This window comes from Stomoxys calcitrans, chromosome 5 (genome assembly GCF_963082655.1).
Source record: "Stomoxys calcitrans chromosome 5, idStoCalc2.1, whole genome shotgun sequence".
Taxonomy (NCBI): Eukaryota; Metazoa; Arthropoda; class Insecta; order Diptera; family Muscidae; genus Stomoxys; species Stomoxys calcitrans.
In genome coordinates this window covers 59,858,388-59,930,476 of record NC_081556.1, presented here as the reverse complement: position 1 = coordinate 59,930,476, position 72,089 = coordinate 59,858,388, and positions in this window count along the sequence as shown.

Below are 72,089 nucleotides of genomic sequence, written 5' to 3'. Positions count from 1 at the left end.
ATAACGCGTGGTCTAAGCCCCCAAATTCTACCAACGGTTCTATTGTAGGTGTATAGGGCAAGAGTTGCCTTTCTTGCCCTCTCCAAAATGTTGGATTTGAAGTTCAACTTCCATGCTTGTTTTTTGAGCTTTTAGTAAATGGAACATCTATCTTTCCAAATCTTGTTTGTGCATAACAGCCGTACTGAGGACGAAAACAACTGACAAATTGCTGCTACCACTGCCGTGAGAGTAAGGAAGCATTCTCTTTAGTTATGTGGCGGCTGCGGACACTGTGTTATCCTTGTTATACTGTACCACTATTCGTGATAGAACCGATGGGAATTATGATATCCCTGGTAATAGAAGTTACATCGACTGCTATATGGATGGTTCCAAACTTGATGGCCAGGTGGGCATTGGGGTGTACTGTATAAATTAAGAACTGGTAATATCGAAAATGTAACCCGACCACTGCAGTGTGTATCAAACCGAGATCCTCGCAATTAAGGAAGTGGTGGAAAATCTAAGATATAATGTCATCACGACGATTAGCATTAATATCTTCTCAGACAGCCGGAGAGCCATTAAATCCCTGGAGAACGTATTTCTAAACATAAAAACCGCCCTTGACTGTCGCATCTCTTAACGAGATGGCTGAACAGTTCAAAATTCTCCTGGGTGCTGGGCCACAGATATAATCCAGGGAATTATAAAAGGGGACACTGGAATATTTGGGTATGCCTCTAGCGACATGTAAGCTTAGTTTTCAGGACCAGGCCCGAAGGACAACGAATGATAGATGGTCACAAAGAGGGGGCTGTGAGCATTCCAAAACTATGTGGCCTAATCTGGATTTGAAGAGGTCTACTGCGTTGTTGTCATCGGCTAGAACAGACGTCTCGGTCATTGTGTTTGTCATAATTGATCACTGTTTAATTGGATAACATGCTGATAGACTGAAGATTGCCAGCAACGACTTTTGCAGAAGCTGTAGGGACATCGAAGAAGATGAGACTATAGAACACCTTCTGTGCGTGTGTCACACACTGGCAGTTAAAAGGAGTTCCACTTTAGGTTCTCATTTCTTTGAGAACCTGTCTGATTTAGTGGATGTGAACATTCGCAAGTTGTTGGGCTTGTTGGGCGATCTGGATGGTTCAACGGTAGGAACTAGAAGGCATCTTCATTTTTTTCTTCCTGTGGTATCACAATGGACGCAAATGTATAAGTGAGTCTGATGGCTGCCACTTAAACCTAACCTTATCTTACCTTACGATATTAGGCTGGATTTAAAAATTAGGTCTTTCACAAAGATTTAAGATCTCGTCCTTGGCATAAGGATGGATATCTTTAAGCTAAATTTGAGGTGCGTCACATTGCAGTATATTAACTGTAAGATAAAGAAATTTCCTACAAATTGAAGGAAACCACACGCCTTTGGTTAAAAGTCAAAAATAGCATTGACATTAGTAAGAAATGTTTGCAACTTTATTTTGAAGACTACACGTAACAGCACTTAAACAAAAGCCAAGTTTTTATTAAATTTTAAGATATTTTCCTTATTGTGTGGCATATTTCCATATTTATTAAATTTGACCTCATTAAGTGGTCTAATTTTATAATGGAAATATAAAAATATAATATGGAAATTCGGAGGGCAATTTCGATATCAATCGAAAGAATTTTTTTATGTTCAAGAATTTAAATAGGGAGACAAGTTTCCATAATTTTTTTTTTTTGGCAGCGGAAATGAACAGACGTAGTACATTCAAGTGCAATTACAAGTGATAAATAAAACAAGCAAAAAGGCATAAGTTCGGCCGGGCCGAACTTTGTATACCCACCACCTCGGGTACATATGTAAACCCCCTTTAGTCACAATCCGATGAAAATTGGATTACTTATGCCCCAAATTCGGCACGGACATTGAGTTGTCTTATAAATATAAGTCAGAGTTGAATTTTGTATTTCAAATTTCTACAAAATCGGGTAATAAATAAAGCTTTAATGAGCTTTAGACCCTTAACCTGCATATCGGTCTATATGACACCTATATCTAAATATAGTCCGATCTAAACTATATTTGGGTCAGATGTTGGTAGGCCTAAAACTATTCACTGTTTTAAATTTCAACAAAATCGGATAAAAAATAAAGCCTTTATGGGATTCAGACCCTTTATCGGCAGATCGGTCTATATCGCAGCTATATCTAAATATTGACCGAACTGAACCATATTTGGATCCTATATTAGGTGGCCTAAAACTACACACTGTTTAAAATTTCAGCGAAATCGGATACAAAATAAAGCTTTCATGGGCTTCAGACCCTTTATCGGGAGATCGGTCTATATGGCTGCTATATCTAAATAAAGTCCGATCTGAACCGTACTTCGGTCAGATGTCGGGAGGCTTAAAATGACCCACTGTTTCAAATTTCAGTTAAATTGGGCAATTAGTAAAGCTCAGACTCTTTATCGGCAGATCGGTCTATATGGCAGTTATATCTAAATATGGTCCGATCTGAACCATATTTGTGTCAGATGTCTGGAGGCTTAAAATTACTAACTGCTTAAAGCAAAATCGGATGACAAATGAAGATTTTATGGGCATTAGGCCCTTTAACGGAAAATCCGCCTATATATCAGCTATATCCAAATATGGTCCGATATGGCCCGCTAAAATTTTAAAATTGAGTCGATCCAAGCCTTTGCTGACATCCGACCAAAATCTGGTACAGATCGGATATAGCTTCCGATCCGGGCCTTTTCCACCCAAATATGGTTCAGATGGGACGATATGAAAATAAAGCTGCCATATAACCCGATGTGCCCATTAAGGATTTGATTTGATACCCATTGAATCTTTATTTATTGCCCGATTTCTGGTAAAATACCAGCCCCTTTTTAGTTATAAACAAAGATATGGTAGTGGAACTTTAATAAACTAGGATGATTAATATATCCATGGTGGTGGGTATCCAAAGTTCGGACCGGCCGAACTTAACACGTTTTTATACCCACCACCGAAGGATGGAGGTACATTTCCGACCCTATAAAGTATATATATTCTTGATCAGCGTAAAAATCTAAGTCGATCTAGACATGTCTGTCCGTCTGTCTGTTGAAATCACGCTACAGTCTTTAAAAATAGAGATATTGAGCTGAAACTTTGCACAGATTCTTTTTTTGTCCATAAGCAGGTTAAGTTCGAAGATGGGCCATATCGGACTATATCTTGATATAGCCCCCATATAGACCGATCTGCCGATTTAGGGTCTTAGGCCCATAAAAGCCACATTTATTATCCGATATTGCTGAAATTTGCGACAGTGAGTTGTGTAAGGCCCTTCGACATCCTTCGTCAATTTTGCCCAGATCGGTCTAGATTTGGATATAGCTGGCATATAGACCGATCCTCCGATTTAGGGTCTAAATCCCATAAATGCCACATTTATTATTCGATGAAATTTGGGACAGTGCTTTGTGTTAGGCTCCTCGACATTTTTCTGCAACTTGGCCCAAATCGGTCCAGATTTGGATATAGCTGCCATGTAGACCGATATCTCGATTCAAAGTCTTGACCCCATAAAAGACGCATTTATAATCCGATTTCATTGAAATTTGACACAGTGACTTATGTTAGGCTTTTCGACATCCGTGTCGTGGTTTACATCGTTTTTTTTTTAGATATAGCTACTGTACTTATTAGTATTTGGTCCAAATCGGAACATATTTCGATATATGGTATGCAATTTTCACCGGATTTTGATGAAAGGTGGTTTACATATATACCCGAGGAGGTGGGTAACCAAAGTTCGGCCCGGCCGAACTTAACGTCTTTTTACTTGTTACTTGTTACTTGTTAACATTCAACAGCTACATATACTGCCTTTACATTGTCTATGCTTAGTTTAAAACATCAAAAAGTCAATAAAAACTCTTTGCATTGAAATAGTTTCCTGTTTTTGACAGTCTACTGTGATTTCTAGGAGATAAGTTAACTCAAATGAAATTTAGTTACAGTTTAGTATCGATTATCCGTGAATAAATATTCTAGAATTAATAACGAAAATAATATACAATATTTGTATTTCAATTAATTAACCCCGATTAGATCAACTATCCGGGATTGCAAAACATTCCATAAAGAAGAAATAACACAAACTACATTGTATTAAGTAAGTTCGTAAATGTATAGACATTACAACTTTTTTAATTTTATTCCTGCCTGTACAAAAAACGTGTAATAAATCACAGTAGGTATATTCATAAAACCGAAATAAAAAAATACAAAAAATTTGATTACAAAAATCTACAATGAAAAAAAGTCCATAAAGTAAATGAAACCAAAAATTATGTATGTACTGTAAAAACGAATAAAACCTTAATTATTGAATAAACGCTTCTAGCCCCGAACTATACGGATTATCGAGGCTAAACTGTATTTAAATGGAAATTAATATTATTTCTTTTATTCATAACGCGTTTTAACGGGAAACATATAACATTTTTCAGGCTTCTAAAACAAGAAAGCGGAAAAACCAAAGCAGTCAAAATGACTGGTGAAAATTTTTTTTTTATTTTATATATTTTTTATTTTATAAATTTTTTTTGCGTTTTGTAGGTATTAGGTATTTGACCTGCTAGGCTAAATATTTGCAAAAAAAGATTTGATCTTTTTAGTGCTATGTCACAAAATGTTTTTTTTTTTCATTCTAGATGGAAATAACAATAGATTTTTGAAATCATAAAAAAACTTGAAAGAGATAAGGATAATTAAAATATTAACTCATATCTTGCTGTTTAAATTTTTCTATTTTTGACAAAGAAAATTTGTCTAATAAAACTGTCAAATAAAATAAAATTAATTCATTCATTAAAGCAAAAAAATCCGTTTTAAATGTTGAGGGTAAGTAATTTTATCTAAAAATCGCAGCAGCCTTATTTTCATGGATATCTTTTCCTTAAAAATACAATGTCCTTTTTTTATAAAATTGAAGTTAACTTTAATCCATTTCTATTTTTTATTTAATTAAGGAATTGTAAGTAACCGTTGAGTGGAGCGGACGTGATTTCATTTCGCTCCTCGAAGAAAAATAAATCCGAATCACGGAATAGGTACCTATTATGAACAATTTTAAAGCCTTTCGGGAGTAGGCTCAAAATGAACTCCAAAGACCCAACAGCTGCGGTGGTGGCATCAGACCGTAGCATGTTGTCCTCCCCTCCTATAGTTGTGGTTGCGTTGGCACCAGTAGTCGAGAGTAATGCTTCAAGCGCACAATCAGTCGTCAGACGTCAGGGACGGATAAACCAGAGGGATGCACAGTTCGTCTCCTGCCTTTAAGTAAAGGCGGTGCTTCAGATTCAGACAGCGACAGTGTCAACGAACGTTCATCTCAGCCGAATCGAGAGACGAGGATAGCTGAGAAAGCGGGAGACAGAGATGTATGATCCGGTAGCACAATCAGACGAAAGTGCAGGATACTGGATGGCTAGAACTGACATTCCAGGCACTTCTAAGGAAGCTGGAAAGAAAATCAGATCTCCCGAAGAGCATAACTCAGCCAAGAGGCTGAAGAAGAAAAAGAGCTCCCCGCTTTGAAACACTCTGGGAAAACCAAGCCAGACCCTCCCCCTTGGGAAGACAAGGATAGGCAAATATCCTCAAATTTAGCCATCAGGCGATGCAGTGGCGGGACACTCGATACCGCCTATTGGACAGGGGGCCGACGAGGAGACAATCACCGACTCTCTCAATATTGGGAAGACTAGGATAAGCAAAAATCCTTATACTAAAACATCAGGCAGTGCAGGGGCGAGAGACCCAACACAGCCTAACTTACAGGGACCCGACGACGGAACCATCAACGACGTTCTCGATATTAGGAAGACTAGGATCCAAATGCTGAAACATCAGGCAGCATAGTGACTGAAAACTCAATGCCGCCTAATGCACAGGAAGCAGTTGATGAGACCATAAAATACTACCAAGAAGCCCATTTACTCAAGATTTGGAAGACTAGTATAAGCAGAGATCCTAATATTGGAACATCAGGCAGTGCAGGGACGTTAGACTCGATGCAGCCTAACAAACAGAGACCCAACGATTGGGAATACTGGGATAGGCTAAGATTTTAAAATTAAAACATTAGGCAGTGCAGTGACGAGAAACTCAATGCAGCCTAAAGAAAAAGGAGCAGACGATGAAACCCACTCCCAAAAAACCCATCTAATGGAGGACCAATGATTGAGGTCACCCTGATAAACCTCCGCCGGAGCGAGACAGCTACTCACGCTCTAATGGAGTAAATCAGCAAGAGCAATATGAATCTGCCTTATTTCAGGAGCCATGGACGACCCGGAAAAAAATTTCTGGACTGAACCATATTAACTACCAATTATTCTATGCTTACACTGGTGCTCGGCCGAGGTTATTTGTCATAAAAATTTCAATTATGTATTTTCCCCAGAGTTGTCCTCGGATGCAACTTTGATGGGACAGGCAGAGAGTGGAGCATACTTGGCATCACTTTATCTGCCTTTCGACTCTCCGACACCGCAACCTACGTCGGAGACGCAACAGTTGGTGAATAAAGCAAAACAGACAGGAAATGAGGTACTAATAGGGTACGATGCGAACTCTCACCACATTTCGTGGGGTAGTACCAACATTTATAAGCGGGGCTAAGCCCTGGCAGAGTTCTTGAATACTAACGACCTAGTAACACTTAATATTGGTAACACCGCTACCTTTGTTAATGGGATTAGGGAGGACGTTTTAAATGTGAGAATATGTTTGGAAAATCTAACCGATGAGGTTCAGGATTGGAGGATCTCCATGGAGCATACCTTCTCAGACAAAAGCTACATTAGGTTTAGAATAGCACGGCCAGCGCCGAATCCGATAAAGATAGATAAAGTCGAAGAAGACTTGGGCAAGATAATTAAGATTGTCCAAGCATGGAAGACATTGACAACAATGTCAAGAGGATTATGACTGCACTGGTGGAGTATTTCGAAGATAGTTGTCCTCTTCGAGAAAGGAAATCAGCCCTATAAAAACCCTGGATGACCGGGGAGATTCGCAACATTGGAAAAGAAGTCCGCAGACTTTATACAGAGCACGTCGTAAAAAAGCGGAGTATATTGGGATGTGTATTACACACGGCTTAAGGAATACAATAAGATTACCAGAGTGGCAAAACGTGCCTTCTGGAAGCTTTTCTGCGAACAGGTCCATATCGGTAATGACGCCGCCAAGATGAAAAAGTTTCTCTCAAAAACCCACGTCCAAACTAAAATGTTAGTAGACGACATGGGAGTGAGAGCACATGTTGAGGGTTTTGATGAAAAGGCATTTTCCACAGGATACGACGGGACCAACGGACACACCGGAATCTTGGAATAATGAAGTTGATCGAAGGCTTATCATAATGAAATTAATGGTCATGAAAGCCTTGAGGAGCTTCAAACCATTTAAGTCACCCGTCACCCATTTAAGTCATGCGAAACCAAAGGCTGACAGATTTATAATTCTTACGTCCTTTTTACTCAAAACCATAGAACGTATTGTGGATACCATGATAAGAGCAGGACATCCAGCGAACTGCTCAAATACAAACAGCATGCTTATGTCAAGAGAAGGTCGGTGGAGATTGCCTTGCACGAGGTTGTGCATAAAATAGAAGAGCCCTTCATGTCAAGACGTACACATTGGCGGTTTGCATTGAAATCGAGGGGCTGTTAACAATGTTCGGACCGACACATTGATCCAATCCTTATACAAGTACCGGGTGGACCAGGTCCTTAGAGACTAGATGAACCATATGCTAAATTTCGGGGCCCATTACATAAATATGAAGGAGAAAGTGGCACAGGGAACACCACAGGGGGCATTTTATCACCTATTACGGATGCTGACTGAGGAGAGATTTGAACTACGTCTCCTATGCAGACGATGTTATAATAATTCTTAAGGCCAACGATCCAAATCAGCAATGCAGACGGGCCGAAAGATCTTGCATATGGAATATAACTGGGCTAGATCTAGGGGTCTCAATGTTAACCTAGAGAAGACTGAAATATGCCTGTTCACAAAGAAGATGAAAGTGGGCTAATTTGAAGCACCACGTTTCTTCAACGAAACGATTTCGATATCTGATAAGGTCAAATACTTAGGAGTTATCTTGGAAATGAAACCTAATTGGAAGTGTCATATTCTGGAGCGTACTGAGAAGACTTACAGATATTGGGCACTATGTAGACGGGCCGTAGTCCAAAATGGCGTGAATCCGAGGATAGTTCATTGGCTCTACAGGATCGTGATTAGACCAATACTTTCTTGCGCCTCATTTATTTGGTGGACTGCTTTGGAGAAGAAGAGCAACATAAGGACCATACAGCAGGTTCAGAGAACATGTGGTCTTGGCATAGGCGGAACGATAAGGACCACGCCTACTAGGGCACTGAAGATTATTCTAGATATCCGACATACAGATTAAGTGTGAGGCAGCCATTGTGGCTATGAGACTTAAGGCAATGGGAGAATGGGAGCAGTTCATACCACTGCGGTATAATCGAGGCGATAGGAAACCTGGAAAGAAGGGAAGAGGTTTCCGATCGGATACTTGAAACGATGATTGAGTTCGAGTGCGAACCACTGCTGCCAACGACGCAGTCTTGGAGTGACGGAACCCAATATTGCCGTCTGGAAGATCATATTACACGGATGGATCAAAGCTAGAAGACAGATTGAGCTTGGGGGTGTATACCCTAGGACAAGGACATTTTTATACTACCTGACCATAATACGGTCCTGTAGACGGAGATCTGGGCGATCACAAAATGCGTGAGATGGTGTGGTGCTAACACGAGGACGTCGAGTGAAAACATCTTTACGGACAGGAAATTGGCTATGAGGACATTTTTCGCTTGTTCAGGAACTTAACCTGCGTATAGGCTAAATATCCAAAATTTTGAAGGTTGTAGCGTGATTACAACCCGACGGACAGACACAAGGACATTGATTAATCTTCTTACAATTTTCTGAATCTTTATGCGAACCGAGTCCACAACAGACCACATTTGGATATATTGTAGCTATCATATATATTATGAGTTTGATTGAGCCAACCAATATCCTAATAAGTATGATCCAGAAATCCAATGGAGTAGTGTCAATCGGACCAATATGGGTGTAGATGCCATATAGACTGATCTCCGGATTCAGGTCTTAGCCAATAAATGTCGCATTTATGACCCCATTTCGCTGAAATGTTGAATTGTGAGTTGGATTGGGCCACTGATATCCTAACCGATCACATTTCGATATAGCTGCCATTTAGACCAATCTGCCGACTTAGAGTCTTTAGCTCATAAAAGGCGCATTTATTCTCCGATTTTGCTGAAATTTAGAATAATGAGTTGGATTATCCTACCCGATGTCCGAACCGATTATGGTTAACAATAGAGCTTATTTGGACATAGCTGCCGTCTAGTCCGATAAGGTTCTTACGCTCATAAAAGCCGTTTGCTTTGATATCTATAACTTGTATAAGGCTCCCACTCCCGCTATGGCAAAAATAGGCCTGTTCCGCTCTACTCCGACTGCCTGGTAGAAACAGAATTTTTTAGCCGGTTTCAACACAAAATTGGGTTTGAAATGTGGAATTAGCCACCTAAAAGCCTCTGCTTTCATCAAAATCGGTTCAGATTAAGAAATATCTCTAATTCTCACAGAAACATTTTTTTCCTTAATTTAAAGACCTTTGCTAAAGATTTTATTGTTAAGCACAATTCCATGAAAAGTGACCCCTTACTTACAAATTAAAATTAGGAATTTCTAAATAAATTTATGACTTATGCGAGCCTCAGAATTGAAAGCATTGATTGCGGAAGTTTTTTTATACCCTCCACCATAGGATGGGGGTATACTAATTTCGTCATTCTGTTTGTAACTCCTCGAAATATGCGTCTGGAACCCCATAAAGTATATTTATTCTTGTGTCCGTCCGTCTGTCGTGTGTCCGTCCGTCTGTCCATCTGTCGAAGGAGTAAAGCTAGCCCCTTGAAATTTTGTACAAATAATTTTCATTAGTGTAGGTCGGTTGGGATAGTAAATGGGCCAAATCGGTCCATGTTTTGATATAGCTGCCATATAAACCGATCTTGGGTCTTGACTTCTTGAGCCTCTAGAGAGCGTTCTCGCCCGATTTGACTGAAATTTTGCACATAGTGTTTTGGTATCATTTTCAATAACTGTGTTCAGTATGATTGAAATCTGTTTATAATCTGGTATAGCTGTCATATAAACCGATCTTGGATCTTGACTTCTTGAGCCAATAGAGCGCGCAATTCTCACTTCCAATAACTGCGCTAAGTATGGCGCAAATCGGCAAATAACCTGATCTGGGATCTTGACTTCTTGAGCCTCTAGATGACGCAATTCTCATCCGATTTGGATGAAATTTTGTACAACGGCTTCTCTCATGACCTTCAACATATGCGTCTAATATGGTCTGAATCGAGCAATAGCTTGATACAGCTACCGTATAAACCGATTTCCCGATTTTGTTTCTTGAGCCCCTACAAGGCGCTATTCTTATCCTAATGAACTGAAATATTTCATAATAGCATATTCTTATTCAATATTCTTTGTTTGCCTAAAAAGAGATACTGCGCATAGAACTCGACATATGCGATCATGGTGGAGGGTATATAAGATTCGGCTCGGCCGAACTTAGCACGCTCTTACTTGTTTTTTGCTAAAAATGGTTTTACCTATGTATTTTGTGGTAACAATTTCCAAAACAATTTAGATTCGTCAGCGTTATACAGCTGATCATTGACAAATCCAAATCTCTTCAATTTTCGTCTTCAGCTTCACTTTGAAAGGATCCTACAACAGGGAATACGAAGAAAGTTTTTCTCTAGATATTACAAGCATGCGATTGCGGTGCCTCTTTATACTTTTGTTCAAACATCATGACGAAGGTCCTTAATATCGCCTTTTCTTTTAACGACCACAATAGTCCACTAACATGAACATTTTTTTAAGTGTCTCATTTTCAAAAACCATCGGTAATGTATTCGCCATTTTAAGGTACTTTGAAGGCCACACAGATTTCTTCTTCAGGTCCAATAAACGTAATGTTAACACATTTAACACAAGAATTTTTATTTTATGCCACATATTGTAGATATTTTAGCCCAAATTTATTCGCTAATATCGTGACTCTTGCATCTTTTTCTAAATGTTGCAAAATTTCTGATTCTTCTTTTAAAGCTAAAAAGGTATACTCTCTGTTTTTTAGTCGACCTGTTCTTTTTATTACTTAATTTTTGTTGAACTCAAGCCGAAAAAAATTGAGTAATAGTTAAAAAGTTTTGTTTTTTGTGTTTCAGATTTTTTTATGCAGTCCGAATCAAGTTTTATTTCATAAAACGAATAACGTGGAAGTAAGTAATTTTGATTGAAAGGTGAAGGCAATTAAAAAGCAAATAATAAGGGGAATTCCCAAATTATAGCAACTATCCTGTTGATTTTGATTTCAATGTGTATGTATGTAGATAAATAGAATCCTTATAGGTAGATAGAATCCGTTAAAATTACAAAAAAACAAGTAAAAAGGCGTTAAGTTCGGCCGGGCCGAACTTTGGATACCCACCACCTCGGGTATATATGTAAACCACCTTTCATTAAAATTCGGTGAAAATTTTATACCTTACGTCCCATATCAGTTATATCCAAATATGTTCCGATTTGGACCAAATACTAATAAGTACATTAGCTATATCTAAAAATAAACCGATCTGAACTATATACGACACGGATGTCGAAAAGCCTAACATAAGTTCTTGTGCCAAATTTCAGTGAAATCGGATTATAAATGCGCCTTTTATGGGGCCAAGACATTAAATCGAGATATCGGTATACATGACAGCTATATCCAAATCGGGACCGATTTGAGCCAAGTTGCATCAAAATGTGGAAGAGCCTAACACAAAGCACTGTCCCAAATTTCAGCGAAATCGGACAATTAATGTCGCTTTTATGGGCCCAAAACCTTAAGTCGAGAGATCGGTCTATATGGCAGCTATATTCAAATCTGGACCGATCTGGGCAAAATTAAGGAAGGACGTCGATGAACCTAACCAAACTCACTGTCTTAAATTTCAGCGGAATCGGACAATAAATGCGTCTTTTATGGCCCCAAAACCTAAAACCTAGATATCGGTCTATATGGCAGCTATATCTAAATCTGGACCGATCTGTGCGATATAGCAGAAGTATGGCAAGGGGCTTAACATAACTCGCTGTCCCAAATTTCGGCGTCATCGGACAATAAATGAGCATTTTATGGGCCCAAAACCATAAATCAAGAAATCAGTCTATATGACAGCTATATCCAAATCTGAACCGATCTGGACCAAATTGAAGAAAGATGTCGAAGGGCCTAACACAACTCACTGTCCCAAATTTCAGCAAAATCGGACAATAAATGTGCCTTTTATGGGACTAGCACCATAAATCGGAGGATCGGTCTATATGGCAGCTATATCCAAATCTGGACCGATCTGAGCCAAATTAACGATGAATGTCGATGGGCCTTACACAACTCACTGTCCCAAATTTCAGCGAAATCGGATAAAAAATGTGGCTTTTATGGGCCTTAGACCATAAATCGGAGGATCGGTCTATATGGCAGCTATATCCAAATCTAGACCGATCTGAGCCAAATTGACGAAGGATTTCGAAGGGCCTAACACAACTCACTGCCCCAAATTTCAGCAAAATCGGATAATAAATGTGGCTTTTATGGGCCTAAGACCCTAAATCGGCGGATCGGTCTATATGGGGGCTACATCAAGATATAGTCCGATATAGCCCATCTTCGAACTTAACCTGCTTATGAACAAAAACAGAATCTGTGCAAAATTTCAGCTCAATATCTCTATTTTTAAAGACTGTAGCGTGATTTCAACAGACAGACGGACAGACGGACGGACATGTCTAGATCGTCTTAAATTTTTACGCTGATCAAGAATATATATACTTTATAGGGTCGGAAATGGATATTTCGATGTGTTGCAAACGGAATGACAAAATGAATATACCCCCATCCTTCGGTGGGGGTATATTCATTTTCAAAAATAGAGATATTAAGATGAAACTTTGCACAGATTCTTTTTTTGTCCATAAGCAGGTTAAGTTCGAAGATGGGCTATATCGGACTATATCTTGATATAGCCCCCATATAGACCGATCCGCCGATTTAGGGTTTAGGCCCATAAAAGCCACATTTATTATCATATTTTGCTGAAATTTAGGACAGTGAGTTGTATTAGGTCCTTCGACATTCTTCGTCAATTTGGCTCAGATCGGTCTAGATTTGGATATAGCTGCAATATAGACCGATCCTCTGATTTAGGGTCTTAGGCCCATAAAAGCCACATTTATTATCCGATTTTGCTGAAATTAGGGACAGTGCGTTGAGTTAGACCCTTCAACATCCTCCGTCAATTTGGTTAGATCGGTCCAGGTTTGGATGTAGTTGCCATATAGACCTATCCTCTAAATTAGGGTCTTAGGCCCATAAAAGGCGCATTTATTATCCGATGTCGCCGAAATTTGGAACAGTGAGTTAAGTTAAGCAACTTGACATTCACTTGACCTTCAATATGACACAGATCGGTCCAGATTTGGATATAGCTGCCATATAGACCGATCTCTCGGTTTTAGGTTTTGGAGCCATAAAAGGCGCATTTATTGTCCGATGTCGCTGCACTTTGAGACAGTGAGTTGTGTTAGGCCCTTCGACATCCTTCTTCAATTTCACTCAGATCGGTCCAGATTTAGATATAGCTGCCATATAGATTGTTCTCTCGATTTAATGTTTTGGGCCCATAAAAGGCGGATTTATTGTCCGATGTTGCCGAAATTTGGGACAGAGAGTTAAGCCCCTCCACATATTTCTGCAATTTGGTCAAGATCGATCAAGATTTGCATATAGCTGCCATATAGACCGATATCTCAATTTAAAGTCTTGGGCCCAAAAACGGCGCATTTATAATCCGATTTAACTGAAATTTGACACATTGACTCATATAAGGTTTTTCGACATCCATGTTGTACATATATGGTTCAGATCGGTTTATTTTTAGATATAGCTACTAAAAATAGATTTAGCTACTAAAAATAGATGTAGCTACTAAAAATATTGGACGTTTCCTTAATATGGGGCTCAAATGAAAGGTATTCAGGAGTAGATTTCGAATCTGATATACAATATCAGATCGATGTATAGGGGGTCACGCTACCCCTCAAAAACGCAATTAGACCCATTATGACTAAATGATACTTGGCTGAAACGATTTTCTTAACATTTTCATAGATTGTGTACGTTTAACTGAAAGGAAACACACCACCCTGATATCGGGTGGAAACGGCCACCCATATCCGAAAGTGGTCCGATGGGCACAACAAGGGTATCAAATGAAAGGTATTCGAGACCAGAAAACGAATATGGTATTATAATTTGGGTCCAACTACCCAGTGGGCCCCCAACCCCAAAAATCCTCTAAACAGATATATTCGAAGTTCATGTAAATATAGGACTCAAATGAAAATTATTAGGCAGTAGATTACAAATATGGCATAAAACATTAGGTACAAGTAATGGCAGGTCGCCCATTCCCAAATACCCCAAATGTGCATATGAGGCGACCATGGCTGTATGGGACCTAAATGAAAGGTATTTGAGAATAGAAAAGGAATTTGATATCCAATTTTGAAGTCCGTTGAGAATAAAGAACGAATTTGATATCTATTTTCAGTGCAAAGTGCCGGTGGCTGTCCCAGCCCTAAAACACCCTCCAAACGGTTCATATTTACCGGCCATGGCAATATGGAACTCAAATTATAGGTTTTTGGAAGTTCAGCGCGAATTTGATATCCATATTTGAGTCGAAATGTCTGAGGTGCCATCCCTCCCCTAAAAAGCACTTCTCATTACCCTAATTTCTAAAAACATCCGGAACCGAGCAGGGGCATTCTTCTCACACATCAATGAGTGCTTTCCGATACAAGTTAAAACTCAATAACAAGGGACCTTTTTTATAGCCGAGTCCGAACAGCGTCACGCAGTGCTGCACCTCTTTGGGGAAAATGTTTTAAGTGACCATGCATGACATTGTACCTCGCAAATGTTGTTAACCACCGCTTCGTCCGATGAGCCAATAGAGCGCGCAATTCTCATCCGATTTGGCTGAAATTTAGCATGAGGTGTTTGGTCATGGCTTCCAATAACTGTGCTAAGTATGGCGCAAATCGGTTAATGTTTTGATATAGCTGCCATATAAACCGATCTGGGATCTTGACTTCTTAAGCCTCTTGAGGGCTTAATCCGATTTGACAGAAATTTTGTGCAATGGATTCTCTCATGACCTTCAATATACGTGTCTAATATGATCTGAATCGATCAATAGCGTGATACAGCTCCCATATAAACCGATCTCCCGATTTTGCTTCATGAGCCCCTACAAGGCGCAATTCTTATCCAAATGGACTGAAATATTACACAATAACTTCTACAATGTTTAGCATTCAATTCATTTATTGTCCGAATCGGACTATAACTTGATATAGCTCTTTGTTTGCCTAAAAAGAGATACCGCGCAAAAAAAACTTGTTTAAAATATTGTATTCAAAAACGTTTTATAACAAATAAAAATTAGAATTAGTCAGCGATCGACATTAAAAATGGAAGGTTGTACCTGTTAATGTAAATCTAAAGATGTCATTGTTATTTTAAAGATTTGCTTCTTTGGCTTGAAATTTTTATGATGTATGATGCTTCACCCCTTTCATAATGTATTCATTGGAATTTTTTCCATTGAAAACAATCCTGCGATATCTTATAAAATTGAAATTATTGTCAGATATGGGAACACCTAAACTAAATTAATGCATCAAATATGAATACCGCTCATGGTATCACTATCAACTCCAATATTCCGCAATTTCCTTACAGGCAACGATGCAAACTGGGAAACAGGCAACGCAAACAAAAAAATTAAAGATATCTCAACTTCTCTTTTTTATCGCATTCGATTAAAAAACTTTTTGAAAACATAATGCCAGGTAAACTGTTGAGGAGGAGGAACACTACGCTAGTTCTGCCCAAAAAGCCAAACTTGTTCTTGTCTTTCTTTTTCGCAGTTTTTCTGTATGCTTTAGCTGAGTTCACTTGGTGCTTTTCAGTCATGCAAAAACAAAGAGGATTTTCATAGTTTTTCAATTAAAGTTTTCACAGTCATTGATTTTATTTAAACGCGATTTCCTCCCTCCCTTTTCCTTCAACCTGTCAATTTGTCCACCATTCATTATTTCCATGCGAAAAATGACTTTAATTTTTTAAATGTCGATCGTTTCATTCTTCTTCTTCGCAAAGGCGAAATTGCTGCTGATACGATAATTAAGGGGGGTACCAGACAATTTTTTGCTAAAGACAAATGTCAAAGCTGCAACATACGAATTTGGCCAATGGAAAATTGTCTGGAAATTAAACACAACGAGGTACACATTATTTGATTTAAATAACTCATTGTCGTGTTGTAGTTAAAACAATGTAGAGTTTTTTTTTTTTGACCCAGAAAGCAATATTAAGATCGTGCAGGGAACTCGCTCGGCCACTATCGTGATTTCGACAGATGGACGGACGAAGGGAGATGGCTAGATCGAATCAGAATACCGAGACGAACAAGAACTTAATAGGGTCTCAGAGGACTATTTTGAGGTGTTACAAACGGAATAACTAGGTTAGTGTGTATAAAATGGTGATGGGTATACAAATTTTAAATTCGAGAGGCGCGGATTAGGATTTTATTTTAGGTACATGATTTCTTTGGAGAAACTTCTTAGAATTGTATGTAGTTTACGTTTTTTCTATCCAATTTTTTTGTTTTTGATCGTCATGACATTTTAAGTCGATCTAGCCATGTCTGTCCGTTCGTCCGTCCATCTGTCGAAAGCTCGCTCACTTTCGAAGGAGTAAGGCTAGGCGCTTGAAATTTTGCACAAATACTTCATATTAGTGCAGGTCGGTTAGGAATGTAAATTGGCCAAATCGGTCGATGTTTTGATATAGCTGCCACCGATCTGGGGTCTTGACTTCTTCACCACCTAGAGGCCGTAATTATTATCCGATTTGGCTTAAATTTTGCACAAAGTATTTTGGTATCACTTACAATAAGTGTGCTTAGTTTGGTTTAAATCGTTGCATAACCTAATATAGCTGCCATATAGACCGATCTCACTATTAGACTTCTTGAGCTTCTAGAGGGCGCAATTTTTATCCGATTTAGCTTATATTTTGCACGTATCGTTGCAAAATGTCTTCCAACAACTATGAGAAGTATGATTTAAATCAGTTCATGACCGATCTTGGTTCTTGATTTCTTGAGCCTTAATTACTATCTGATTTGGCGGAGATTTTGGATATGGTTATTTGATATCACTTCCAACAACTGGGCTTAATATGGTTCAAATAAGTTTATACCCTGATATACCTGCCATATAAACAGATATCCCCATTAGATTTTTGAGCCCCTGGAAGCCACAATTTTTGTCCGATTTGGGTGAAATGTTGCATGTAGTATTCTGTTATGACTCTCAACAACTGCGCCAAGAACAATCCAATTCCGTCTATAACTAGAAATAGCTTCCATATTTTAGTAGAATACATGGTGGTGGGTTCCCAAGATTTGAACCGGCGGAACTTAACAAGCTTTTACTTGTTTCGTGTTATAAAGCATCAATTGCTGTAAGTGAAACATATTTAACTTAAGACACTTTTGAGCTTTGGAAAATTTGTTTGCATGTACCCTTAGTTTTACTAAACATAGGGAATACATTGAAGGTGGAAATACAACACAATATTAAATACTTAAATCGGATGAAAAGTATGTCTTCTAGGTATTTTATTTCCTCAAGGATTTAAATCGGCAGATCAGTTTTAATGGCCAATTTGCGCTTTACTTGGTACAGATTAGGGAGGCATCTCACCTTATCGAAATGCATAGATATACGATGAAAAATAGTCCTCAGTCCTTGGTATGCGATCATTAAGGCAACATCCTGCCATCACAACTTAACAAAAAGGGCTGTTATAGGCTGAACAACTGAACAAAAAGGGCTGTAATACCGAAACAAGCACCATGCCATAAATTGTTATTGCAGCAACAATGCATCAGTAGTGTTAATTTTGAAGATATTTGATATTCCTGTGCACAGCGGTGCAAAATACTCCTAAGGAGGCTGGAAAAAGTAGCAGAACTCGGGTAAATCGCCAAAAGTAAGTGTCACCCGCTTCAGTATTTCCAAGGTCTGCTAGGAAAATCTGTTTCTTGTAGTACAGGACCGAAAACACTCCTTTTTAAACCATCGGTTATAAGTAAGACGGTCAGTGTCTGTTGACATTATGTTTTCTAATTTAAAGTCTGACTTAGGCAAATTCATGTGAAGTCCTTGCCATAGGAAACCTCCAAATTTTTTGCTACAAAAGGTATTGGAGAGTAGATTCCAATAATACTCAGGAAACTTGTTTGTATCTACCTTGAAAAAAGAATCCAAAATACCACGAATAAACCACATGGTAGTCACTTCGATATGTCAAAAAGACTTAAGGGTTGTTATGCCCGGAACGATTTGGGTAAGATGTCTAACCGGAGCATTGGTCTTTGCAGTCGTTGTATTGTAAAGTAGAACCTGCCGTCTCTGAAAAAAAAAATTTACCTAACATAAAAATTAAAGGTTGTATCCGTTATTAAATAGCGATTTCAATTTAAAGATGGCATGCCAAAAAATGTCCTTTACAGGGGATTTTTGTTTTTGCAAATAGTTTTTTATCTTTTGATCTTAGTAAGCAAAGTACGACAAAAATGGTGGTCGGTTAACTATAGCCCGAGCTAGCACGACGTCCAAAGTTGGATGTGATACTTTTTAAGGTATCTAGTTTAGGATTTTAGACCCTAGAAATACGTCTTAGTCTTAGACCTTATACGCCTTCTTTTATAATATCTGAAATAAAACCTGCAATTGATTTTCCTTAAGACCGAATTACATATTCTCCCCTTCGATATAAATGAAATGAGATTTCAAAGACCCATATGTCCCATATTTCGAGAAATCTATAACAATCTCTTGGCTGCCGACCTTTATCGGCCAAGGGCTGCTCAATCGGCAAAGGGCCGCCGCCTCAGTGTGCAACACACTGCTTCGACAACAACAAATCTATAAGATACCCCTTCCCGACACCTGATTTATATACCCTACACCACTACTGTGGTAAAGGGTATTATAACTTTGTGAATTTGTTTGTAACACCCAAAAGGAAGAGAGATAGACCCATATACCGATCGACTCAGAATCACTTTCTGATTCGATTTAGCTATGTCCGTCTGTCTGTCCGTCTGTCCATATTAATTTGAGTACAAACTACAGGTCGCAATTTTCATCCAATCGTTTTCAAATTTGATATGGAGATGTTTTTCGGCCTAGAGACGAACCCTATTCAAATTGGAAAAAATCGACTTAGATTTGGATATAGCTTCCATATATATAAAATGGTCATTTGTCAACCGTTTTTCTCGAAATTCGACAGGAAGGATTTCCTTATGGCTCTCAATGTTACTGGTGAATTTCATAAAAATCGTTTCAGATTTGGATATAGCTCCCACATATATTTTCATCGCATTTGCAGTCATACAGCAATAAAATGGTCATTTGTTAACTGATTCTCTGGAAATTTGGCGGAAGGATTTTTTTAAGCCTCTCGATATTACTGGTGAAATTTCATAGAAATCGGTTCAGATTTGGAAATAGCTCCCATATATATGTTCGTCCGACTTGCAGTAATACAGCAATAAAATGGTCATTTGTTAACCGATTCTCTGGAAATTTGGCGGGATGGATTTTTTTATGCCTCTCGATATTACTGGTGAATTTCATAGAATCGGTTCAGATTTCGATGTGGGTCTCATATGTATCTATAGCCCGATTTTCACTCCTAGACCCACTGCAAGCGCATTTATTGACCAATCTTCCCAAAATTTTGTACAACTCTTTCCTCGACGACTTCCACAATATCCATAATGTTTGGTCGAAATCGGTTCAGATTTACATATAGCTCCCATATATATGTTCGTCAGATTTTGGGTAATTTGTTGTCATTTGTCAACCGTAGTTATTACCTTTTGAACATATTTATTTCGCTCGAAATTTGATACAGGAATTTTGACAATCTATCTGGATACATCCGCCGAGATCCATTAAAATTGGTTCAAAATTAGAAGTAGCCCCCTTTTGTTTTTATTGGGTAGGTGTAGAGTGTTATAAAGTCGGCACTGCCCGGCTTTTGTCTTTCCTTACTGTTTTTTTTTTTTTTTTTGGAAAACCATCGAGGGGAAGTTTTTATACCTCATGCCCACGGACCTTCTTCCAAAAAGCGCACATTATATTCATGTTCGAAGACATCTGTGTATTATAAGATGTATTCTCTGTGAATCCTTCTATCTTTTAGAGCGAGGGAAACAATACCATACACTTGTAATTAATTGCCACGTAGCACAGACATTTGAGGTACACAGTTCGTTGCGGTTGCATTTAATAACATTCGTTTTGAGGGGCTCCTTTTAACATAAGTACGTGGACACTACACAAAACAACATTTGTAATTACTCAGCTTTCAGCGACAAAAGGGGTCTTCTGCATAGCCATCCTGGGATGAAGTGGCGCTCATTATTATCGCCCATCCAGTCACAACTGAATGAAATCGAGGTTCTAAGAATTTTCGTTTTGCACTTTCCTCGTTTTGTCCTTTTTGCATTTCGGGCATAACTGTCAGTCTCGACCCCAAAATTAGTTAAGTATGCTGTACTACTTGGGCCGGGTTTGGTTGTTTATATATATTTATTTTTTTGCCAAACCAAAAGTAGTTAAAACAGAAAACAAAACGAAAAAAGTTACCCATTCAACACTCTTTAATTTGTCAAAAAGTTTAACATTCCAGACATTTCATGTTCTATTGAAGTTGCGTCCCATTTCTCAGCGGCCATAGTGCTAGATGATGGTGTTGATGGCTTTTTTCTGGGCTATGCGGTCGCTTAAGCGACAAACATTGGCAACACTCTATTTCAAGAGCCATTTTCGTCATTTTTTTCAGACATCAACAAAACGAACAACTTGACATAGATACTTACCGAAATTTAAAATCGTAAAATTTTATAAAAGCCAAAAACGGCTGCTTGGTCTATCCTGTACCTGTGGTCTATCCTGTGTATAAGGCCCTCACTCGAATAATTCTCAAAATCCTTCTGTAACTATGAAATGTTTAAAAATATTGCAAAAATTGGTATGGATCATTTGAGTCACTAATGGGTCCAGGAAGAGTCTCATCGGGTATGACATTTGGTCATAAAACCAGAGCTAAACATTTTATTGCTTGTCAATTAGATGCTTTTGTGCATATATCGTATGGTGATTTCCATTCAGAAAAAAGTTTAACTCTACTCTAATCATATGGGAAAACATTTGGATTATGTCGCCCAAACCTCATAATGTTACACTTTTTCATTTTCATTCGAATATGGTCATAAGTCCATATGTTGTCATTTCGACCAAAGAATACGGTAAACATCGCATCCTCGTCTTTGGATGAGGAACATTCTAACAATACATCTATGCGTACTATGTCGTTAGCTAAATAAAACGTTTGCACTTTTTCCCTTTTTTATAAATTTTTATACCCTCCACCATAAGATGGGGGGTATACTAATTTCGTCATTCTGTTTGTAACTACTCGAAATATTCGTCTGAGACCCCATAAAGTATATATATTCTTGATCGTCGTGACATTTTATGTCGATCTAGCCATGTCCGTCCGTCCGTCCGTCTGTCTGTCGAAAGCACGCTAACTTCCGAAGGAGTACAGCTAGCCGCTTGAAACTTTGCACCAATACTTCTTATTAGTGTAGGTCAGTTGGTATTGTAAATGGGCCATATCGGTCCATGTTTTGATATAGCTGCCATATAAACCGATCTTGGGTCTTGATTTCTTGGACCTCTAGAGTGCGCAATTCTTTTCCGATTGGAATGAAATTTTGCACGACGTGTTTTGCTATGATATACAACAACTGTGCCAAGTGTGGTTAAAATCGGTCCATAACCTGATATAGCTGCCATATAAACCGATCTTGGGTCTTCACTTCTTGAGCCTCTAGCGTGCGCAATTTTTATCCGATCAGAATGAAATTTTGCACGACGTGTTTTGTTATGATATCCAACAACTGTGCCCAGTATGGTTCAAATCGGTCCATAACCTGATATAGCTGCCATATAAACCGATCTTGGGTCTTGACTTCTTGAGCCTCTAGAGGGCGCAATTCTTATCCGATTGAAATGAAATTTTGCACGACGTGTTTTGTTATGATATCCAACAACTGTGCCAAGTATTGTTCACATCGGTCTATAACCTGATATAGCTGCCATATAAACCGATCTTGGGTCTTGACTTCTTGAGCCTCTAGAGGGCGCAATTCTTATCCGAATGGAATGGAATTTCGCACGACGTGTTTTGTTATGATACCCAACAACTGTGCCAAGTATGGTTTAAATCGGTCCATAACCTGATATAGCTGCCATATAAACCGATCTTGGGTCTTGACTTCTTGAGCCTCTAGAGGGCACAATTCTTATCCGATTTGAATGAATTTTTGCACGAAGTATTTCGTTATAATATCCAACAACTGTGCCAAGTATGGTTGAAATTGGTCCATAACCTGATATAGCTGTCATATAAACAGATCTGGGGATTTGACTTCTAGAGGGCGCAATTCCTATCCGAATTGGCTGAAATTTTGCATGACGTATTTTATTTTTACTTTCAACAACTGTGTCAAATAAGGTTCAAATCGGTTCATAACCTGATAAGCTGTCATATAAACCAATCTGGGATCTTGGCTTCTTGACCCCTAGAGGTCGCAAATAATTTCCGATATGACTGAAATTTTGTACGATGGATCCTCTCATGACCATCAACAAACGTGTTTATTATGGTCTGAATCGGTCTATAGCCCGATACAGATCCCATATAAATCGTTCTCTCTATTCTTATACGAATTGGCTGAAATTTTACACAGGTCTCCAACATACAATTTAATTGTGGTCCGAACCGGACCATATCTTGATATCGCTCTAATAGCTGATCAAATCTTTTCTTATATCCTTTTTGCCTAAAAAGAGATGCCGGGAAAAGAACTCGACAAATGCGATCCATGGTGGAGGGTATATAAGATTCGGCCCGGCCGAACTTAGCACGCTTTTACTTGTTTCTTTTTAATATTGTGCCGCTGTTTTCCAAACAATCAAAAAGTTTGTCTTCTATAATAATCAGTGAACGCAGTTATATTAGTTTAGAAGCCTATGAAATGATAGCAGCTGATTTATAGAGCGACATTCTACACCATAGACTTGGCACGAAAATAGAACATGTTTCTACTCTCAAAATTACTATTTCGACATGATGATCTGCGTCTGTTTCCAGTGAAGCGGCAGATCTAGAGCCCCGGAGTAGGCTTAAAATGGACTCCAAATACCTAATAGCTGGGTGGTGGTATCAGGCCATACATGTTTTCTGCTACTGAGATCTCGACTGGTGTAGCGGTTGCGTAAGGATCCACTAGCCAAAAGATTACTGGTCGGAAGGGCCTTTTGACGAAGACACCCGGTTCGAGTCTTAAGGACAAGGCCGAACCTATTTTATTATTTGCCTAGGCCATCGGCCTTCTCTGGCAAACCGATACGCTCTTTAAGAGGTTGGAATTATAAGAGGCGCATCGCTCCCTGGTTAATTGAGAAGCTTGGTGTGAATAATTCTAAGACTCTCACCGATAAGGGGGAGACTCCCTTAATTGGGCTCGGAGATTCGCTGAAAGGCCTACATCAACGGCTAAATTCGGAAACGCCAACGCAGTCACCAAAAGGCTGCGGTCACCTGGTGGCATGCCATGCCCAAATCAACTAAATCGAACAATAGTAATATGGGTCAAAGAACCTTTGCTAATGTCGCTAAGGATAGCTTGGTGATGGTAGTTGTCGACACGGCAGACGAACAGGGCTGCAAACCTAGAAACAATTGCAGTGGGATAATCAATGGACTGGCATTTGGAATAAGCTGGGCCTTCTCCAGTCTGGGACGATAAGGGTTGGTATAAGGGGATCAACGCTCAATTGAGATGTATCATTGCGCCCTAAAGAAGATTGGCGAGTTCTGGCAAGGCGAAGCACTGTATTAACTCAAGAAGCACTGTATTAACTCAAGAAAGAAGATATTCCTTCTCGACCAATGGCACACTCTTGGATACCAAGTATTTCCTCCGATCCTGAATCCATACTTGGGAGACTAAGGGACTGTAATCCCCATCTTTCAACCACCAACTGGAAGATTGGTAGTTTAGATCCGGATGAAGCCGACTGGAGACATGCAGCTGTCTCACAGACCTCAACAAGTCTGAAGGAGTTGTATCCTATGGTTTCAACAAGTTAAAACTAAAGGTCTATAGAAACGGTTAGGTTGGGCAATCAAGAGATTGCTCAGCAGTTGCTGCTGAACATTTATCTGAGGAACTATCGACCGTCTACAAGGCTGAGCTTAGAAAATAGAAGTGCGAGCTGAAAAAGGCTATGAACAAATCCTGTATGGACTTCTGCAGCTCCATGGAGGGCCATCTGAGGCCTCTAAGCTATGTAAGATCCTATCCTCGAGACCTATTACAGTGGGATATATTCAGAAGTCAGAGAATGCATGCACAATGTCTAGTGAGGAAGCACTAGAATTACTCATTGATACACATTTCCCGGAAGTGAACAACGTGGCTCTAGAGGAAGTTGTCACTGGTATGAATTCGTCGGAGGATATTGGAGAAATTGTGTTTGAACCTTTTTGCGATAAAAAGTTTCGACTTCTTTAAGTCGCCATGTCCTGGTGCTGTATCAACTGTTAAATTACAAGCTTATATCAGTATGACGTATTTACCTGTGGGATGGAGGGACATAAAGTTCTTTTCATTCGAAAAGTTGGAAAACCGTAGTATACGAAATTGAAAGATTTTGGCCACATTAGTTTGTCATCCTTCATGCCGAAAACTCTTGAGAGATTGATAGAAATATATCTTAGGGCAAAGATCCCTTGGGATCGCCTGTGCCGATAACAGCATGCATATAGTAAGAACAAGTCCATTCAGCGGACTGGAGTTTCTAGGCATAAACATTACCATAAGAAAGTTTACTAATAACTTACTCACGAAAAGATGCATTATGGTAGGCTTGGGATACAGATTCCAGATCTTAGATGATGGGTCAGCAGAGGAACACCTCAAGGAGGCTATCCGGTATTTTGAAAAACATAGCCATTAGCTATATATTATTGTCTCTGGAAGAAAATGGTGTAAAAGTGGTTGTGTATATGCTGATGGCGTGGCTATTGCAGTCGGGGGAAAGCACTCCCAGCACTATTAGATATATACTTCTGGGAGCTCTACGTGCTACAGCAAAGTGGGCTACCGAAAGTGTTCTAGGAGTAAATCTGTGTAAGACTGATATGGTTCTTTTCGGCAGGAGATTAAAGTTACCTACAGTGGAACCTGTCTCCTTGGGTGGAGAGAATGTTCCATTTACTAAAAGATCAAAAAAACTGGGTGTTTTGCTGGAAAAGAAGTTGAACTTCAAATCAAACATTTTGGAAAGGGTAAGAAAGGCAACTCTTGGCATATACACCCGCAAGAGAGCCATTGGCAAAAATTGGGGGTTTAACTACGTGTCATGCACTGGGTATATACTGCAGTTGTCAGACCCATAATGCCATATAGTGTTGCTGTCTGGCGGACGGCGCTTCAAAGTCCACCTACTGTTCAATACTAAACCGGATGGCGTGTTTATGCATAGCCGCACTGAGTACGACACCTTCTGATGCACTGAATTTAATGCCACACCTCTAATGACTCAGGATATTGTGGCGAGACAAATTGCTGCGACCACTTCTATGAGTTTAGGGGAGCTCACTCTTTGGTCATGTGGCGGCTACAGACACTGTGTTATCCTTGGTATAATGTCCGCTCTTCCAGGCAGTGTGGATTACACCTAGCTTGAACCGCTTTTTGATAAAAAGAACTGTACCACTATTCCTGATAGAACCGAATGAAGCTACGATATCCCTTACAATAGAAGTTACATAGACTTCTTCACGGATGGTTCCAAATTAGACGGCCAGGTGGGCTTTGGGATGTACTTTGAAAAACTAGAACTGGTCCTTACAATTAAGGAATAGCTAATATGTAATGTCATAACAATGTTTGGCATAAATATCGTCTCAGATAGTCAGACAGCTATTAAATCCCTGGAGAACGTATTACTGAACACAAAAACCGCCCTCGACGGTGGTAGATCTCTCAACGAGATGGCTGAACAGTTCAAAATTCACCTGTTCTTGGTGCCGGGCCACTGCGATATCCCAGAAATTGTAAAGCGGACGAGCTTGCGAGACTAGGAACTACCCTACACATTTCAGGGAAACTGGAATCTGTGGGTGTGCCTCTAGCGACATGTAAGCTAAGTCTTCAGGATCAGGCCCGAGGGGAACAAATGATCGATGGTCACAAAGCGAACATTCTAAAACTATGTGGCCTAATCTAGACCTTTGCTGTCACTGGCTAGAACAAAACTTTCTAAACCGAAAACATGCTGACAGACTGAAGGTTGCCAGTTACGAATTTTGTGAGGACATCGAAGAAGAAGAGGCAATAGAACACCTTCTGTGTGTGTGTGTGCCGCACTAGCAGTCAGAAGGAGTTCCATTTTAGGTTATCATTTCTTTGACAACCTTTCTGATTTAGCGGATGTGATCATTCGCAAGTTATTGGGCTTTATAAAGCTATCTGGATGGTTCGACGATATGAGTTAGAACGCATCTTCTTTCTCCTGTTCATGCGGTATCACAAAGGACGAGAAGGTCTAAGTGAGTCTGATGGCTGCCACTTTAACTTAACATAACCTAAACTAACCTAAAGTATGACTGTGATATTCAATTATTTTGTCAATCATTGGCGATCTGATTAGTATTTTGATGAGGATTTTTCTCGTTAAATATTTTAAAATTTTTTATTTTCCGCTAGTTTTAGTGTGTCTCAAATTGGTTAAATAATTTCAACAGGATATTGTCCCGATTTTGACAATCGGTTTGTAATGGTTACTATTTCCATAAAATACTACGAACAAAAACTGAAAACATTCCCATGCGAAAATTTGAGCCAATTAAATGTATAATGAAATAATAATAATAACATCAAGATTTTGTTGAAAGAAAATGAAAAAATCCAAAAGTTGTTAATTATATGCAATTTTCAAATTTGTTCTCAAATTTAGGGATTTAGACAAAATTTTGTTAAAACTTCGTCTTTCGAGAAAATTTTGTTAAGTATTTGTTATTCGGAAAATGTCATGAAAATATTAACGTCAAATAAATGTGCAATAATATGTTGTAATTTTCAATTGTTTCGTTTTCGAGACGAGATTAATGATCAGAAATTTGTTTGCAATAGAAAAGGAAAGCCAGAGGATCACCCCACACATCAACCACTATGGGACGCTTTTCGTCATTTGGTTAAAACAACTTATCGGCCATTTTAGATGCGAAGACTTCAATGACCATACATTGGTATTTTGTACTTATAGCTTATTTATTGCGAGAACGCCTCTATGATATAAATACAACATTACCCACGCTGGATATCCCTGTTCTGTTCCTTTCCCAATGCATGTATTTGTGCAATGGCAGATTTTTTGTCTACACAATTACACTACTCCCATGGCATACATATAATTTTCCGCTTCTTTTGAAAGTTGTGTTGATGGCTAGAACGCTAAACAACAACGGCGGTTCTCGCTGTTGCTCTGTAAAGATGTATACGCTTGCAGGACCGAATTATGGGCAGACAGCCTAAAAGAGATCTCAGTTCCTGGGTTCTCAATGTAAACCCCCAGGTCAACTCTGTTCTCTTGCTTTGATCCATCCGTGTAACATGATCTTCCAGATGACAATGACAGATGACAGCAGTGCCTCGCACTCGACCTCAAGTGTCGTCTCACGCATCCGATCTGAAACCTCTTCCATTCCTTCCTATCGTCACCTCGATTATACCACAATAGTATGACCTGCTCCTATCCTATATCCATTCTCTCATCGCATTAAGTCTCATAGCCCCAGTGGCTGCTTCACACTTAATCTATATGTCTATGAGTCGGATATCTTGAATAGTCTCCAGTGCTCTAGTAATCGTGGTCCTCATTGCTTCGCCTATGGCAAGACAATATGTTCTCTGAACCTGTTGTATGGTCCTTATGTTGCTCTTTTTCGCAATCGCAGTTCACCAAACTACTGAGGCGTTACTAAGTATTGGTCTTATCGTCCTCCTGCAGAGCCAGTAAACTATTCTCGGATTCAGACCCCATTTCGAGCATTCGGTCCGTCTACATAGTTCCCAGCATCTGTGAGCCCTCTCGGTAAGCGGTGCGTGGTGCGTTGAATTGGCCCATCTTTGTCTTCCTCGTGAACAAGCAGATTTCAGTCTTTTGACCGACACCTAGGATTAGACCAGTCGTATGCCATACGTATCACCCTTTCGGCCCTTCAGTCTAGATGGTTCGGATCCTTATCTCTTAGAAGAATTGTGACATCGTCTGCGTAGGAGAGTGATTTGAACCCTCCTCAGTCATCATCTGTAGTAGGATATTTATGGAGTGGTAACCAACCTCGTGCAGGGCAGTCTCCATCGACCTTCCCCCGTTATAGGCATGCTGTTTGTATATAACCAGTCCGCTGGATGTCCCTCTCTTTATCATGATATCCACAATATGTTCTAAGGTTTTTAGTAGAAAGGACGTAAAGCTTATTGGTCTGTAGGCTTTTGGTCTAGCATAACATGCCTTGCCGGGACCTTCTGCCAGTCTTTCGGAGCATATGCAAGTCTTAGGCACGCTGTGAAAATGCAGGCCAGATGGAGCTCCAGATATTCGGCCTCCTTTTGTAGTAACGAAGGAAATATTCCATCAGGTCTGGGTTACTTAACTGGTTCGAGGATCCTCAAGGAATCCTTTTACCATAAATTCTGTCTCTGCTCTCACCCCCATGTCGTCGACTAACGTTTCAGTTTGGACATGGATTTTTAAGAGAGACTTTTTCATCTTGGTGGCATCATTAACGCTATCGATCAGGTCGGTGAAAATCTTTTAAGAGCCACGTTTTGTCGCTCTGGTAATCTTATTGTATTCCTTGAGCCGTGTGTAATAAACATCCCAACATACTTTCGCTTTTTTACGACGTGCTCTGTTATAAAGTCTGCGGACCTCTTTCCCAATATTGCGAATCTCCCCGGTCATCCAGGGTTTTTCGGGGCCTGATTTCTTTTCTCGAAGAGGACAACTATTTTCGAAAGACTCCACTTGTGCAGTCGTAATCCCGTTGTTTTATGCTTGGAGAATATAAATTATCTTGCCAAAATCTTCTTCTGAATAGTCTTCTGAATTTTGGCCATTTGGTTTTTAACTTATTCCGGAAGCTATTTTAAACCTAATGTAGCGATGGGAAGATAAGGAGTGCTCCATGGAGACCATCCAATTCCGAACCTTTTCGATTAGATTTTTTCAACATATCGTCATATCTTAAATCTCCTCCAAATCCTATTAACAAAGATAGCGCTGTTACCAATATTAAGTGTTTTTAGGTCCCCGTTTATTAATGCTGGTACTACCCCACGAAATGTAGTGAGAGTTAGCATCGCATTCCATTAGTGCCCATCTTCTATCTGTTTTGCCTTCCTCACCAGCTTCGCCGTTGCAGCTTCGTCGTGGGTGGCGGAGTCGGAGAGTCGAAAGGCAGATGATCCACCGCCTCCCTGTCTTATCACTGTTGCATCCGAAGTTGACAATTCTGGGGAAAATAAATTAAATTTCAATGACATATTACGCAGGTCCTCGGCCGAGTACCAGATTTAGCAGAGAATAATTGGTAATTGGTAGTGTTTAGTCCAGAAACTTTATTCCGGGTCGTCCATGGCTCCTGAATTAATAGAATATGAATCTTGTCCTTGCTGATTTTCTCCATCAGAGCATATGAAGCTGTCTCGATCCAGTGGAGGTATATCTGGATAACCTCAATCATTATTCCTACAGTAAATGGGATTCTTGGGAGTGGTTGATGATCTCATCGCCCGCCCCCTGCTCATTAGGTCGTATTGCTTTTCCTGTCACTGCAGTGCCTAATGTTTTCGTATTAGGTGCTTAGCCTATCCTAGTTTTCCGAATCTTTAAAAGTCGGTAAGGGTGCATCGACGGGTAAAGATGTTCGTTAGGATGTATTGAGTTTGCATTCCCTGTACTGCCTGATGTTCCAATACTAGGATCTTTGTTTTTCTTAGTCTTCCAAATTTTAAGTAAATGGGGTTCCTTAAATGTGGCTGAACCGTTTAAAACTCACCTTTTCTGGGTGCCGGGCCACAGAGTTATCTCAGGAAATTGTTGAGCCGACAAGCTTGCGGGACTAGGAACTACCTTCAGGATCTGTCCCGAAAGGCAGCGAATGGCAGATGGTCACAAAGGGATGGTCTTAAACACTCCAAAATTGAAAAGGTTTACCGCTTTGCTGTCGCAGGCTAAAAAAAAAACGTCTCAGTTGTTGTGTGCGTCGTGACAGGTGAATGTCTGGTAGAAAAATATGCTAATGGGTTGAAGTTTGCAAGTAACGACTTTTGCAGAAGATGTGAGGACTTCGAGGAAGAAGAGACTATAGAACATATGCTGTGCGTATCCCGCATTAATAGCCAGAAGGTTTAGGCTCTCGTTTCTTTAAAATTCGTAAGTTGTTGAGTTTTTTAAAGCGATCTGGATGGTTCAACGGTACACAGAAAAAATTAAAAACATGATTCAATAAAGAAATTTGTACACTCAATTAAAAGTTTCGATGAAATCGGACCTATAAACGAATTTGTATTATTGAATAACAATTTTTTAATTTGGATTATTAACTCAATAAATCAATTTATTTAAAAATTGGCCCTTCTCTTCTATTTCTACTTCAATAAAAGGAGATAATTGATGTTTATTGCATTATCAAACAAGTAAGAGCGTGGAGAGCGCGCAATTCTCATCCGATTTGGCTGAAATTTTGCGCGAGGTGTTTAGTTATGACTTCCAATAACTATGCTTAGCATGGCGTAAATCGGTAAAGAACCTAATATAGCTGCGATATAAACCGATCTGGGATCTTGACTTCTTGAGCATCTAGAGGGTGCAATTCTCATCCGATTTGGCAGAGACTTTGTACAACGGCTTCTCTCATGACTTTTAACATACGTGTTTAATATGGTCTGAATCGATCAATAGCTTGATACAGCTCCCATGTAAACCTATGTCCCGATTTCGCTTCTTGAGCCCCTACAAGGTGCAATTCTTATCCGAATGAACTGAAATATTACACAATGACTTCTACAATGTTCGGCATTCATTTATGGCCGGACTATAACTTGATATAGCTCCAATAGCATAACAGTTCTTATTCATTATTCTTTGTTTGGCTAAAAAGAGATTCCGCGCACAGAACTGGACAAATGCGATCCATATAAGATTCGGCCCGGCCGAACTTAGCACGCTCTTACTTGTTCTTGATAATTTTTGTGTAGCCACGCCACTAGACATATGTTTGGCTCATTCGCACTTCTTCGCATTATATATGTGTGAAAGAGGACACAACAGAATGCAGCAATAGATAATCACAATTTGTATTATTGAATAACAACTTAATTCGTTCAATTAAAAATATGTTCAATTATGCCATCTTTGCCAATCACTTGACATGATACAAAAAAAATCGGTTTTTAATGTCAAAAATAATTAAAGCAATTAATACCTCATCAAGGTCAAAACCATGTTTAATAGGTCCAATTTAGATCCATATTTGTTCTGTGTAGGAACTGGAAACATTTTCCTTCTCCTGTTCTTGTCGTATCTTAAAGGACGAAACCGTTTCAGTGAGTCTGATGGCAGACTGTCACTTAAACCTATCCGAACCTAACCATCTACTCCTAGTGGTGATGACACTTGCGAAGTATTTATCTTAGGTAATCAGTCGTGTAAAATTCTCTATTTTACTTATAACTGAGGTTAATATTGTATCGGACAGCACTCATTGAAATGAGAAAAGTCCCCCGCTGTTCCTAAATAGAATATGTTATAATTTTATTATGGCGGTCATTTTATTACCAAATCCTCAATGACCATCGGCCTACGATATTCTCGCCAGAATACGAACCCATGCGTTCAGGTCCATATGCGGACATGCAAACTTCTGCGCTACGGTGGTCTCCGGTTTAGGTTTAGGAAGCGCAAAAATTTGTTTCTACTAAGTGTATGTCGTTCGCCTTTTACATGTACAATTGGGACCGCTTGACGATGCTCTTGTTGACTACAACACGATGTTCTTGTTAACTACAACACGCATTAAAATATCTTTACGATAAGCTTTGGAAAATATAATGCGAAGAAAATCTTATGTTCTGCGAATACGTTAACAGTAACAAAGTGAATTTGCAAGGACAGGGTATTCCCGAGAAATTCCGTGATCGAAAAATATTTCCTAATTTCATCGGAAATGATAAGACGGCAAATATAAAATAACTTATTTATAATCTTTTCTCAAAGACCTTTTATTTGAGTGCCATACATTTATCCATTTATTAAGTTTATATTACATATACATACTGAATGATGACATTTTACCTCAAAAACTTTGTCCCGCTTAAGCACAACCCCGTAAGTTATGAGAGATAAAGTCGCTATATTAATTAAAGTAACCATCACATAACTTGGCGAATTTGTGGACATTTTTGACAACATCCATAGTGGTCGTTAACCAAAGTTCTGCGAGGCCCAGCATAACGTGTGTTTTACTTGTTAAAGATAATACATTACCATCTTTATGAACAACTTTAGCAGTCAATTCCGAATAATACGCATTTGTTTTCTTGTTTCCGTGGATCTCATTGTGGTAAAACGCCATTTCCACATGTACTTATTAATTTTTATTATTTTAATGTAAAACAGGATTTAGATAATCATTATTGAAGTTTTTTCTCGACTTACCTTAGGTACGCAGGCTAGTTTCAACTTTTTGCTTATTTATGCAACTTTTGTACTTATTTATATTATTTTTATACCCTCCACCATAGGATGGGGGCATACTAATTTCGTCATTCTGTTTGTAACTCCTCAAAATGTTCGTCTAAGACCCTTGATCTTCATGAGATTTTAAGTCGAATTAGCCATGTCCGTCCGTCCGTCTGTCCGTCTGTCCGTCCGTACGTCTGCCTGTCGAAAGCATGCTAACTTTCATAGGAGTTAAGCTAGCTGCTTAAAATTTTGCACAAATACTTCTTATTAGTGTAGGTCGGTTGGGATTGCAAATGGGCTATATCGGTCCACGTTTTTATATAGCTGCCATATAAACCCATCTGGGATCATGACTTCTTGAGCCGCTAGAGCGCACAATTTTCGTCCGATTTTGCTGAAATTTTGCAGGATGTGATTCACTATAACTTTCAACTCCTGTGCTTAGTATGGTTCAAATCGGTTCATAATCTGGTATATCTGACATACAAACTGATCTTGGATCTTGAATTCTTGAGGCAAAAGATCGCGCAATTCCCATCCGATTTGGCTGGAACTTTGCATGAGATGTTTTGTTATGACTGCCAATTACTTTTATTTCTCAACAAGTCTTGCATACATCAATCGATAACAAAATCTTGCATTATTATTTATGCAAGCAGTTTATATGCCTTTAAATTACTTAAATTAATATTTTTCATGGTGAACGAATTTGAAAGAATTGATTGCCAAAATTTTAAATTTCCCAAATGCGAATTCATTCTTTCTGTTTAAACGGTCTTTTAATAGAAATGTAAGAAGGTATTTATACAACGCCGATTTTTCAAACATATGAACAAAAAATTTAAAAATTGAATATCAATAACTTGTTTGACTTAGCAGTTGCGCATGCACATATTAATGTATGAGTATATGAAACCCCTGTACATCAGTAATCTACTTTTTTACCATGTTTATTACAGTTATAATCTCCTCGTGTAAAGTACCTATTAAAAGGGTATTGGAAATCAATCGCTCAAACTCAAAGAACCACAGAATCATTATAGGTCTCATAGTTCACAGTGAGGTCTGGTCTGGGAGCGTAATGATAAGTGAAAACCAACATCGAGTAAATTATACAAATTAAATGAAAACATTCATTATTGACATGTAAAACGCAATTCATTATCCATGGTAACTACTTTACGAGGTCTGTGTAAAAGAAAATGTGAAATTGAATCCACAGTACAGCAAAATAGAAATTTTGAAATCTTCATATTGAAAAAAAGGAACAACTTGAAACTGTCGCGCTTGGTTTCTTTCTCAAGACGTTCCTTGGACAAATAACAAAAGATTTCCAAAATAATCTCATGTTTAGGGGAAAATTGACTCGTAAAAAATCTGCAATTTTACGAAGGTAAACAGCAAGATTAAACAAACATGGTTCTGAAAATTTTCAAGTACAATTTCTGGCAACCTTTTTAGTGCCACTTAGCATTTAAGCTTATTGAATAAAAAACGAGTAAAAGCGTGCTATGTTCGGCCGAATCTTGGGAACCCATCACCATGGATTCTGCTAAAATATGGAAGCTATATCGGGTTATAGACTGATTCGGACCATACTTGGCACAGTTGTGCCACAGTTATGACTTCCAGCATAACAGAACACTGTGCAAAATTTCAGTTAAATCGGATGGAAATTGAGGCTTCCAGGGACTCAAGAAATCAAATCGGGATATCGGTTTATATAAGAGCTATAAGGTAATAGACCGAATCGGAACGTACTTGGAATATTTGTTGGAAGTTATATCATAACACTACGTGCAAAATTTCAGCCAAATCAGATGAAAATTTGTAGCTACCAGGGGCTCAATAAGTCAAGTCGGGAGATCGGGTTATATGAGAGCTGAATCAATATGGCCCATTTGCTATCCCCAGCGACCTACATCAATATTAAGAATCTAGCCTTACGCGTTCGACCGCTATCGTGATTTCGACAGTCAGAGGGACATGGCTAAATCGAATCAGAATTTCGGGACGATCATGAGTTTAATGTGTTCCTAAATCAATATTTTGTAGCGTTACAAACGGTGGTGGGTATAAACGTAGTCTACAGGTACTATCTTATGTCATGAGTATTGAAATCCACTTTTCTGAATAAAACGGTCATATAATACTGAAGTAATATATTTGAAATAGAAACTTAGTTGCAGATAATTAAACGACAAAACGTTGTATTTATTTTTCTGAAAAATACAAAAAAATTAACTTTTGAAATAGCAAGTTGGTTAGGTTAGGTTAGGGTTAAGTGGCAGTCTGCAATCAAACTCACTTAGACGTTTTCGTACATTGTGATACCACAGGAACAGAAGAAGGAAGATGCCTCCTAGTTCCTACCGTTGAAAGATCGCTTTAAGGTTCGTTGCTGGCAACCTTTAATCAGTTAGCATGTTTTCCGATTAGATAGTGACCTGTCATGACGGACGGACAATGACTGAGACTTCTGGTCTAGCCAATGACAGCAAAGCGGTAGACCTCTTCGAGTCTGGATTAGGCCACATAGTTTTGGATTGCTCACAGCGCGCTCTTTGTGGCCATTTACCATTCGTTGTCCTTCGGGCCTGGTCCTGAAAACTTAGCTTACATGTTGCTAGAATGCTTACAACCCCCTCTTTGTGGCCATCTATCATTCGTTGTCCTTCGGGCCTTGTCCTGAAAACTTAGCTTACATGTCACTAGAGGCATACCCACAGATTCCAGTTTCCTTGGAATGTGTAGGATAGTTCCTAGTCTCGTCCGCGTTACAATTCCCTGGGATATCTCTGTGGCCCGGCACCCAGAACAGGTGAATTTTGAACTATTCAGCCATCTCGTAGAGAGATCTGCGACAGTAGAGGGCGGTTTTTGTGTTCAGAAATACGTTCTCCATGAATTTAATAGCTGCTTGGCTGTCTCAGAAGATATTTATGCCAATCGTCGTAATGACATTATATCTTAGTCATTCCACCACTTCAGTAATTGCATGGATCTCCGCGTGATACACACCGCAGTGGTCGCGTAACCTTTTCGATATGACCAGTTCTAGATCTTTGGAGTACACCCCAAAGCCCACCTGGTCGTTTAGTTTGGAATCATCCGTATAGAGGTCTATGTAACTTCTCTTAATAGGGATATCGTAGTTCCAATCGGTTCTATTAGAAATAGTCTTACAGTAATTTTTATAAAAAAGCGGCTCAGGTAGGGTATAATCCACACTGCCTGGAACATCGGATATTGTATCAAGGATAACACAGTGTCCGTAGCCGCCACATGACAGATGAGAAAGCTCCCTTAACCTCATGGCAGTGATCGCTGCAATTTGTGTAGCCATGTCCAGAGGCATAAGATGTATTATTAAATTTAGTGGTGTCGTCCTCAATGCAGCTGTGAACAGTCGGTGGACTTTTGAAGCGCCGTCCACCAAATCACAACACATTATAGGTATGACAACTGCATTATATATCTAATGCATGACACGCGGTCTAAAACCCTAAATTTTGTTGGATTTGAAGTTCAGTTTTCTGTCCAGCAACAATCTCTCAACCCAAGGAGTCAGGTTCCACGGTAGGCAACTTGCATCTCCTGCTGAAAAGAACTACAGCATACGCGACCACTTTTACACCTTTTTCTCTCAGAGACAATAATAAATTGTTAATGGCTATATTCCATAGTAAAAGAAACATTACACCTCCTTGAAGTGTTCCTTTGCTGACACATCTTTTTAGATCCACAGATCTCACGCCTGCCGTAATGCATCTTTTAGCAAGTATGTTTTTAATAAACTTTCGAATGGTATAATTGATGCCAAGAAACTCCAACTCCTTCATGATTGACGTCGGTTTTAGATTATTGAAAGCACGTTCATTGTAAAGAAATGCTACCATTGTATATTCCTTGACAGCAAGAGAACCATCTATGTAGCCGACTAGATCGTGTAGGGCGGTTTCAGTGGATTTGCCTTTACTATATGCATGCTGCTGCCGCGACAGGCGATCTCCAGGAATCTTTGCCCTAAGATATGTTTCTAGCAACCTCTTAATAGTCTTCAGCATAATGGATGACAGACTAATAGGACGAAAATCTTTTGCCTTTATGTAGTAGGGTTTTCCTGCTTTCAGAATGAAAATTACCTTTGTGTCCCTCCATCCCACTGGTGTATATGACATTCTGATACAAGCAGAGTATATCTCCCTAAGCCAGGGAACCAGTTTATCAGACACAGCATGTAATTCAACCGGTGATACAGCATCAGTGCCTGGCGACTTAAAGGAGTCGAAACTTCTTATTGCCCAAAGGATTTTCAGAATCTGAGGGAATCCTTTGTATCAAAGCATGCGCCATTGGTCGAGAAGGAATATATTCCTTCTTGATTAAATCTAGTGCCGTGCCTGACCATCTCACCAATCTTTTTTAGCGCACAACGATACATTTCAATTGAGCGATGATCCCCGAAGGAAATTAGTCTGAATCGGCCCTGATACCAGCCTGGATTGTCACAAACTGGAGTATACTAATGACAGTCCATTGACTATCCCACTCCAATTATTCCTAGGTATGGAAACATTAGCAAAGGTTCTTGGACCAATCTTACTATTGTTCGCTCGAGATATTTTAGGCATGAGATGCCCTCTAGGTGACCGCAGCCTTTTGACTGACTGCGGTACAGTTTTCGAATCTAGACGTGTAATCTTTGGGGTAGCCTGTGCAGCAAATTTCCGAGAGTCTTAGCCGCGGAAGGCCGATGGCCTAGGCATGGGAAGAATGAATAGGTTCGGCCTTGTACTTTAGACTCAAACCAGGTGTCCTTGTCAAAAGCCCTGCTGACCAGTCGTCTGTCGGCTAGTGGAGCCTGGAGCAGCCGTGCTACGGCGTGCAGCCATGCTACGGCGTGATTCCACCACCGCATCTGTTGGGTCTTTAGAGTCCAGTCTAAGCCTATTCCCGGGCTCTAGATCTGCCGCTCCACTGGAAACAGACGCAGATAATCAAACGCCAAATGGATATCTCTATCGTAGCTATCCTTGAGTGACTTAAATTTTTATACCCTCCACCATAGGATGGGTGTATACCAATGGTGTCATTCTGTTTGTTACTCCTCGAAATATTCATCTAAGACCCCATAAAGTATATATATTCTTGATCGTCATGACATTTTAAGTTGAACTAGCCATGTCCGTCCGTCTGCCCGTCCGTCCGTCTGTCTGTCGAAGGCACGCTATCTTTCAAGAAGTAAAGCTAGCCCCTTGAAATTTTGCACAAATACTTCTTATTAGTATAAGTCGGTTGGCATTGGTCCACGGTCTACGGATCGGTCCACGTTTAGATATAGCTGCCATATAAACCGATCTTGGTTCTTGACTTCTTGAGCCGATATGGGTCACAATTCTTATCCGATTTGTCTGAAAGTTTGCATGAGGTGTTTTGTTACGACTTTCAACAACTGTGCTGAGTATGGTTGAAATCGGTCCATAACCTGATATAGCTGACATATAAACCGATCTGGGGTCTTGACTTCTTGAGCCTCTACAGGGAGCAATTCCTATCCGATTTGACTGAAATATTACATGACGTGTTTTGTTGTGACTTCCAACAACTGCAAGTCGGTCCATTACCTGATATATCTGGCATATAAACCGATCTGGGGTCATGGCTTCTTGAGCCACTAGAGGGCGCAATTATTATCCCTTTTAGCTAAAATTTTGAATGAGGTGTTTTGTTATGACATTCAACAACTGTGCTAAGAATAGTTCAAATCGGTCCATAACCTCATATAGTTGCCTTATAAACCGATATGGGGTCTTGACTTTTTGAGCAACTAGAGGGCGCAAGTATCATCCGATTTGGCTGAAATTTTGTACAACGGCTTCTCCCATGACCTTTAACATCCGTGTCGAAAATGGCATGAATCGGTTTATAGCCTAATACAGCTCCCCTATATACCGATCTCCCTGATTTACTTCTTCTTCTTAAGTGCGCAATTCTTACTAGATTTGGCTGAAATTTTACACAATGACTTCTACTATGATCTCCAATATTCAATTATCCTTTGTTTGCCTAATAAGAGATGCCGTGGAAAGAGCTCGACAAGTGCGATCCATAGTAGAGGGTATATACGATTCGGCCCGGCCGAACTTAGCACGCTTTTATTTGTTCTTTTAAAAATAATGACCTATTACGAGTTACAGGAATATTCTCGCAGAGCGAAATAACAAAATGTCCGTTCCACTCAACGGCTCAATTTAGAAACCAGTTACAAAAGGCAAAAGTCGGGCGGAACCGACTATATTATTCTGTATACCACCCGGTCTAAGTGCTACTTGTTTTTTTATATATAGAACCTTTATCCAAATCTAGTCAGACTTTATTTTTATTTTGCATACCTATTGAAATAACGAATACAAAAATTTCCACAAATGAATTTCAAGGGCATAAGTGTACTTAATATTATAGACCGATGTGGACAATACCTACCATGGATCATAATAAACCATTAGGTGTAAAATTTCAACCTAATCGGATAAAATTGCGGTTTCTACCAGCTCCAACTGTCAAATCGGGATTTCAACCGTACTTAGCTCTATTGTTGGATGCCGTAAAAGAACAAGACGTTTAAAATGTCAGGCAAATCTTCTAACAATTGCCGCTTTTAGGAGCTCAAGAAGTAAAATTTGGAGTTAATTTTCTTTGGGAGCTGTATGGGATTATGCCAATACTTACCACAAATGTTGGAAGTCATAAGAAAATTCTCCGTGCAAGATTACAGCTCAATCAGATAACAATAATGGCTTGTAGGAGATTAAGATTCTAGCGGCGAAAGGAGGTGTGCAGCAGGCTTTTTAAAATGTCTGCAAAGAAGTCTGGAGGCATTCCAAAGACATAAGTCGCTCGCTGGCAAATTTACACAATGCGTCATTCGCTAAGAGGGCATCACCTTTCACTTCTACAACTAGCACTTATATAAGCCTTTTCGAAAGAGTGCGTAAATAATACCTTCTAAAATACCGCTGGAGACAGACTTTTTTTCTGAAAGTCAGAAAGTCTTAAATTACAAATTAAAACTATTTCGGTATTTTGTTCATTTTGCATTTAAATGTTGTTGTTTTTTTTTATCAAAATCTTATTTTTAACCATTTTTCAATATTAGTGCTATATTTACCTTTTGCCGCCAGTGGAGTTTTAACATGAAATCTCTCGTTTGCTAGTCAGATATGCTACCATCTCAGCTTGTGTATAATTTGAGCGGCTAAAGGCAAACATATACAATTGTCTATTTTTAGAATAAACAGCATCGTCTTTTGGAGGCCACCGTAGCGCAGGGGTTAGCATGTCCGCCTATGACGCGAAACGCCTGGGTTCCAATCCTGGCGAGACCATCAGAAAAAATTTTCAGCGGTGATTTTCCCCTCCTAATGCTGGCAACATTTGTGAGTACTATGTACTATGCCATATGTACTACGCCATGTAAAACTTCTCTCCAAAGAGGTGTCGCATTGCGGCACGTCGTTCGGACTCGGCTATAAAAAGGAGGTCCCTTATCATTGAGCTTAAACTTTAATCGGAGTGCACTTTTACTCTTTGTGTTTAGGTTGCACTCACAGCCAACATAGCGTTCATGCGTAAATTATTGAGCCGATAAAAGGAGCATTTATTACCCGATTTTGTTGGAATTTGAATTTGTTGAACCTGATCCAAATCGGACGATATTTGAATATAACTGCCATAGAGACCGATTTCCCGATATAGAGTATTGAGCCCTTAATAGGGGCATTTTTCATCCGATTTCGACGAAATTTGAAACAATGAGTTTTTGTAGACATTCCTGACAAATCTGGTCAAGATTTGACCATATTTAAATAAAGCTGCCATAAAGATTGGAGACCATCGTAGCGGAGAGGTTAGCTTAAATGCCAATTACGCCGAACAAGTGAGTTCGAGTGCAGAACAGAAAATAGTTGATTAGCAGAAAACCCATTTTACGACTTTATTTATCTTAAATTTCAACAAGTAAAAAGGCGTTAAATTCGGCTGTTTTGATACCACCTCGGGTATATATGTAAACCACCTTTCGCTTTAATCCGGTTAAATATGCCCCGCATAGCAACTTTATCGAATATGGTCCGATTTGAATCAATTTCGGCAAGGATATTGAGTGGTCTAATAAGTACAAGTCATTGTTCAATTTTCTAGAACAATATTTTGGTGTTTTTGGTACGATACGGATGTCGAAAAGCCTAAAATAAGTCGCTGTGTTAAATTTCAGCCAAATCGGATTATAAATGCGCCTTTTATGGGGCCAAGACTTTAAACCGAGATATCGGTCTATATGGCAGCTATATCCAAATCTGAACCGGTCTGGTCCGGATTGCAGATATATATCGAAGAGCCTAACACAACTCACTGTCCCAAATTTCGGCAAAATCGGATAATAAATGAGCATTTTATGGGCCTTAAATCGAAAGATCGGTCTATATGGCAGCTACATCCAAATCTGGACCGAACTGGGCCAAATTCAAGAAGCATGTCGAAAAGTTTAACACAACTTACTGTCCCAAATGTTGGTGAAATCGGACAGTAAATACGCCTTTATGGGTCCAAGACTTGAAATCGAGAGATCTATCTAAATGGCAGCTATATGCAAATCTGGAACCATCTGCGTCATATTACAAAAAGATGCCGAGGCCCTAGCTTATCTCACCGTCCCAAATTTCGGCGACATCAGATAATAAATACGCCTTTTATGGGCCCAAAACGAGAGATCGGTCTATAGGGCAGCTATATCCAAATCAGGATCGATCTGTGTCAAATTGTAGAAGGAGTTCGAAGTATCTAACACAACTCATTGTCCTGAATGTTGGCAAAATCAGGCAATAAATGCATCTTTTATGGGCCCAAGACCTTAATTCAAAAGATCGGGCTATATGGCAGCTATATCGAAATCTGGACCGATCTGGACCAAATTGGAGAATTATGTCGAAGGGTCCAACACAACTCACTGTCCCAAATTTCGGTGACATCGAACAATATATGCACCTTTTATGGGTCCAAAACCTTAAATCGAGAGATCGGTCTATATGGCAGCTATAACCAAATCTTTACCGATCTGGGCCAAATTGAAAAAAGATGTCGAAGGGCCTAACACAATTTACTGTTCCAAATTTCAGCAAAATTGGATAATAAATGTGGCTTTTATGAGCCTAAGACCCTAAATCGGCGAATCGGTCTATATGGCAGCTATCACCAAATCTCGACCGATCTGAGCCAAATTAAAGAAGGATATCGAAGGGTCTGACACAAATCACTGTCTCAAATTTCAGAAAAATCGGATAATAAATGTGACTTTTATGGGCTTAAGACCTTTAATCGGCGGATCGGTCTATATGGAGGCTATATTAGGATATAGTCCCATGTAGCCCACCCTCGAACTTAACCTGCTTATGAACAAAAAAAAAGAATGTGTGCCAAGTTTTAGCTCAATGTCTCTATTTTCTAAAGACTGTAGCGTGCTTTCAACAGATAGACGGATGGACATGGCTAGATCGTCTTAGATTTTTACGACGATAAAGGATATATATTTTCATAGGATCGGAAATGGATTTTTCGATGTGTTGCAAACGGAATGACAAAATGAATATGTTCACATCCTTCGGTGGCGCGTCCAAAAACGTATGTTATTTCTGATCAATTCATGGAAAACATTTTAGTTTTTGTATTTTTAAGAAGAAGCTAAAACAAGTAAAAGCGTGCTACCACCATGAATCTGCTAAAATATGGGAGCCATATCTAGTTAAAGACCGAAACGGACCGTACTTGATGCAGTGTTTGAGATTCATAATAAAACACTATATGGAAAATTTCAGCCAAATTGGATGAAAATTACGACTTCCAGGGGCTCAAGAACTCAAATCAGGAGATCGGTTTATATGGGATCTATATCAGGTTATGCACAGACTTAAACCGTACTTGGCATAGTTGTTGGAAGTCAAAAGCGAACACAATGTGCAAAATTCCAGGGGTTCAGGAAGTCAAGTCGGGAGATAGGTTTATATGGGAGCTATATCAGGTTGTAGACGGATTTGGACCGTACTTGACTCCGTTTTTAGGAGTCATAACAGAATACTAGGTGCAAAATTTTAGTCAAATCGGATAAAAATTGAGGCTTTTAGGGGCTCAAGAAGTCAAATCGGGAGATCGGTTTATATGGGAGCTATATCAAGTTTTTGATCGATTTGGACCGTACTTGGCACAGTTATTGGAAGTCATAGCAGAACACTATGTGAAAAATGTCAGCCAAATCGGAGAAAAATGCGGCCTGTGAAGGCTTAAGAAGACAAATCGGGAGAAGGGTTTATATGGGAGCCATATCCAAATCTGAACAGATATAGCCCATTTGCAATCCTCAACGACCTTTATCTATATAAAGTATCTGTGCGAAATTTCAAGCGGCTAGATCTATGCATTAGACCGCTATCTTGTCATGGATGGACATGGCCAGTTCGAATCAGAATTTCGAGACGATCAAGAATATTTATACTTTTTGGGGTTATATATCAATATTTCGGGGTGTTACAAACAGAATGACTCGATGGAACCTTTGTCAGCGTATTTTTTAAAAGATTTTCTTAAAATATTACACAATACTTTTTGTTATGACTTTTACTATGTGTCCGGATTTTGGTTAAACTGTACAGCTTCCATGTATATTTCCGTTTGATTTTGACTAGTACTGCATTAATTGAGGCATTTCTTCCGAAAATTTCCTTATGAATTTTAAGATCTCTGGTGAATTTCTTAGAAAACGGTTCAGAGATATTTCCCATATATATGCATTGCCCGATTTTCACTTCTAGATTCTGCAAGTTTATTTATCCACCGGTTTTTCAAAATTTTACACAACGCTTTCTTCTTCCAAAACTACAACAATAAGTACGAATTTTCATCGGAAAATACGAATTTTATCGACTTTGACAACACTGCAATAATTTGGTGATTTGTTACGCGACCTTCAGTCACTGGTGAATTTTGTATCAATCGCTTCAGATTTAGATATAGGCCTTCTCAAGGGCATTTACCAATCGATCTTCTAAAAATTTTGCACATCGGACTTTGGTCGAAAGTCTTCATTTCCAAAGTTCCGCTTTGTCCAACTATAGCCCTTCCTTACTGGTTAAATTTGTCAATTGCAATATTTCCTTTTACACTCTCCACCATAGAAATGGGATATACTAACATCGTCAATGCGTTTGTAGCACAATGAGCAATTATTGATCGCCATGACATTTTTAGTCGATCTAGCCATGTCGATCCATCTGTCTGTCTGTGGAAAGCATACCTAATTTCGAAGGAGTAATGCTAGGCGCTTGAAATTTTGAACAAATACTTTCCATTAGTGTAGGTCGGTTGGGATTGTAAGTGGGCCATATCGGTCCATAGTTAGATATAGCTCCCATATAAACTCGCGATTATACTTCATATGCCTCTAGAGAGCGCAATTCTTATCCGATTGGCCCAAAATTTTGTATAATGCCGTTTTCTCTGATATTCAACAGATATGCTACAATAGTTATGGTCCGGTCCAAAACTTGATATAGCTCCCATATTAACTGACCTCACGATTTTACTTCTTGACCCTCAGGAGGGCGTAATTCTGATCCGATTTGCTGAAATTTTGCACAGTAACATTTTCTATGACCTCTAACGTACGTGCCAAATATGGTTTGAATTGGTCCATAACCTGCTAACGATCAATGCAAATTTGTATGATGCCTTACATTCTATGCACTAGCAATGCCGCAAGGAATCCAATGAAAAATAGTTTACAGATGGGTTAAAATAAATTTGACAGTGTTTGCACCTTGTGTTATTTCTAGTGCAGGTACTGTGCAAGATTATGTATGATGTGTAATGAAGCGCTCTTGTCTCGCATTCGTTGTACAAGTGGAAGCATACACAGATTTCATGCTTAGATTCCCCAACACAAACCTATAAGATTATCGGTATCTACTTGCAGGTCTAGGTTCATACGTACATCCAAGCTGTATTATTCGGTGTGCTACACGATATAGAAAATGCAGCTGAAGTATTTTAAACGTTGGAGAAAATCGCGTAATTTACGGACCTATGTTGCATCACAAGTAACAGATGCTTTGCATATTCGTACTTGCATGAGTACCTTCAGCGAATTGCCCAACTGAAATGGCGAAATATAACGAGAGCAGCGAACTCAACAACATTAAATTGATAAGGGTGTTGCTTGCTTGCTTGCTTGTAGGAAAGACGCCAGATGAAGGTGAAGAAAGTGGGATGTTCACAAGGACAACACTAGAAGCAAGTGATGAAGTACCAGCATAAGAAAAGTGGCAGAAATCGTAACAAATTTGTAACAACACACTCCGACCCCCTTCGCCAACAGCACCTTCTTCTGTCGTCCGTCCATTCGCCTTGCCGTGTGTCACTATGAGCAATGATGCACTGGCTTTGTTGGTACGTTCTAGCACTGAAGTTGCCTTGGTATTTCACCGATTTCTTGTGTTTCGAACACAACTCTTACCCGCCGCCAGTAAAGAATATCTATCAACAGGACTTGTCAAGATTGCAACAAAGGAGTGCAATATCCCCGTTGTTTGAGCAACACTCTTCACGCGACGCGGCGCTTTAGCATCCATTGCCAGCGTATAACAAACCGTTGATTAAATTTCAAGCGATGTGCAACAATAAACCAGGCTATATAGGATGGGATATGGCTGCCAAGGCAACGTGGCTGTCGAGTGCTATGAGTGAGGGTGGCTTTGTTACTGCCAGGACAAATTTGCACCAAGGACGCAACATTTTTTAAAATGTATAACACCCTCCAACAACAAAACGAACACTAAAAAGCTAAGATGTAGCACAAGCAACACACATTTCACTGTCGGACCTAGCCAAACGCCTTTTATGGCCAGACCTGGTTTCCGATGCAGCCTGCCTTGCTCAAGATGCGAGACACGAAGATATCGCTCATATATTATTAATACAGATGATTCGTATGTAAACATTGTAGTCCAATTATCTGCATGTATGTTTTGTATGTGCATTGCTAAGTGAACATGTCTTCCTTATGGCCAAAGTAGCTATAGAGCTGTATTTCCGTTTGGCCAAAAGTACCGATGTAAATACGGTAAAGTGATTTTGTCGATTCTTCTGTAGTTAACAAAACCTTTCGTCACACATAGCAAATAGCCAATTCAGCAAGGAAGGACATAATTTCGATTTGTTAAGGTCAATTGAAACCTAGAATTTCGAGAATTGGTTATTTTGTCCTTGTAAGTGCAGCTAAATTGAAGAATTGATAGCTTCATATCAATTGGGAGATGGATTTAAAACTTTCTGACAGCATATGCGTTATACGGTTATAGTGCATTAAAAATGCCAGAATTTAATCACAGATAAAGGCAGAATAGTCTGGGAGCATTGGAAATAAGTGAAGGTTTAGTTGTACGTTATACAAATCGCACCCTTTGTCTACAAAAAAAATTTATTTAAAACTGTTTATTATACCGTACTTGATCTTATTTTTCCAAATAAAAGGTAACACTGGTTAAAAGAGCTCACGCATTAGTATATCCCCCAACCATAGGTTGCATGAAATAATCTTCAAACATTAAAATATATGGACCGTACTCTCGATTCAAATAAAGATTTCATGAATTTTATATGTTTTTCTACCCTCCACCGAAGGATGGGGTATAATCATTTTCTCATTGCGTTTGCAACACATCGAAATATCCATTTCCGACCCTATAAAACATATATATTCTTGATCAGCGTAAAAATCTAAGACGATCTAGACATGTCCGTCCGTCTGTTAGTTAAAATCACGCTACAGTCTTTAAAAATAGAGATATTGAGCTGAAACTTTGCACAGATTCTTTTTTTGTCCATAAGCAGGTTAAGTTCGAAGATGGACTATATCGGACTATATCTTGATATAGCCCCCATATAAACCGATCGGCCGATTTAGGGTCTTAGGCCCATAAAAGCCACATTTATTATCCGATTTTGCTGAAATTTGGGACAATGAGTTTTCTAAGGCCCTTCGACATCTTTCTTCAATTTGGCCTTGATCGGTTCAGATTTGGATGTAGCTCCCCAAAACCTTTTTCGATTTAAGGTTTAGGGCCCTTAAAAGGCACATTTATTGTCCGATTTCGTCGAAATTTGGGACAGTGCTTTGTGTTAGGCTCTTCGACATTTTCTTTTACTTGGATCAAATCGGTTGAGATTTGGATATAGCTGCCATTTAGACCGATATCTCGATTTAAAGTCTTGGCCCCATAAAAGGCGCATTTATAATCCGATTTCACTGAAATTTGACACAGTGACTTATGTTAGGCTTTTCAACATCCGTGTCGTATATAGTTCATATTTCGATATAACTTCTATGGGACACAAGGTATGAAATTTTCACCGAATTTTGATGAAAGGTGGTTTACATATATACCCGAGGTGGTGGCGAGGCGCCTTTTTACTGGTTTTCTTTTGAAAAACTTTTCTATAGCTCTTACAAAAGCACCCTTTTAAGAAGGTCGGAGAGTTTTGAATAAATAAAACTAAACAGTAGGTGTTAATTTCTCTTTTGGGATAAGCTAACTGATGGAAAATTTTATGCAATCGAAAAATGAGTTACTTGCGAAATTTCTTCGAGATAAATACAACCTTGCAACATATGTGTTTTGAAGCCCCCACACCTAAATATTTTTCATGAAGACCCTCTCCACCAAGGGTCGAAAAGCGTCAAATCATGGTTGGTGTGGTGTATCTCTTTTGACTTTCATTTTTCCATGGCTTAATATTTTCAATCATTGAGATCATTTTGGAAGAGAAATTTACAAATCATTAGAAAAATGATCCTCGCCCTAACAGTCAAACAAAATTGGAAATAAACAAGTAAGAGCGTGCTAAGTTCGGACGGGCCGAATCTTCTATACCCACCACCAAGGAAAGCATTTTTCGAGTTCTTTGCGCGACATCTCTTTTTCGGCAAACAAAGAATAATGAATAAGAACTGTAATGCTATCAAGTTATAGTCCGATTCGGACCATAAATCAATTGAATGCTGAACATTGTAGAAGTCATTGTGTAATATTTAAGTCCATTCGGATTAGATTTGCGCCTCGTTAGGGTCAAGAATCAAAATAGGGAGATCGATTTATATGGTAGCTGTATCAAGTTATAGATCGATTTAGACCATATTGGACACGTATGTTAAAGGTCATGGGAGTAGCCGTTGTTATTTCTGCCAAATCGGATTAGAATTACGCCCTCTAAAAGACCCAATATCGGTTTATATGGCACCTATATCAGAATATGAGCCAATTTAAAACACGGTTGTTGGAAGTGATACCAAAACATCACGTGCAGCTATATCAAAACATGGTCCGATTTGGCCCATTTACAATCCCAACCGACCCACATAATTAAAAAGTATTTGTGCAAAATTTCAAGCGCCTAGCTAACTCCTACGAAAGGACAGAAGGACGGAGGGACATGGCTAGATCGATTTTGAGGTGTTACACACAGAATGACGAAATTGGTAAGCCCCTATCCTATGGTGGAGGGTATAACAATAGTTAATTAATAGAACTGGTGCTCACAAATCATCAGATGTAAATTCAAAGGACCCTATTCCTTACACTGCAAATACTGCGCCACCATTTTGCGCTTGCTGCATGTACTGTTGGCAACACGACTATTTCCCTTATCAAAAATAAGAGGAAAATTCTTTATTTTTCAATTTCCAGCGAATTCTACACTCTCGCTGGATTTCGATATCTTGGGCTATATCGGACTTTATCTTGATATAGCCCCCATATAGACCGATCCGCCGATTTAGGGTCTTAGGCCAATAAAAGCCACATTTATTATCCGATTTTGCTGAAATTTGGGACAGTGAGTTGTGTTAGGCCGTTCGACATTCTCCGTCAATTTGGCTCAGATCAGTTCAGATTTGGATATAGCTGCCATATAGACCGATCCTCCGATTAAGGGTCTTAGGCCCATAAAAGCCACATTTAATATCCGATTTTGCTGAAATTTAAAAAAGTAAGTTGTCTGAGGCCCTTCGACTTCCTCCGTTCATATGGCTCAGATCGGTTCAGATTTGGATATAGCTGCCATATAGACCGATCCTCCGATTAAGGGTCTTAGGCCCATAAAAGCCACATTTATTATCCGATTTTGCTGAAATTTAGAAAAGTAAGTTGTCTTAGGCCCTTTGATATCCTCCGTCAATATGGCTCAGATCGGTTCAGATTTGGATATAGCTGCCATATAGACCGATCCTCCGATTAAGGGTCTTAGGCCCATAAAAGCCACATTTATTATCGGATTTTGCTGAAATTTAGAAAAGTAAGTTGTCTTAGGCCCTTCGACATCCTCCGTCCATATGGCTCAGATCGGTTCAGATTTGGATATAGCTGCCTTATAGACCGATCCTCCGATTTAGGGTCATAGGCCCATAAAAGCCACATTTATTATCCGATTTTGCTTAAATTTGGGACAGTATGTTGTCTTAGGCCTCTCGACATCCTCCGTCAATATGGCTCAGATCGCTTCAGATTTGGATATAGCTGCCATTTAGACCGATCCTCCGATTTAGGGTCATAGGCCCATAAAAAGCTACATTTATTATCCGATTTTGCTGAAATTTGGGACAGTACGTTGCCTTAAGCCCCTCGACATTCTCCTTCAATATGGCTTAGATCGGTTCAGATTGGAGTATAGCTGCCATATAGACCGATCCTCCAATTTAGGGTCTTAGGCCCATAACAGCCACATTTATTATCCAAATTTGCGGAAATTTGGGACAGTGAGTTGTGTTATCCCCTTCAACATCCTCCGTCAATTTGGCTCAGATCTGCACTGAAATTTGACACACTTACTTATGTTATGCTTTTCGATATTTGTGTCGTATATAGTTCAAATCGGTTTATTTTTAGATATAGCTACTAAAAAGACCAATATTTTGTTATATACAATTGAACAATGACTTTTACTTATTAGTATTTGGTCCAAATCGGAGCATATATTGATATAGCTATATATATATATATATATATAGGTATGAGTTTTGCACCGGGTTTTGACGAAAGATGGTTTCCATATATATCCGAGGTGGTGGGTATCCAAAGTTCGGCCCGGCCAAACTTAACGCCTTTTTACTTGTTTTTTTTTTCGATTTTCTCCCGCTGTGCGCCTTGAGTCCCTATCTAAAAAAATGTTTGTGCTAAATTTGAAGGCGATCGGTAAAAATTGCGACCAGTACATAAATTAACATGGATAGACAGAGGGACGGATAGACAGGCGGACATACAGAAAGACGGACAGACTTATCAAAGGGTATAGCTCACTTCATTCTGTTCTACAAACGAATGCACTAAGTACTAATACCCTGTACCATAATAGTAGTGTAGGGTGCAGAAATAAGTCAATCCTATGTCATAATGGTCCCCCATTCTTTTGGCAAATTGGGCTGATTCACAGATCTTTCCAGTGGGATAGGGTGAATACTATACGGGTTCTAGGATTACAAGAATTCAAATCTGGGGATCAGTAATATTGTGGCTGTATATGTTTATGGACCTGTGCATCTGGTTCTTATTTCATGCAAATCGAGTTATGGTTTTTTGGGGCTCTTGAAGTAAGGTCGAAGAAGATTTCATATGGTTTCTATATCACAGCCTGAACCGAAATGGCCTATATGCAGTTCCTAATGACCTACACCAATAAGAAATATCTGTACGAAATATGAAGTTCAATTTCGACCATCATCGTGATGGCAAGACGACAAAGATATGGGGTCGCATATCAATATATATCAATGGAGGTCTTTAAAACGGAAGAACTATTGGGTTGCCCAAAAAGTAATTGCGGATTTTTCGTATAGTCGGCGTTGACAATTTTTTTCACAGCTTGTGACTCTGTAATTGCATTCTTTCTTCTGTCAGTTATCAGCTGTGACTTTAGCTTGCTTTAGAAAAAAAGTATATTTGATTAAAGTTCATTCTAAGTTTTATTAAAAATGCACTTACTTTCTTTTAAATAATCCGCAATTACTCTTTGGGCAACCTAATAGATTAGAATACCATCATCTTATGGTAGCGGATATTTTATTTTTAATGCGGGGGATGTTACCTATATATGCGGTACATTGCATTGAAGAAGATAGTTAAGAATCGCTGGTTTGGGGGAAGATTGAGTAGTATTTATTGATATTTGTTTTGAATTTCTGGATGTCGTAGATAGCGGGAAAGACATCTGCCGGTAGTCGATTCCACATGCGAACCGTGCTTGCCAAAAAATAATTCTCCCGGTAGTGTATGGTTTGATCAGCTGGCCAATTAATTACAAACTTGTGTAAGCTTCAGAAAGTCTTGTATTTCTGACAAACAACCTCAAGTCAGGAATCAGATGACTGATTTGCGTAAAACATACGCCGTGAATTAATCGATTGAATAGCGCCACACTACCCACATTTCGACAACGTTCAAGGAAAACAATATAGTTGGATACCGTACCGCCTCCAATCAATACCAACGCCCACCTTTGGAGACGGTCAAGTAGTCCCAGGGATGATTTCGATGCTCCGGGCGAGTGATATTCCATCTTCGGCCTGATGTACGTAGTGTAGATATTAAGAAGATCAGAGGGAATGAAATATTTCTTACAGCGTCTTGTGTGCATTGAAATCGACTTTGTTCATTCAAACCCACTCCCGGCAGAGTGTCACGTGCATAATTCACCTCCTGTCTTCAATCTCTCGAAGGCAGAGGTTTCTGTCAACCGCTAGCGAATAGATCGGATTCGAAGTCAGACCCAATAGATCGTCAATGCAAATAAGAAAAAGAGAGGGAGAAAGGACAGAGCCTTATGTTGCTCCTATTTACAACTCTTATTGTGCAATCTCTAAGAAAAAAATATAAAAACATACATAAAATCGTTGCAGACTATTTTTTTGAACGCTTTAGACTGCATTGCAAACATTGCAACCCCTTACTATGTGTTATGATTTGGGAAAAAGTTTGAAAGTATGTATGTTTGTGTGCATTAAAACATAATTTCCGTGGATTGTTCTCAAGTTTATATTACATTATCACCGTTTTTTTTTTTGCTTCAGTCGAGCTATTGTAAATTTAATTTAGACATTTTGTTCTGACATCCCTCCGAACATACTTTGCAGGCTTCTAGTCTTCCGGCTGGCGTGGTCATTGTTTCTGCTGGCGAGGTATGTGCATTTGTGACGTTATAGCCGGCTTTGTTCGAGTCTTTGCTGGCTGATGGTGGGCAATTGGCAACGCCAGTTAACTGGCTAAGATAGTGATTTCTCAACGGTGGCGTATCGTTCGTTCGTTCATTCTGGCAAACAATTCACAACAAACTTTAGTTAAACAATAGCAAACTTTGCGCTTTATTAAAATACAAACAAATCAAGATCAGCAGCCACTTGGCTGTGGACAAAGTGCTCGCTTTGTAATGGCAAAATGAAAATGACACTTTTATATTTCCAGCCTAAGTAAGTACTTTTTCAGCAGCCAGACGGACGGACAGGCGGCCAAGTCGAGTTAATCGAAAAGAAGACGACCTCAACGCTCTGTTCGTTTTGCTCATAAGATAAACACAACAACTAATTATGGCGTCAAGGAACATAAAAGTTAATGACAGAAATACAGCAGCACGATGGATTCAGACAGATTGGTCATTTGTAAAATGTGGGTGGGCAGGTCTGCCTAATGACTTATACATGACAATAAATGAACAAAAGGACACACTAAGCCAGGTGATTATTTAAGTTTGAGAACAAATTGATATATATTTGCTCAATAACGATGCCGACACAAACATCCACAGAATCAAGAGTAATACACGAGGATGCTTGGAAGAATTTAAATACAATTAAGACAAAAACTTTACAAGGCGATGCAAATTCTGCATACGCACCACATGGACTTTAAAATAAAGCACATAAAGTAGTTCTTAAATGTGTTAATCATCATGACAAAATTGTTTAATTGCAAACTTTTTCTGTCCTGTAAGATCATACAAATTGGTTACTAACCAAATATCGCCCTTACGGGCAAACAACGTTGGAAATGTATATCAGCCTGTTAGTGAAAATATCTGTTAAAATATAATCTGTTTACTGTTGATGAAAGCTGTTTGAGTTCGATTAAGAGGGATTTCGAGAAGGACCAAGGGAATGTGTCAGAATCATGAGATTTATACCACTATACCATACCTATATATTCCAAAGTCGACTAAACGATTAATCGACTTTCACTGTTTAAAAAAAAATTCTAATATTCAACTTTGAAATGGAAAAGTCGATTTACTTCTTCCAAAGTCGAAAAAAGTCGAAATGTATTTCGTTTCAAGTCGATTTCTGCTTAGACCTAGATTTATTATACCCTTCATCATATGATGGGGGTATACTAATTTCGTCATTCTGTTTGTAACTCCTCGAAATATTCGTCTAAGACCACATAAAGTATATATATTTTTTATCGTCATGACATTTTAATTCGAACTACCCATGTCCGTCCGTCTGACCGACCGTCCGTCTGTCTGTCGAAAGCACGCTAACTTTCGAAGGAGTAAAGCTAGCCGCTTGAAATTTTGAACAAATAAATGGGCTATATCGATCCACGTTTTCATATAGCTGCCATATAAACCGATCTGGGATCTTGACTCTTGAGCCGCTAGAGGACGCAATTATTATCCCATCTGGCTGAAATTTTGCATGAGGGGTTTTGTTATAACTTTCAACAGCTGTGCTAAGAATAGTTCAAATCGGTCCATAACCTGATATAGCTGCCATATAAACCAATATGGGATATTGACTTCTTGAGCGTCTAGGGCGCAAGTATTACCCGATTTGGCTGATTTGTACAACGGCTTCTCTCATGACATTCAACATACGTGTCGAATATGACATGGATCGGTTTGTAGCCTAATACAGCTCCCCTATAAACCGATCTCCCTATTTTACTTCTTCAGCCCATAAAGTGCGCATTTCTTACTATTGTATATTTGGCTGAAATTTTACACAATGGCTTCTACTGTGGTCTCCAATATTCAGTTCAATTATGGTCCGAAATGAACCATTCCTTGATATTGTTCCAATAACATAGCAATTCTTTTCTTTTATCCGTTGTTTACCTAAAAGGGATACCGTGGCAAGAGCTCGACAAATGCGATTCATGGTGGAGGGTATATAAGATTCGGGCCGGCCGAACTTAGCACGCTTTTACTTGTTTTTTACTTATGGTTGCAATAGTTACCAAAATGAAATTTCCGGGGAAAGAGTCCAATGGTGGCTCAAAATATGTGAATATATTCACTTAATTTCAATTTAATGCCCCCATAAATTTGACTATATCAATAAGCATCTTTATTTGAATATCCACCGCTATAGCTGGGGGGGTTATACTTCTACTACACATCATTTGTTTGCGTTTCCGATCGGGAAATTCCTACGACCGTATAAACTATGCTCAATATATTCTTGATTGTCTTTACATTCTAAGTCGATGAAGCTGTGTCATCCCGCCTGTGTATCGAAATCCGGAAACGTTGAACGAATCAAGCTATCCTCATAATTGATGGTGTTTGCAAATCGGCTATATGCAATGGTAAATATTTGGATTTATACACATAACCCGATCCCCCATTTGAATTTTTGATGCCACGGAAGCCTCAATTTTCATCCGATTTGGCTCATAACTTCGTTCCGTGCAACGCTAATTATTGCCCAATCCAACACGTCTACCAAATGTCACCCAAATAGATCCACAACTAAACCCATCTCCCGATTTGAATTCAAAAGTATGTGCATATTGTGTTCCGCAATCAAAGTCGAGGAGCTTCGGTATAAATCTATCCTTCATTTGAAATTTAAAGTGACGTCAGGAAAATTAATAAAAATGCATTTCTGATGCAATTTTTTGATGCAACTTTAAATCCACGATTGTGGGAGCTCAGCATGCGAAAAGAAGAATGGGTCATAGTCACAGTTCTATTGGGGATACTATCGATACGTAGTGTAGACTCATGAATGTCTGAAGGAATAGTGCAACTTCAGCTCTCGACATCAGTATAACCCTGAGACTACCGGAAGAGTGAATGATCATTTAGGCACAGATCTGTGATAGAGATAACAGTGATAATATTTTTGGTTTTTAATTCGAGCTCGAGGTCTTTCTGGATTTTCTCTTTTCTTTATTTTTTATGTCTGTTTTGCTAGCAAAGCATAAAGTTTTTGTTGGTTTTGTTTTGGTTTATATCATATCATGAAAATACATTTCATTGAAATGCGAACTTGCGATGCATAAATCTTCTTATATATAAAATTCAATTTGTGTTGGTGTGCTTGATTGTTTGTTTGTCGGTTTGTTTGTTCCGTATAGACTTAAAAACGGCTAATCCGATTACCTTGAAATTTTAAAGTGACGACAGGTGTAGGTTGGTCTGGAAGGAAACATAGGCTATATAATTTTTTGATATCGGGAGGGGGCGGACCCTCCCCCTTACCCTAAAAGTACTACCCGAAAATAAAAGTGGACCGATCAGGACAATATGTGATTGAAATGAAAGGTATTCAAGAGTAGAGTACGATTTCTATAATAAAAGATGGGTCCAAATACCTGGGGGCCTCCCCAGCCCCAAAACCACTTAAAATTAGTTTATTTGACGATAATGACAATATGGGACTCAAATGAAAGGTATATGGGAGTAGATTACGATTGTGGTCAGGAAGTAGGAATAGCTTTATAATTTTTGGATAACGGAAGGGGGCGGACCCTCCACCGTTACCCCAAAAACACCACCCAAAATCAAAAGTGGAGCGATAAGGACAATATGGGTATCAAATGAAAAGTATGCGGGAGTAGATAACGAATCTGGCATACAAATTCATGCCGAAGTATAGGCGGTCACCTCACCCCCACACAACGCCCAAAATGGGCACAATAGCCAATCATGGCTATATAAGACTCGGTTTGTTTGTTCCGTATAAACTGAAAAATGGCAGAAACCATTTTCACGAAATTTTCGCATATTGTGTAGGTTGGTCTGGAAGGAAATATAGGCTATATAATTGTTCGATATTGGACGGGGGACGGACAGTCCCCCTTATGCAAAAAACACAACCCAAAATCTAAGTGGATCGATCGGGACAATATAGGTATCAAGTGAAAGGTATTGGGGAGTAGAATACGAATATTGTATTAAAATTTTAGTCTAAGTACCCATCGGGACTCAAATGAAAGGTATTTGAGAGTAGAAAACGAATTTGATATCCAATTTTGGAGCCAAGTGTTTTGGGGTACGCACTAAAGCACACGCTAAACTGAACTTCATTTCAGTTGGGAATAAAAAAAGAATTTGCTATCTTTTTTCAGTGCAAAGTGCCAGTCGCCTCCGCCCCAAAACACCCTCCAAACGGTTCATGTTTACCGGCAATGGCAATATGGGACTCAAATTAAAAAGATTTGGAAGTGCAGTACGAATTTGATATCCATATTTGAGTCGAATTGTCTAAGGTGCCATCCATCCCCTAAAGAGCACTTCTCATTACCTAATTTTTAAAAACACCAGGAACCGAGCAGACACAATTTCTCAAAGGCTGGCTACTACTGAATCTTCAGTGCTTTGCGACTGAAGAAAAAAAAATCTGACTACTCTTTGCGAGAATACTGGCTCTGTGTCGTAGTTTAAATTCAGGAATTCTTAGTCCACGAACCGTTTCACAATCGATCTCGGGGATCAATGCTTTTATTTGGGTTAGTCTTCTTAGTCTTATTTATCTACCATCAATTTAGCGCGATTTATAACCGTACATTTGCCCAAAAGATATTTTTTCACCAAAATATCGCATTTGAAAAAGGAGAAGAAAGGTGTTGTAAGAAAAAGTCAATATCTCCGTAAATAATGTTACAAATAATTTTTTAAAATTTAAGTTGTAGATTATGAGAAAGGTTTTTTTTTCATATGCATATGGTGCACTAGGATACTAACAATATTTGCTGGGAAATAATCCCAAATTTTGAATTATTTATACCCACCGCCACAGGATGGGTTATACCAATCTAGTCATTCCGTTTGTAACGCCTCGACATATTGATCTAGGACCCCATAAGGTATATATATTCTTGATCGTCTCGAAATTCTGTGTCGAGCTAGCCATGTCCGTCCGTCTATCGAAATCGCGATAGCTGTCGAACACATAAAGCTAGCCGCTTGAAAGTTTGCACAGATACATAAAATTGATATAGGCCTTTGGGGATTGCAAATGGGCCATATCGGTTCAGTTTTGCATATATTTTCCAAACAAACGGGTTTCTCGATTTGACTTCTTGAAACCCTGGAAGCGGCTATTTTTATCCAATTTGACTGAAAATGTGCACATAGTGTTCTGTTGTGACTTCCAACAACTGTGCTAAGTACGGTCCAAATAGGTCAAGAACCTGATATAGCTCCAATATAAACCGATCTCCCAATTTGACTTCTGGATTTGGCTGTAATTTTGCACAGAGAGTTTTGTTATGACTTTTAACAACTGTGCCAAGTACGGTTCAAATTGGTCTATAACCTCGTATAGCTCCCATATAAACCGATCTCACGATTTGACTTCTTAAGCCCTTACAAGCCGCAATTTTTATCTGATTTGGCTGAAATGGCTGATGTTTATTTGTTCGCTGTAGGAGGAGTTTAACTATTTCGTACTATTTTATACTTTTTTGTAATATCCTGGGAATTTCAAATTCGATTTCATTCCTGGTGTATGAAGTCAATGTACCCAAGCATCTCCTTAACATTTATAAAACTCATTCCCTAATAGGTCGAAATTCCATTTTGAGTTATCCAACTTCATACCAAATTTGAATTGTGTCTTTAGTACCAATTCATTGTTAGTATCATCAAATCAGAACTTAACAACATTGCCGCAAACAAAATATCAATGCAATATTTAAATCTGTTGCCTGAAAAGTGAAAGTAATATGTTTACATGGCTGGCACTTTGTAGCGTCAAATAGTCTTTTGTGCCAAATAGTAGCAGACCAATCCATATACCTGATATAAGAGTTCAATTAGGACAGTTGTACGAAAGTTGGTACCTTTTTCGTACCTTTTTTGGGAAAACATGTACAAATTAAGATCTTTCTAGCCCCTCTCAATCCTTTGCTACCTTTTCAAAAAATTTCAAAATTCTTGCTTTAACCGTTTTGTCCAGACTTTTGTGTTTTATTCCTCCTTGAAATATACATATATACTATAATAAAGGTAAAATGACCGATCGTGCCCAAATCTTAATAATGTTTTACCTCTTTGTCAATGACTCTTACCTATGAATTTGAAGTCGATAGCTCAAGTAAAACTATACTTGTCGCACCTTTCCATACAAATGGAACCAGTGTGCATTCCTCCACACACTGATGGTTCCTGGATAAGAACCACGTCAAATCCTCCTGCTATCAGAAGAACCTTTAGTGCCGCCGAGTTTACTTACGCATCCAGGGAAAGTTGAGAAAGCAGTGGAACTTTTTTTCGCAGGACACTGCACACTTCCGACGATTCCTGTGGACGATTCCTCCTTAGATGATTCACCAGCTGCTGCTGTCGAAGTACCAGCTAAATTCCGTTTCCCCGACGGCGCACACCTTGAGCCCTATCCAACCGGATGACCAACCTTTGGTTAGAAGACTTGAAAAGTGTTCTAACCAAAGACAAAACGCGTCCCATTGTGGTTGGTGTGTATTGCTATCTTTGGCTTTCCTTTTCCATTTGCATCTCCGATCATCCAGCTCGTCTCGAAAGAGAAACAAACAAAAATTGTAAAATTTAATGATCTCGCCCTAATAGGCAAAAAACTTGAAAATTTTAAATTTATTTTGTTTAAATTTTTAGCAGAATCCATGGTGACGGGTTCCCAAGATTCGCCCATGCCGAATTTATCACGCTTTTACTTGTTTATATTAAGGTTGCGGAACTGGAGCATTTGTATCCAACAGTATTCGTTGTGGAATTTCTCGGCGAAGTGTATCGTTTGCGATACTGGATACATGTGCGTTGTTTGTAGACAAAATAAACCACCTTTGTCGCTGCAAATGCAAAATGAAAACAAAATTATAACGTGTTTTAACTCACACTGGCACAATTCCTTACATACACATACTTCTCTGGTCACAGCCATGCACACAATACACAAAGAAGTAAAGTAAAACTCCTTTAGCAAACTCCGGATAAAGTTAAGTGCACGTGCATTATTTTAATGCTACCTGAAGGAGTGTTGAGCTGCCTCATATGTCCGCTCCTGTGAGAGAGTGTGAGAGAGATAGAGTGAAATAAGGGGGCTGGGTGAGGGAGATAGAGAGAGAGGGAAACAATACATATTCACATCACACAACTGTGGCTGTTTACATGAAGATGCACGGATAAGTGGGTATGTGTTCGGCTTAACGGTGGCTTTGTTTGGGAAATTTGACATTATTCCTGCAGGCACTTTTACGCGCAAAATGTAACGACAAAAGGAATAATGGAGCACAACAATATACTCGTACCAGACATCTTGAACACAAAGTCAAAACACTGACACAAACGTCGGTATGAATACATCGATGTAAAAAGCAATCCTATAATATATTCAGGAATATATGCTTCCGCACTTTGGTACTTTTCGGATAAGATGTAAATTCGTACACCTAAAGAACATTGAGAATAGTGGGCATCACAGAGAAACCTAAGCCGTCTAATTTGTAGCTCTTGGGAATGGAACAAACTATTGCGTTTAATTGTCCCACTTAAGCTATTTAATCAGCAAAGGCATCTCAGTAGGCCATTAGAGGATCAGCGGTCAGCTGACAAGCACCACTGGACCCGATAGACGATAGAGGAAATTTGGCTAGAATCTGCAATGGATGTATTCAAGAAGGAAAATATTCCTGCTCGACCACTGAGACATATATAAATATCAAAAAATTATCCAGAACCCGAAACCATATTTGAGAGACTAAGGGACTACAATTCCAGTTTTTCAACTAACGTTATCGTCCTAAATGTAAATTTCTGGGACAAGAAAAACATTCCTTTCATTCGACATTGGTTTAGGGTATAAAAACCAATATCGCCCCCTAAGGAGTATAGGGAAACCCCAGAAGAAAGAGCAATACACTCATTCAAAATATATCGAATGATTGAGAATTTCTAGAATTATTGATTCATATCAATTGATGGTATATCAAAATCAGACCTGGGGCTTAATTCTCTTTCTACGAATACACAAAATGATTTTTTATACCCTCCACCATAAGATGGGGGGTATACTAATTTCGTCATTCTGTTTGTAACTACTCGAAATATTCGTCTGAGACCCCATAAAGTATATATATTCTTGATCGTCGTGACATTTTATGTCGATCTAGCCATGTCCGTCCGTCTGTCCGTCCGTCCGTCCGTCCGTCCGTCCGTCCGTCCGTCTGTCTGTCGAAAGCACGCTAACTTCCGAAGGAGTACAGCTAGCCGCTTGAAACTTTGCACCAATACTTCTTATTAGTGTAGGTCGGTTGGTATTGTAAATGGGCCATATCGGTCCATGTTTTGATATAGCTGCCATATAAACCGATCTTGGGTCTTGACTTCTTGATCCTCTAGAGTGCGCAATTCTTATCCGATTGAAATGAAATTTTGCACGACGTATTTTGTTATGATATCCAACAACTGTGGCAAGTACGGGTCAAATCGGTTCATAACCTGATATAGCTGCCATATAAACCGATCTTGGGTCTTGACTTCTTGAGCCTCTAGCGTGCGCAATTCTTATCCAATCAGAATGAAATTTTGCACGACGTGTTTTGTTATTATATCCACCAATTGTGCCAAGTATGGTTCAAATCGGTTCACAACCTGATATAGCTGCCATATAAACCGATCTTGGGTCTTGACTTCTTGAGCCTCTAGAGGGCACAATTCTTATCCGATTTGAATGAATTTTTGCACGAAGTATTTCATTATGATATCCAACAACTGTGCCAAGTATGGTTGAAATCGGTCCATAACCTGATATAGCTGTCATATAAACAGATCTGGGGATTTGACTTCTTGAGCTTTTAGAGGGCGCAATTCCTATCCGATTTGGCTGAAATTTTGCATGACGTATTTTATTTTTACTTTCAACAACTGTGTCAAATAAAGCACAAGTCGGTTCATAACCTGATATGGCTGCCATATAAACCGATCTGGGATCTTGACTTCTTGACCCTTAGAGGTCGCAATTATTATCCGATATGCCTGAAATTTTGTACGACGGATCCTCTCATGACCATCAACAAACGTGTTTATTATGGTCTGAATCGGTCTATAGCCCGATACAGATCCCATATAAATTGTTCTCTCTATTTTACTTCGTGAGCCCCAATGGGCGCAATTCTTATACGAATTGGCTGAAATTTTACACAGGTCTCCATCATATAATTTAATTGTGGTCCGAACCGGACCATATCTTGATATCGTTTTAATAGTAGAGCAACTCTTTTCTTATATCCTTTTTTGCCTAAGAAGAGATGCCGGGAAAAGAACTCGACAAATGCGATCCACGGTGGAGGGTATATAAGATTCGGCCCGGCCGAACTTAGCACGCTTTTACTTGTTTTACATTTTCATAGCATATCTGATTCATGTTTTTGGTAAACACAAAAACGAAAATGAAAATAATTTTTAATACCCATCACCATAGGATGAAAGTATACAAATCTAGTCACTCCGTACTTTGCACAACCTCAAAATGGTGAACTGAGACCCCATTAAATATATATATTCTTGATCGTACCGACATTCTGAGTCGATCTAGCCGTTTCGTCCGTCTTTCTGTCGAAATCACGATAGCGGTTGAACGCGTAAAGCTAGATATTTCATGCGGTGTTCTGTTCTCGATTATCTTTGTTCCGTTCAGAGAAGCTTTAATTTTTTGCTGGTTAGACATAACTTTGGTATGTAGAATAAAACTATGCCCTTCAACTTAATTTAATTTGCATAAATTTTTAGTAGAATCCATGTGTATCTATATCTAAAAACAAACCGATCTGAACCATATGCAATATGGATGCCGAAAAGCCTAACATAAGTCAGTGCGTAAAATTTCAGTTAAATCGCATTATAAATGCACCTTTTTTGGTGCACTTTAAATCGAGATATCGGTCTATATGGCAGCTATATGCAAATTTTGATCGATCTAGGCCAAATTGCAGAAATACGTGAAGGGACTTAGCTTAACTCTTTGTCCCAAATTTCGGCAACATCGGATAAGAAATGCGGCTTTTGTGGGCCCAAAACATTACATTGGGATATCGGTCTATATAGCAGCTATATCCAAATCTGGACCGATCTGAGTGAAATTGAAGAAGGATGTCGAAGGGCCAAATTTCGGCAACATCGGACAATAAATGCGCCTTTCATGGGCCTAAGACCCTAAATCGGAGGATCGGTCTATATGGCAGCTATAACCAAATCTGAACCGATCCCGGCCTAATTAACGAAGGATGTCGAAGGGCCTAACATAACTCACTGTCCCAAATTTCAGCAAAATCGGATAATAAATGTGGCTTTTATGGGCCTAAGACCCTTAATCGAAGGATCGGTCTATATGGCAGCTATATCCAAATCTGAACCGATCTGTGCCATATTGCAGAAGCATATCAAGGGGCTTAACTTAACTCACTGTCCCGAATTTCGGCGACATCGAACAATGTTCCTTTTATGGGCCCAAAACCTTAAATCGGGGTATCGGTCTATATGGCAGCTATATCCAAATCTGATCCGATCAGAACCAAATTGAAGCGAGATGTCGAAGGGCCTAACACGACTTACTGTCACAAATTTCCGCAAAATCGGATTATATATGTGGCTTTTATTTGCCTAAGACCCTAAATCGGCGGATCGGTTTATATGGGGGCTATATCAAAATATAGCCCGATATAGCCTATCTTCGAACTTAACCTCTTATGGACAAAAAAAGAATCTGTGCAAAGTTTCAGCTCAATACCTCTATTTTTAAAGACTGTAGCGTGATTTCAACAGACAGACGGACAGACGGACGGACATGTCTAGATCGTCTTAGATTTTTACGCTGATCAAGAATATATATACTTTATAGGGTCGGAAATTGATATTTCGATGTGTTGCAAACGGAATGACAAAATGAATATACCCCCATCCTTCGGTGGTGGGTATAAAAAAGAAATGCATGTCGATCAAATGAAAAGTGAAAGTTTTTCCGTCATTATATTAATAATGAAATTCACCAAATTCACTCCTTTTTAGTGTAAATTTACGTTTTCCAATTTCTTTGGTGTTAATAATTGCATTAACTAGCAAAATCATCTTCATAGGATTAATCTATTGCCGTGTGTAGCAATTTTATTAAAACAAATGAGCAAAAAAACTACTTGACATAAAACCATAACACATGGAACAAACAGTATTTCAGCGCTGATTCTTGCATTAATTGTGTTATAGACAAATTTTCTTTTCGCATGAAAATAAGCGCTATTAAGCTCGGCTCGGTTCGGCTCCTCTCGGCATCAGTGTTCACTCTGTTCGCTCCCTATTACATGAACATCTTCTTAAAAGCACTGAATCTCAACCAAAGGGCTCGAATTGTAATAGCATTTTAACAATGAAGCACTTCATTGCTTGTTGAAATTACAATAACAATGAAATATATTTATTAGATACCATCTAGAATCTAGATTATAGACATTTTAAAGACCGCCTACCAAACTTTTGTATTTAACAAGTAAAAACTTGCTAAGTTCGGCCGGGCTGAATCGTATATACCATCCACTATAGATCGCATTTGCCAAGTTATTTGCCCGATAACTCTTTATAGGCAAACAAAGGATAATGGATAAAATAAATGTTAAAGACCACATTAAGCAAAATTTCAATCAAATCGGATGAGAATTGAGCCCTAGAGAGACTTGAAAAGTAAAATGGAGAGATCTGTTAACATGGTTGGCCCGATCCGGACCATATTTAACACGTATATAAGAGGATAAAGAATATGTCACTATGCAACATTTTAGATTAAATCGAATAGGAACTACGCCTTCTAGAGGCTCAAGAAGTAAAATCAGGAGATCGGTTTATATGGGAGCTATATCAGGTTTTTGGCCGATTTAAACCAATTGAAAAGAAATGCGCCCCCTAGAGGATCAAGAGGTAAAATCTGGAGATCGGTTTATATGGGAGCAATGTCAGGTTTTTGGCCGATTTCAACCATACCTGTCACGTAAGTTTGAGGTTATTGTGCAAAACCGGATAAGAGTTGTACCGTCTAGAGGATCAAGAAGTAAAATCTGGAGATCGATTTATATGGGAGCTATATTAAAATATTATATGTCACAAAAGACGTCATAGCATACATTCAGCCAATTTCCGATAAGCATTGCTCCCTCTGGAGGCTCAAGAAGTAAAATCGGGAGATCGGTTTATATGGGAGCTATATAAGCTTTTTGGCCGATTTGAACCTTACTTGGCACGTAAGTTGGAGGTTATTGGAGAGGTTATTGTGCAAAATTTTAGCAAAACAGGATAAGAGTTGCGCCCTCTAGAGGATCATGAAGTAAAATCTGAAGATCTTTTTATATGGGATCTACATTCAAATATTAAATGTCACAGAAGACGTCATAGTACACAATTCCAGCCAAAATTCCGATAAGAATTGCGCCCTCTAGGGGATCAAGAAGTTAAATCTGGAGATCGGTTTATATGGGAGCCAATTCAAATATGGACTGGTATGGCCCATTTACAATACCAACCGACGTAAACTAATGGGAAGTATTTGTGCAAAATGTCATGTGCCTAGCTTAATTTCTGCGACAGTTACCGTGCATTCCACAGACAAACAGATGGACGGTATATATATATATATATATATATATATATATATATATATATAAAGTATATATATATATATATATATATATATATATATATATATATATATATATATATATATATATATATATATATATATATATATATATATATATATATATATATATATATATATATATATATATATATATGGGGTGTAAGTTCTATATTTCGAACGGAATAGCGAAGTTAGTATATCCCCATCCTATGGTGTAGGGTATAAAAATATGAAAATAAATTATTTATCATTTGAATTTATTGTTATGTTGATCCTATTCTTTACATGGCGAAGGACCTAGCTGCCAGTCCTAATAATAACCTTTATTTTTATACCCACCACCAAAGTTTAGGGGAAATATTAATTTTGTCATTCCGTTAGCAACGCATCGAAATATCCATTTGCGACCCTATAAAATATCGTCCGTCTGCCCGTCCGTTTGTGCAAATTACGCTAGTATTTAAATGTAGCGATATTGAAACATTGCACTGATTGTTTTTTGTGCATAGGTAGGTTAAGTTCGAAGATGGGCTACATCGGGCTTTATATTGATATAGTCCATATATAGACCGATCTCCCGATTTAAGGTTGTAGGCCCATTAAAGCCACACTTATTTTCCGATTTCGCCGAAATTTGGGACAGTGAGTTGTGTTGCGGCTCCCGACAAAGGTTGAACAAGGGTTCAATACTGCCCATATCGGTCCAGATTAAGATATAGCTGCCATATAGACCGATCTCTCGATTCTAGATCTTCCTTTTTATTATTTAAGTCTATAGTCAATAAATACCCTTGCAGACTAATAACAATATATTTACAAATGTACTAGCCAAAGAATTTAAACATACAATAATATAATTTTCCTTTTTAAATTTTCTCGATTCTCAGATAGATCTATTACATATTTCCGTTCATTAAATTGGTAAAATAGGTGCCGAAAAGAATCACAATTTGCATAATTGGTTTTATAATAAGAAATTTTCAAAAGATCAAAATATCTGGTAGGTCTGATAGGAACGTTAAAGAAACTTCGACTCAAAAGAAAGCAAGAATCTATTTGATCATGAATTAATTTAGTCAAAAACGTAATGTTTAGCATGGTTCTACGACATTTTAATGTCTCGGGCCCATAAAATGCGAATTTATCGTCCGATTTTGCTGCAATATGCGACAGTGAGTTATGTAAGACCCCGCGACATACTTGCTTAATTTGACTCAGATCGGTTTAGATTTGAAATTATCTACCATATAGACCGATCTGTCGATTAGAGGTTTAAGGCCCATAAAAGGCGCTTTTTTGTCCGATTTTGCAGAAATTTAGTATAGCTAGTTCTGTTAAACTCCTCCCTGTCAAATACGGCTTGGATCGGTCTTGATTCGGATATAGTTGTCATATATACCGATCTCCTGAGTTAAAGTTTAGGGCCCATGAAAGGTGAGTTTATAAACAGTTTTCGCTGAAATTAAGCACAATAAGTTGGGTTAGGCCCTTTCGCATTCGTACCGAATATGGTTAACATCCATCTGTGTTTCGATATAACTGCCATATAGACCGATCTCTCAATTTATGGTCTTAGGCCGATAATAGACGTATATATCGATCGGTTTCGTTGAAATTAGGTAAGCGAGTTGTGTTGTGCTGCTCGACATCCCTGTTTAACACAGCCGAGAACGGTCCAGATTTGGAAGTAGGTTGCCCAAAAAGTAGTTGCGGATTTTTTAAAAGAAAGTAAATGCATTTTTAATAAAACTTAGAATGAACTTTAATCAAATATACTTTTTTTACACTTTTTTTCTAAAGCAAGCTAAAAGTAGCAGCTGATAACTGACAGAAGAAAGAATGCAATTACAGAGTCACAAGCTGTGAAAAAATTTGTCAACGCTGACTATATGAAAAATCCGCAATTACTTTTTGGGCAACCCAATAGATGCCATATATACCGATCTCTAGAATTAAAGTTTTGGGCCCATGAGAGGTTAATTTATACGATTTCGCTGAAACCGGGCCGGGCTATATTTGAATATAGCTGCGATATATACCGAATTCTCAATTTAAGTTCTTGGAACAATAAAAGCAATTTTATTACTTTCGCTGAAATTTGAAATAGTGTTCAATATGGTTCAGGTAGGTCTATATTTGGATATAGTTGGCATATACATATACCGATCCCCCGATTTAAGTTGTTAGGCCCATAAAAGGTGCATTTTTTAACCGCTGTATTTGGTACAATGTGTTTTGTTAGACCCTTACATAGCCTTCCTGAATATGATGGAGATCGAACTATATTTAGATATAGCTGCTATGGGTTCATAAATAATGATTTTTTCACCGTATTATAGCAATAGGTGGCTAATACATATATCCGAGGTGGTGGGTATCCAAAGTTTGGACCGGCCGAAATTAATTCTTTTTTTCTGGTTTGAAAATTAATTTGCAATATATGTATGAATAAATAAAAAAAATATTTCAAATGAAATGAGAAGTTACACGTAATAACGCCTCAAATTCAGCAGAGCTACACTTTGGAAGCTGTGCAAATAAATGTAGTTCTATAAAAACCTTAACTTCGAACTGTAACCACTTATGGATGCCGTTTATGGGCTTAAGAAATTCTGTCGCAACTTTGGTCTAAGTGGACTAAACTAGCACCATGGCAATATGGGGCTCAAATAGAACGTATTAAGGAGTAGATTGCGAATCTGGTAAAATAATCTCAAATTAAAGGTAATTGTGAGTAAAATGCGTATATTAATCTGCCCCATGCCACTATGGACATACACCTAAGCCAGTAATCGGCTTGTTGTACGATCTTAGTACTTAAAAGTAACTTCGAAAAAGAAAATCTAAGTTAGAAATTCCGTGCTATTTACAAATTCCTTATTTGTTTTCACTTAAATTGGTTCATGTCTGGTATTGTATCTCCGCCTAAGTACCCACATGCTGTCACTTGACGCACCGATTTTGCATAAGTGAGCTCGTAGTCCTATGTGTCCCGTTATGATACCTAAAGCTATACTGACATTCTACCGACCGTATCGCTGTTCCACAGTGTTACATGCGCATTCGTCGACCACTCCCTTATCTTGGACTGCTTCGACCCGAAAGGATTCGTGTCAGTCATGTTTATTGACGGCTGTCCTTCACTGCCAAACCGTCTGCTCTCTCATTCCCCCTTACTCCGCTATGACCTTGCACCCAAACAATGCGGATTGTGCCTGCTCATGACCTTACCGTCCTAATTGTAATTGCCCTGATGGCCAGTTTACTGTCCGCAAAGAACATCACACTCGACGTCCTCGCGCGAACTGCACACCACCTCACGACTCCCGTGATCGTCCGGATCTGTGAATGTGGTATTGTCAATGTAGCAGATCTCAGTGCTTGGGTTGTCAATGTAGACCCTAGGCCCAATCTATATTCCAGCTTTCATCCATCTGTATGGCATGATCTCCCAAATGGCAATACCAGAGTTCCGTCAGTCCAAGACTGTGCCTCGATAGTATCACCTGCTCTTCGCCTCAATCCGTTCATCTATGAGAAGTCAATATCTTTTCTCTATCGAAATCCACCATATTAATGAGAAGCAAGCAAATATTGTTCTAATCACGTTCCTGTAGAGCCAGTGAAATATCCTCGAATTCAGAGTGCCCAACATCTCGGTGTGCTACTGAGTGTGATACTCCCAATAAAGTCTCCTGTCCAAGATCATCTCTAAGTATTTGACCTTGCCAGATATCGAAATCGTTTTATTGAGGAAACGTGGAGCGTCAAATTGGCTCACCTTCGTCTTCCTCGAGTCAGGCAGTTTACAGTCTTCTCTGGGTGAACATCGTGTGCCAGTCGTGTACAACATGCAAGACCCTTTTGGCCCTTCTGTAAAGCTGGTTCGGATCCTTACCTCTTAGAAGTATTATAACATCGTCTGCATAGGAGACGGGTTAAAATCCCTCCTCAGTCAGCATCCGTATAAGGTAAAATATGGTGATCACCCATAGGAGTGGTGATAAAATGCTCCCTCTGTGGCTTGCCCTGTGCCACTTTCTCCCTTATATTGATGTCATAGGACCCACAATTTATCCACCTGTTCCTTAGCATACGATTTATCCAGCCTCTAAGAATTCGGTCCACCCGGTACTGGACAAAGGATTGGATAAGTGTGTCGATCCGCATATTGTTTAAAGCCCCCTCGATGTCAATGACATCCAACAATGTCGAAATATTCTTCTATTTAATGCTCAACCTCGTGCATTGCAACCTCCATCGGCCTTTGGTGTCGCATAACTTGCTTGTTTGGGCTTGGGTTCAAATACCACCACCGCCAGATAGTCGGCCCTCTTCGGAAGTAACGCCGGAAATATTCCGTCAGATAAAAGATATTTGAGAATAGAGCACGATGCCGATATGTCTTCAGGGCTAAGTGTTTGGGCGACTACCCCACTCCCCAAAACATCCCTAAATTGGACATATTTACCGACCATGGTAATATGGGGCTCAAATCAAAGGTATTGGGTAGTAGAGCACAAAATTGATACAAACTTTCAGGAAATAGTTTCTGGGAGTCCATCCATTCCGCACAACACCCCCTCCCATGACAATTTGGAGCTCGAAGGGAGTAGAGCTCAATGTTGATAGTTTTTATGATATGGGGGGTGGGTCATATTTGATACCCATTTTCGGGACCAGGTTTCTGGGGTCCAGCATTACCCTCTAAACCCACCAACCAACACCCAGAGGGCCTTCCCACTTCCAAAAACTCCATAAGAATAACGGGCTTAATTAAAGTCTTTTAAGAATGGAGTTCATCTAACATCCAAACTTAAATAACCCTTAACCCTTAAGATCATACTTTATTTAAATAAAGGCATTTATATTGTTATACTGTTAGTCAAGTGACATACAAACCATTTTCGTCGCATGGTATTTCACTCGAATCTCTTTAATTGCCGAAAATAAATATTCAAAGAATGGTTTTGTTCCATATAAAGTAAAAGAAGGCTCAGCGGAGCGGGCCGGGTTCAGCTAGTTCCATATAAAGCACTGTCCAAATCGGTCTATAACCTATTAAAGCTAACATATAAACCTAGAAGCTTACATTTTTGCCTGAAATTTGAAATTGAAATTTTGAAATTTTGGTATGTGAAGTACATATATATGTGAATCCTGCGTGACGAACTATACGTTTGTACGCAATTTTCGATTAACATATAGAGAGATTTGAGAGGAAATTTATACTTTTAGAACAATTTAAATATTATTATTCAATTATAAACGATGTTTATATTTTGATCCGACTGGGCTCAAGTATACCCCAGCGGGGACGGATAGAACTCAAAAAGTACTTCGACAGCAGCAGCTAGTGAAAGAGGAATCGTCCACACCGCAAGTTTCCAATGTCCTGAGGAAGAGTGGTTCCACAGCTTTCTCACCTGCTAACACTACATTGGTGGAAGTTCTGAAACCCGACTATGGTTCGGTTTCTACAGATAAATCTCCACCATCGTAAGGCCGCTTCGGCGGCGCTAAAAGTCCTCCTAATGGCAGAGGATTTAACGTGTTTCTTATCCAGGAACCATGGGTGTGTGGAGAAAAGGTTCGTTGACTAAGAATTCCGGGATTTAAACTACTCAGGGGTACGGGGAATGGGAGACACAGAGCCTGTATTCTTACTAAGAGTAGTCTAAATGTTTTTCTTCCTTCATCGCTAAGCACTGAAGATTTAGTAGTAAAGGGTGATTTTTTTGAGGTTAGGATTTCCATGCATTAGTATTTGACAGATCACGTGGGATTTCAGACATGGTGTCAAAGAGAAAGATGCTCAGTATGCTTTGACATTTCATCATGAATAGACTTACTAACGAGCAACGCTTGCAAATCATTGAATTTTATTACCAAAATCAGTGTTCGGTTCGAAATGTGTTCAAATTTTGACAAATTTTGTTCAGCGATGAGGCTCATTTCTGGTTGAATGGCTACGTAAATAAGCAAAATTGCCGCATTTGGAGTGAAGAGCAACCAGAAGCCGTTCAAGAACTGCCCATGCATCCCGAAAAATGCACTGTTTGGTGTGGTTTGTACGCTGGTGGAATCATTGGACCGTATTTTTTCAAAGATGCTGTTGGACGCAACGTTACGGTGAATGAACACATTTCGAACCGAACACTGATTTTGGTAATAAAATTCAATGATTTGCAAGCGTTGCTCGTTAGTAAGTCTATTCATGATGAAATGTCAAAGCATACTGAGCATCTTTCTCTTTGACACCATGTCTGAAATCCCACGTGATCTGTCAAATACTAATGCATGAAAATCCTAACCTCAAAAAAATCACCCTTTAGTAGCCTTGCAATAAACAAGTCTCATTACTAGCTGGCTTCCCTATACATGGCACACGATTCAGAGATGCCGCCTTCAATCCTTAAGTCGCTGGTGGAAGAAGAGCCTCATTGTAGGAATTGATGCTAATGCACTTCATCAGATATGGAGAAGTTCGGATGTCAACGAAAAAGCGAGCTGCTTATCGAATATATTATAAGTTGCAATCTGGCGATTTGTAGTAAAGGGAATAAACCGACCTAGGTCGGATGATATAAGTGGAAGAATATGCGACTGGGAAGTGTTGGATGACCACAGCTTCTCTGATCATCGTTAAATTAGTCTCAGGCTTGGAGAAAATACTGCAAAAGTGGTCCATCGGCTAAACAAAAGAAATTCGGATTGGGATAAATTTCGGCACAAATTCTGCACATCTATTCCTTCTAGATCAAAAAAGGAAATGGAAACAGCGCAGGATATTGACATAATGGTTACGAATGCCCCTTAATGACTCGCTTGTATCAGTATGTCCTAGTGCCAAGCTAAGGGG